Source organism: Theropithecus gelada, chromosome 9 (genome assembly GCF_003255815.1).
Source record: "Theropithecus gelada isolate Dixy chromosome 9, Tgel_1.0, whole genome shotgun sequence".
In the NCBI taxonomy this organism is placed as follows: domain Eukaryota; kingdom Metazoa; phylum Chordata; class Mammalia; order Primates; family Cercopithecidae; genus Theropithecus; species Theropithecus gelada.
In genome coordinates this window covers 128,624,385-128,688,115 of record NC_037677.1, presented here as the reverse complement: position 1 = coordinate 128,688,115, position 63,731 = coordinate 128,624,385, and the positions used below count along the sequence as shown (strand labels likewise).

General features: G+C 55.3%; 1 protein-coding gene across 1 annotated transcript; it reads right to left on the bottom strand.

Moving 5' to 3' along the window:
- Positions 1 to 3,229: 3,229 nt before the first annotated feature.
- On the bottom strand, positions 3,230 to 59,910 carry JAKMIP3 (Janus kinase and microtubule interacting protein 3). Its single transcript, XM_025395561.1, has 19 exons — positions 59,776 to 59,910; positions 42,517 to 43,014; positions 26,792 to 27,007; positions 25,134 to 25,253; positions 24,307 to 24,453; positions 23,240 to 23,371; positions 23,101 to 23,136; positions 22,216 to 22,275; positions 19,555 to 19,683; positions 18,119 to 18,247; positions 14,997 to 15,080; positions 14,606 to 14,668; positions 12,058 to 12,156; positions 10,769 to 10,867; positions 10,414 to 10,467; positions 7,422 to 7,487; positions 6,609 to 6,677; positions 6,446 to 6,523; positions 3,230 to 3,343 (listed from the first exon to the last, which is right to left on the bottom strand). The coding sequence occupies exons 1-19, from the start codon at positions 59,908 to 59,910 to the stop codon at positions 3,230 to 3,232; spliced, it is 2,328 nt and encodes a 775-aa protein (XP_025251346.1).
- Between the last annotated feature and the right edge of the window lie 3,821 nt (positions 59,911 to 63,731).

Sequence of the window (63,731 nt, the reverse complement as noted above, 5' to 3'; positions counted from 1 at the left end):
CCCCCCCCAGCATCACACAAAGAGACCTCCCCAAGCATCACACAGGGAGAGACCCCCCGCCGAGCATCACACAGGGAGAGATTCCCACCCAGCATCACACAGGAAGAGGCCCCCCCCAGTATCACACAGGGAGAGGCCCCCCCAGCATCACACAGGGAGAGACCCCCCAGCATCACACAGGAAGAGACCCCCCCAGCATCACACAGGAAGAGGCCCCCCCCAGTATCACACAGGGAGAGGCCCCCCCAGCATCACACAGGGAGAGACCCCCCCCCAGCATCACACAGGGAGAGACCCCCCCAGCATCACACAGGGAGAGACCCCCCCCAGCATCACACAAAGAGACCTCCCCAAGCATCACACAGGGAGAGACCCCCCGCCGAGCATCACACAGGGAGAGATTCCCACCCAGCATCACACAGGGAGAGGCCCCCCCGAGCATCACACAAGGAGAAGCAGCATCACACAGGGAGAAACCCCCCCAGCATCACACAAAAAGAGACCTCCTCAAGCATCACACAGGGAGAGACCGCCCCCCGAGCATCACACAGGGAGAGAGCCCCCCCAGCATCACACAGGGAGAGATTCCCACCCAGCATCACACAGGGAGAGACCCCCCCACCCTGAGCATCACACAGGGACAGGCCCCTCCCAGCATCACACAGGGAGAGGCTCCCCCCAGCATCACACAGGGAGAGATCCCCCAATATCACACAGGAAGAGACCCCCCCCAGCATCACACACGGAGAGGCCCCCAAGCATCACACAGGGAGAGACCCCCCCACCAGCATCACTAAGAGGCTCCCCCCAGCATCACACAGGGAGAGACGCCCCCCAGCATCACACAAAGAGAGACCTCCCCAAGCATCACACAGGGAGAGACCCCCCCCCCGAGCATCACACAGGGAGAGGCCCCCCTGCCCAGTATCTCACAGGAAGATGCCCCTCCCACAGCATCTCACAGGAAGATGCCCCCAGTCCCCTCCAGAGTAGGGGGCATTAATCCTGGTCCAACCAGCAACCATGTGCCCCCCCTGACTGGACTTTGGGGCTGAATGATCCGCTGAGCAGTTGGCCCCATCTGAGGCCTGAGAACACAGCTACTGTGGAGGTGCAGAGAGAGGTGGCCTCGCAGAAAGCTGAAGCAGTGCTGATTTGATCTTCTGGAAATGTGTGCAGAGACCCACATCTCTAATCCCATGCGGTGTCCACAGGATGTTTGATCACAGGGACCATGGTGGCAGTTGCTCTAGGCCAGGGCCCCCACTCCTGGAGCTTTCTGTGCTCAGATTCTGCATTCTGGTCAGGTCAAGGGGGCCCACAGGCTACTTCTCCAATCATGGGACGACTCTCCTGACCCAGTGGAGGGATTCTGGGCCTGAGGCATCACTCCAGACACGATCTTACAAAGGGGAATTATCTGTGACATTAGGGTGGAAAAGGTGGGTGGCTGAGTAGACAAATGCTGCCTGGGGGGCGGGGTGGGGGGCTGCCATCCTGGAGGTGCATAAATTTCCTTTTCCTCTTTACACGTGCCTCACACACACCTCAAAGTAATGCTGAAAGAAAACATTGGAATATTTTTGTACAATCTTTTTTTTTTGTATGAAGGACAAATTTGAAATTATGCCATAAAACCTGGAGGCCATCAACCTCATAAAAATTACCCAAATTCTTCCAGGCCCTCAAAACAGTGTTTGACATCAAAGAGCAACTGACAAGCTGGGTGAAATATTTGCAATGTACCATTCTTCTGAGTGAGGAAATAAAGGAAATATTTGCAATGGATGGCAAAGGGCTGGTTGCCTTCTTTTATCAAGAACTCTGACCAAAAGGTAGATAGCATGAGAGAGAGGTGGGAAAGGTCACAAACAGACGTGGCGTGGAGTTGCATAGAAACGTGTTAAACTTTGAGCTCACCAGGAGACACGCCTGCTAGGACTGCACCAGGCAGCTGCACACCATGCGGTGGAAGTTTGGGGTGCAAGTTGTACCTACTATGGGGAGAAATATTCGACAGTTCCTAACAATGCCTTAAGTGTGCATAACCCTTTGGTCAATCCAAAGAATATTTCCTGCAGATAATTTCTATTTGTGTGTTGGGATGTCAGAAATGGATAGGAATTGCTATTTTGCTGGTGATAGCTAATGCATGGACACTACCTAAGTCCACTACTGGGGACAAACAGTCCATGATACGCTCACACCAAGTCGCCCCTTGGGCTGGTGGGAAGCGCCCTGGCTGTGCACGGTCAGGTGAAAGGGAAGCGTGCTGCAGCTCGTTGGGGTTCTCAGGCTATCCATGAAAATGTACATGCACACATATGTGGGGTGTAATCCAGGAAGGAAAAGAGAACCAGCAAGTAGGTCCCCTTTGTTGGTGGCATCTGGAGTCCAGAGAACAGGAACGGGAAGAAAATGTCCTTTCCTACTGTGAACATTTCCTACCATTGGCGTGATGACCATCTCTCAGAAGATTTCAGACAGCAAGCCTCAGATAAGCATGGGGACCCCACTTTTGCAAAAATACTATGCGTATCCCCATCCTGCCAAGAGACCGCCAGGAGAGAAACCAGAATGCCCACAGTCTTTCTCTGTGTGCTGGGCACATGGTGAATTTTTTCTTGGATTTTTCTGTGTTGTAAATTAGAACTGTACATTGATTCTTTTTTCATTCAGGAAAAAAATGCAATATTAAAAAAAGAAATGCATGCCCTTCTCTTCCCTTTCCTGTCTCAAGGTGGGCTGGATTTAAAAACCTTTGCACAATCCTTAGCTCTTTTCCTCTTCACCTATGCATCACCCATAAAGCACCTGCTGCCTGCCAGGCCTCGTGCTGGTCTAGGAGACCAGATGGTAGCAGATGCACACGATCCCTGCTTGCCCCATAGAAAGGCAGACCCATTTCCACGAGTGGGACGTGTCAGGGCCACCTCACTGGGAGTCAGGGAAGGTTTCCTAGAGGAGATGAGGTACTAAACTGAGGCTTGCAGTGTCAGTCAGGGATGGGCAGGAGAAGGAAAAGGAGGGAGCCCCAGAAGGACGGAACAGCATCAGCGAAGGCTGGGTGGGGTCCTCCGTCTCCTGGCCTGCGGTGGTGGTGGCTGCATAGCAGTGGAGATGCCTACCAAGTAGGCTGATCCCTAGCTGGATCCCAGCTGCCTCTCCACCCAGGAAGCGACGTGGGCCTTGGTGCTCATGGGAGATCACTGTTCTAGAGGGTTCTTCCTCATCCACCAGAGAGGAACCTGTCTATGCCAGCAATCAGCATGAACAGGATGAGGAAAATGAGGGGGTATGAGGAGGCTGGAGAGCCAAGGGGCTTCAGGGGACAGAGACTGAGCTGAGGGGGGAGGCGGGAGCCTAGAGCCTGCAGGACCTGTCGCCTCGCCAAGAAAGTCTCTCCAGTAAGGGCAGCCAGGCATCCCAGAAGGCGTGGGCAGAGGAGTATCAGCTGGCTGCAGCATGGATGGCCTGGGGCACTGAGGGGCCTCTGCTTTTTACATCAAGCAACCACCCATTTCCAGCCTCTTTCCTTCTGACCAAAGCAGGCAAGACCCAGAGGACTGCCCAGGAAGCTAAGCCTGCAGCAGCCTGCGCCTGGGGGCTGCCCCATGAGCAGGGTGGACAGACATGCTGCGTGCTGCGCGGGTCTCCGGCCACCTGCAGGAATGCAGGTCTCACCACCGCTGGGGCCAGCTCACCCAGGACTGGCTCTCAGTACCCAGAGGCCATGAGGACAGTGGCCCGGGAAGGATAGCCAGCAACCTGTGAGCTGCTCCCACGCAGGCATGTGCACACGTGCTGGTCAGCAATAGTGAACTAACCATAGCAACAGGAGGGCCATTACCAGTTTAGTCAGGACTAGCCTCCATGCCCAGCATCTTACAGGAAGTCCCAATCCCTAGTGGTTACTGGCTGAGTTGGGCCTCAAACCCAGGTCATCTGCTTCCAAAGCCTCCCATGGCTCTCACACTGGCTTCCACAGCAACTGACATGGGCCTTGCACCCCTGCCCAGGATGCCAGGTGCCTGGTGTGACTGCTCTTTGCTCTGTAGGGTTCTGCTTTTGAGCCCTGGCCCCTCTATGTGAGGAACTCGAATCCACAAGTGCAGGAAGGAGAGATGCCTAGTGCAGCAGTCATGGCTGTGGGTGCAGGGGAAGAATGCTGAGATTCGACTCCTGCCTTCATTCTGACTGTGTGTCCTTGGGCAGGTCACCAGCTTCTGTGCCTGGCTGGCCAGATCAGTGCCTGCCACATGGGAAAGCCTCTCGAGTAGGCTCTCATTATAATACTATCATTATCATTCTCATCATCACCACCACCATCACCATCACCATCATCATCAATCACCATTGTCACTGTGGTCGCCATCATCAATCACCATCATCACCATCATGATCGCCATCATCACCACCACTACCACCACTGTCATGATCATCACCATATCACCACCATCACTAACACCACCATCATCATGATCATCATCACCACCAGCATCATCACCTATCATCACCATTACCACTACTACCACCACCATCATCATGATCATTGCCATCATCATCACCATAACTATTATCACCATCATGATCACCACCATCACTACCAGCATCATCATCACTATTATCACCATCATCACTACTACCACCATCATCATGACCATCGCCATGATCATCACCATCATCATGACCACTACCACCATCATCATGATCATCATCGCCACCACATCACCACCATCATCACCATCTCCACCACCGTCATCACCATAACCATGATGACCATCATAATCACCATCATCACTACCACCAGCATCATGATAACCATTATCACCATCATAATCACCGTCATCACCATCACCACTACCATCATCATGATCATCACCACCACCATCACCATCATCACCATCACCACTACCATCACCATCACCACTACCATCACCATCATCACCACCACCACTACCAACATCATGATCATCGCCACTACCATCACCATCATCACCATCACCACCATCACCACTACCATCACCATCACCATAACCATTATCACCATCACCACTACCATCATCATGATCATCACCACCATCATCACCATCATCACCATCACCACCATCACCACTACCATCACCATCATCACCATAACCATCATCACCATCACCACTACCAACATCATGATCATCGCCACTATCATCACCATTATCACCATCACTACCACCACCATCACCATAACCATTATCACCATCATGATCACCATCATCACCATCAAGATCACCATCATCACTACCACCAGCATCATAACCATTATCACCATCATAATCACCATCACCACCATCATCACCATCTCCACCACCGTCATCACCATAACCATGATGACCATCATAATCACCATCATCACTACCACCAGCATCATGATAACCATTATCACCATCATAATCACCGTCATCAGCATCACCACTACCACCACCACCATCAACATCATCACATCACCATCTCCACCATCACCACTACCATCACCACCATCACCATAACCATTATCACCATCATGATCACCATCATCACCATCAAGATCACCATCATCACCATCATGATCACCATCACCACCACCACCACCACCACCACCACCATTATCACTGCCAGCAGAATCATCACCACCACCATTGTCATCATCACCATCATCATCACGATCATCATCACCATCACTCTGAGAGTTCCCAGGCTGACTTGGCCCCAGGAATGAGCATTTTCATCCCAGCCCACCTTCCCTTGCTTTGAGTAGCCAAGCAGGTCTCCTCACAGGCATGACAGTCAAGATCCTGCCTGCTGGGCAGGGTCCCAAGGTGAACCTCTCGGTGGTGACACTTGTCTTTCCACAACACGACCTGAACATCCTCCCGGTCGTACCTTCCATCACGTGATAGGAGTCCAGCAGGGACAGATGATTGCTTGTGCAGTCACGGGGGAAGTAGCTCCCAGCAGGAGAACCCAGTTCTGAAGCCTAGTTTTCAACCTAGAAATGTCCTATGCTCCTCCCAGCCACAGCAGATGAAATAAAACAAGACCACACCTTCCACTAGTGAGCAGCCACCGGTTTCTCAGGGGAGGGGTGGGAGGTAGACACCAGCCCGCACCAATGCCTGGACAGCCTTTACGAATCAGGGTGTGTTTGTGAGCCCGAGTGACCTGCACAAAGACTGCAGAACGTTCTCATGGCACAGTGTGGGTTTAGGCCCCCTCAACTAATCCTGCTCTGTTTATGAAGCTCCAAGTGAAGACCCCATCAGGCAGCTCTGGAGAGCCAGGGCCTGCTGTGCAGGTGTCATTAGGGGCTGTTAGGGGCCCTGTAACCTGATTCGCATAGGCATCTGAGGCACCGCTGGGCACCTGAGCCACGTGGCTGTTTTCACCCCAATGCCCCTCCCCAGGGTTCCAGCAGCCTTGTGCCTCTCACCTTGTGGGCCTGGTCCAAGGCCTGTTTCCGGTAGTCCAGCTCCTCGTCCAGGTAGCCCTTCTGCTTACTGAACAGCTCCTGAAACACAGGAGGACCATGCCTCTGTCTCGGATGTCCCACCTGCAGCGCCGAGCCACAGAACCTCAGGGAAGGTGCCACCAACCTTCTCACTCTCCAGATCCACCATCTTCCGCTGCAGTGCTGCCTCTGTCTCCTCAATCTGCTGGAGCCACTGGGCACAAACAGAACAAGCAGGACAATGACCCCTAGGGTCCCCCACCCCGGCTTGCAGAGACAGCTGAGAGAGAAGCCAGGGCAGCCTGGGTCTTCCTTCCTCTTCTCCTTAGGGAGGGGAGAGCCCAGCCCTCTCCAGGGAGTTGGGGCTGTGCTGGAATCATGGCCCTGCCCCTCCCACCCTTCAGGTGTCCAGGAAGTCTGCCCCTGATACGACCTTCAGGAGAGAAGAGACGCTGGCTTGGGGCACTGTGGGGAAGACACATCTGCAGAGCTCTGCCACCAAGGGCGGGGAGGGGTGGCCTGTTTCTCCAAACCCCTATGTGCCAGGAGCACCCCTTCTCCTTGCTGTGGGAGGCCCAGCCCACCAGGCAGGTCAGGGCCAGGGTTGGGACTAGGAGTAGGTGGTGGGCTGGGTGGCCCCATAAGGGGGTCAGGATAAGTTGAACAGAGAATGCTGCCTGCAGACTCACCATACCTTCCCGCCTTTAGGAAGAAACCCAGACAGGGTTGCTGTCAAAGCAAAGTGGAGCTGAATCTGTCCTTTGCAAACATGCACAGTGGGTGCTGTCTGACCTGAGTATGCCAGATCTCCCAGGGCAGACAGGGTTTAGTGGACCCCCCAAACCCGGTCCTGCAGGCCACCAAGGTCCTCCCAAGAAGATCACCTTCTCTGAGCTGAGCAGGGCAGGAGTCCCCAGGAGGCCGGCCCTCTCCCGAGTGTCCACACAGCTGCTCTTACCTTTTCAGCCAAGGTCAGGACTGTCCTGGCTTGTATGACAACCACCTGCTCCTCATTGGTCAGGTTCTGCACCCAAAAGCAGAACACAGGTGTGGTCAGAAGCAGTGCCTTTGGGGGTGAGGGTGAGTGATGGATGCATGGGGAGGCTGACTGGGGACGCCTGGGTGCTGGGTCACAGCTAAAAAGCGCTTTGACTGACATCTCCCTCCCAGCATCTCTGACACCCTCGACTCTCAAGCTTGTTTCCTCCAGGTGCTGTCGATTTTGTTTTCTCTCGTCCTCCCTCTGCTGGTAACCACCAGGTCTAGGTAACCAGCTGAGGCAGATGCAGATGCACTGCTCAGTGCAGGCAGAGGCTGCCACGACATCCCCAGCAGCAGCTGCTGCTCTGCCCAGCTTCTGTCCCCTTCTGTGTCTAAAGCCAGCCTCTGCATATGCACCTGTGGTTACGAAAACACCACTTAGAACAGTGGAGGAGAGACCACACGTTCATGGCTGTGAAATGGCTGAATCCCTGGAAGGTTTTGTCTTTTTACGCATGTTTTATTCATGCTTCCTCCCCACCTGAGGGGACCCTGGGTGGCCCTTCTGGGTAAAGTGATTACGGCTTTGGATGTGGGCACCTCACACTCTCAGACCCCGCTGCAGCCTGCATCCAGACCAGGCCTTCCCCGCTCTAGCTCATGGGTCAGCTGGGGCTGGGTGCCCGGTCCCTGCGGGGAAGGGAGGCCCTTGCTCCTTTCCCCAGAGCCTCTCTGATTCATGCCAGCTCACTCCAAAAGCCCTGCCCATGCCGTTCTCTCCCTAGAGTGCAAGCTCCTTAATGGCAGGCAACTCTTGCTGTACGCCCCCCTCAACGTCCTCACGGGTCTCCCCCCGCCAAAGTCCTCACGGGTCTCCCCCATCCCCAACGTCCTCACAGGTCTCCCCCCTGCCAAAGTCCTCACGGGTCTCCCCCTCCCAATGTCCTCACGGGTCTCCCACAGAGGGGAGTCAGGCTCAGTCTGTAGTCCATGGTGGGGGCCAGCTGCACTCCTGACTCAGGCAAGAACCTCACCCTGCACGGCTGGGGCTGGGTGCCCTCATCTCTCCTGCCCTGCTCCCTTCTCCCATGGCAGGGCTGGGCATGGCTAGGCAGGCCACAGACTTCTCCCAACACTTTAAGTTGGGGAGGCTGAGCAGTTGGCTTCAGGGTGATGGAGGGAATCTACCCGATGTGGTTAAACCACAAGGTGCATGTGAAGCTTGCTCAACACTGACTGCACAGACAGGCTTGAAGGGATGCAGTCAGCCTGTTGTCAGGAGCTCCCCAGCATCTCCACAGGTCCCCTGAGCTTAAGCCTGGCCATGAGCCCTCCAGTCCCCAACTTCCTCCATCCCTGGGCTCTGTGATGATGGCCTCAGAGGCTGCATGATGACTGCAGGGCCACCACACTCAGTGGCACTCTTGGTGGACAGCTATGGGGCTGGGCAGGAACCCTGAAATAGGCCTGGGCGGGGCTGCATGTCCCCAACTCTGCCACTACATCAGCTCTGTGACCCTGGGCAGTACCTCTGGGGACTCAGCCTCTCCAACTGTGAATCAGAGAGTTGCCCAATACAGTTCCCAAGACCTCATGAGGGGGCTGATACCCAGGACTGGACCCCAGAGCATGTCAGGTCCACGGCCACCCTGCTGTGACTCTTCGGCCACCTGTGACCACAATGGAGCCCCAGGTCTGAAAGAAGCAGACCCATACCCAGAGCCTCCCTGCTGAAAGCACCCCTGCCTTGTGCCTCACTGCTCCCCAGGGGCTGGGCAGGCAAGGGGAGAAGGGAGTCCTCTGATGCAGGACCCTGGATGGAGTAGACCAATGAAGGTAGGATGATGGATGGATGGATGGAGGGAGGGAGGGGCTGTGGATGGATGGAAGGATAAAGGATGAAGGATGGAAAGATGGATAAATAGCTTATGGAGGATGGATGGATGAATGAATGGTGGATGGAGGATGCATGGATAAATTATGGAGGGTGGATGGATTGATAGATGGATTCTGGAGAATGGATGAATGAATGGAGGATAAAGGATGAAGGATGGATGGAGAATGAATAGATGGATTATGAAGGATGGATTATGGAGGATGAATGGGAGATGGATGGATGGGTGAAAGATTAATGGGTAGAATATGGTAGATGGAGAAGGAATGGATGGAGGATTGTGGATAGAGGACAGATGGAGGATGGAGAATGGATGGATTGGTGATGATGGATGATGGATGGATGGAGGATGGATGGACATATTGTGGATGATAGATAAATTCATGGATTAAGGATGATGGATGAAGGATAGACGAAGGATGGAGGACGGATAGATGGATTATGGGGGATGGATGGATGGATTACACACGATAGATGGATGGATAGATATAAGACAGAGCATGAATGAAGGGCTAGGTAGATGATGCATTGATGGGGAATAAATGGATGGAGAGCGCAGGATTAGTGATGGACGAATGAAAAGTGGGATGAAAGGGTGCGTTTACTTTGCCCACTCAGTAATTAACATCCTTTCAAGGAGTTTGCTATAGAAATTGGAACTCTGCCCCAATGAAATTTAGGGGTTATCTATAGAGTCTGCTTCTTCCCCCAAGCCAAGGAAGTGGAATCCCTAAGGGTCTTGGCTTGTCTAAGAGCAATAGCCCCCCTATCCTCACGGCAAGGCTGGAAGGGCTGAGAGAGAGACCCCAGAAGCTGGGCAGTGTGACGGGAAGTGCCGTCAGCTGGAAGAACCAGGTGTGCACAGCAGAGGTCCCACTGGGCCCTGGAGCAGTGTGAGGAAGCCTCCGATTCTGAGCAGGCTCTGGGCCGCGGGAAGGGTCTCAGGCAGTGTGGCCCATGGCAGGGCTGTGGGAGGCTGGTAGGACTCCTGGACCCCAGAGGGGCAGGGCAGGGCTGGGCTGGGGGTTGTGGGTGTGAGGGGCATGCACAAGCCAGGAGAGCGACATACACTTACGGCGTTATCGCCCAGGATGTCCAGCTTCTTCATCAGCTCCGCGACCACAATGTCCTAAGGCACAGAGGACAGGCAGGGGTGAGCGGCCTCGGGTGGGCAGAGAGGGCGAGGCAGGGCGGGACAGGGCATGGGGCGGGGCGGAAGGGGCGGGGTGGGGCGGAAGGGGCGGAAGGGGCGGGGTGGGGCGGGACAGGGCATGGGGTGGGGCGGAAGGGGAGGGATGGGGAGGGATGGGGAGGGGTGGGGCCGGACAGGGCATGGGGCGGGGAGGAAGGGGCGGAAGGGGCGGAAGGGGCGGGAGGGGCGGGAGGGGCGGGGAGGGGCGGGGTGGGGCGGAAGGGGGGGCGGGGCTCACAGTCACGCCTTCGGCCTCGCAGTACACCTGGAGGGGGCTCTTCCCATCCACGAAGGGCGTGTGGTGGAAGTTGATGGCGGGTGACTTCCTCTCCCTCTCCTAGGACAGAGGGGCAGAAGGGTGAGCCGCTTCCTTCCCATCCCTTCCCTGCAAGAGGGCTGTACTGGGGCCTGAGGAACATGGGCCAAGACCATGGAACCAAGGATCAACACAGCATTTATGAAAACCAAACCGCAGCAGCAGCCGTGGTGGCAGAACTTGCACTGGACCTGGACCGGCCCACGAGGACCGCGCCCCTGTGTATTCGCCGACCCCAGATGGGCCGGGCAGAGTTCATCACACTCCGGTCACGTGGCCTGGGCAGTCCCCACCCTGAACCCAGGGCACATCCCTCTGTGAATCCCAGGGGCTATGGGGAGGACCAGGGGAGGGGCTGCAGGTCGCATCCCCTGCAGGCCTAACCAGAAGAGTCTCTGGAGGACACAGGCCAGCGCTGCTGCCACTGTCCCCACAGGCAAGCCCACGTGGCCGAGGTCATCCACACATGGCGTGACCACACAGCTGCCCTGTCCTCCGGCGGTGGACGGGAGGGCTCTAAGAGGGGCTCCAGCTGGACTCCGAGGCCTCAGGTGCTGGCCCAGGACGGAGGCCTCGCGGTGTATGTGGTGCTCGGCAGGGGCGGCCCCTGTGTGGGCCACTTCCTCCCAGCCCCACAGGTGGACTGCCCTTATGCTGAAACAATCACAGGGACGTGGCTGCTCACACCCGGCCTGAGCTGCCTGGTGGGATCCCCCTCCTCCCTCCTCCTGTGCAGGTCATGGCAGAGGACACAGGGCCAGGGACAGCAGGGCACAGGCAAAGGGCTCCCAGTCGCCGCGTGGCCCCCACTGCCCTCACTCAGGGGCAAGAAACAAATGTCTGCCGACCACCGAGGCCTGGGCACGGCCGCACACCAGCTGCAGCAGGGCCACGGGGGTGGATGGAAGACAGACGTGCCGGCTCTTCGGCCCACAGATCTGGAGGAGATGCTGCACTGTCACCCGTCGTGCTTTTGTTTTGTTTTCCTGCATGACACTGAGCTCCACGGCCCATGTTCCCCATTGACACATGCTTTGGGTGGCCGGTATGAAGAGGTGGCGATTTACAGCCATTTGCCTCTTTCCTCCCTGAGCCAGCCTTTTGGGTTCATGTTCAGGGGTTTATGTGGGTTAGGAAGGCTGAGGACTGGATCCCTGACACAGCCACAGGCCATGGCCACAGGCCACAGTGCCGGCCATTGGCCCAGCTACCTCAAGCTCCAGGATCCTGAACTCCAGCAGCTCGTTTTGGTCTCTGGCATCCTGCACCTCGTGTCTAAGCCGAGCCTCTTCCGTCTCCATTTGTTTGATCTATAACATAAAAGATGCATGAGGTGAGGGGTCTGGTTCTCTCCCACCAGAGGTCTTGGAAGGACAACTCCAGGCTGACTGGACAGCGGCTGACTGGACAGCTGCTGGCTGTCGGGGAGGCCAGTTGGCTGGCCAGGTGCCCAGCCCTGGAAGCTCCTCACAGCCCTGGGTATGTTTGGGTCTGTCCTAGTGAGACGGCCCAGCCATCCGTTGGTGGGTGGGGCTGGGCAGGCAGCACCGCATACCACAAGCCAGGAGCCTGGAGGTCGTAGTGGGACCCTGAGCCTGGGTGGCCCCTGGGCAGGGAGGGGGAAGGGAGGCGTCAAGGATAAAAGTCTCCAACAGGGGCTGTGCACCGCAAGCCAGGAGCCTGGGGGCCTTAGTGGGGCTCTGAGCTAGGATGAGGAAGGGAGGTCGTGGAGGATAAATGTCCCAAGTGACTCCCCTCCCTGGTGCCCCTTGGAGCCCAGGCTGTGCCCAATGGAAGGAGTGGGTACCGTGGTCACCTGGCCACCAGAATTCACTTGGCTAATTAAGGGGTTGTTTAAGCGGAACGAGTTGGGAGTAAACCGGATGCAAGAGTCCCCCATGCCTTCCAAAGGGTAAATGACATGGCCCATGGCACGTGTCCTCAGCAGCCTCATGGGGGCAGGGTCCACCAGGGGCAGACAGCTGTGTGTATGGACAGGGTCCACCAGGGGCAGACGGCTGTGTGTATGGACAGGGTCCACCAGGGGCAGACAGCTGTGTCCATCCCCTGCAGCTGAGCTTGGGGGACTGAGGGAGCTGCTCCAATGCTCAGGGGACCAAGATAAACTCAGGAGCATTGCATCCTCAGAGTGAGCCAGCTCAGGGGGAGCTGGACCCTCCTGCAGGGCCAGCTGTGTGCCGCTGCACAGTGGGCCTACCGTGGAAAACCTGCAGGGCCAGGAACGTGAGCCACTCCCATGTAGCCAGAGAAAAGCATGGCTCCAGGTGTGCACATGGGCACATGTGTATGTGCACAAGCATTTCTGTGTGTGTGCCAGCATTTCTGTGTGCATGTGTTCAAGTGCGCGTGCAAACATTTCTGTGTGTGCCATGTTCAAGTGTGCATGCAGGCATTTATGTGTGTGGGTGTTTAAGTGTGTGCCCTTAAGTGCATGTGAATCTCTGCCTGTGCCAGCATTTACTTGGCACACACAGCATTGTGCTGAGCCCTGTGGAAACAGCTTTTCTAATTTAAGAGATGTTCCATGTGTCCACAGGAAACATGGGGGTGTCGTTCGCCATTCAAAATGTGAACCAAGCCTAAAGCAGGACCCCCAGAGGGCATGACCGGCCATGGGCTAACAGCAGTGCAGGGGCTGCGGTGGACGTCCCTGTTTGTCTGAAGCTCTGTCCTGTTGGCACACGTCAGACTCGTCAGCCAGGCTACCCTGGCTTCTCCCCAGAGGGCCGCACCTGCCAGTGTGAGATACTGCTGCCTCCTCAGGACACCTGTCCCTGCCCATGGACAAGTGGGGCAGGGGTCACAACACGGAGCACACCTCACCCGTGTGTGGTAATGACAGCCCTGCTGGCCCTCCTGCCCCTGGACCCGTAGCCAGTCCCGCCCCAGACTCGGGCCACATCACCTGCTCCCACAGTTGCGGGGTGCACCCCTCCTGGGATGGCTCTGGATTGCCCAGACCTAAGTCTAGGGCCCTCGGTGCTGTGACCCCCTCTTTAACCCAGTGCATGGAGCAACTGAGCCAGGTGGGCCTGATGTGGTGGGGAGGTGCCCTGAGAGAAACCTACACTCCCTTCCCTGCACCCCAGGCAGAAGCTAAGGCCACCGAGAGCAGCCTGGCCACACGTCGCATGTTCTGATCTGTTTTTCGTCTGAGAAAGTCTTCCAGCCCACAAAGCCCGGGCCAGGGTGGGGGTGGGGGCGGGGGTGGGGCATCACTTTGGGAGCCTCTTGTCATCCAGGGCCAAGACAGCCTGGACCTGGGTCTGCCAGGTGACGCCCTGGCAAAGTCTCATACACGCACTCGCTCAACCAGGCTGGTCCGTGGGCTCTTCCCTCACGACCCTCCAGCTTCCCCACAGGCGTTGCTGGAAGGAGACTTCCCTGACCCAGCCAGGCTTCCCAGGGGGATGATCCCAGTGGTCTCAAAAGGGCACCTCTGTCACGATGCTCTAACCAGCCGACCCACAGAACCATCAGCACAACAGGACACAAATGGAGATGCTGCTGCAGACGGGCCTGCCCGGACCCCGGAGAACAGGCCCCAGCTCCCTCTGTCCAGGCTGTCCTCCTCCCCAGGGCTCCTGACAGGGTCCCGCAGGAGGGAGCAGAGCAGAAGGGGCCTGGGGCAGAGCCATTCAGAAGCCTCAGCCCTTGCTCCACCCTTCGCAGGGACCACTGCAGCCCCCAGGAGCATAGAGCAAGTCCTGCCAGGGTCTCCAGGGGTTCAGGGCTCACCTTTTCCACAAGCTCTTGATTTCTCCGGTACAGTGCCTGCTTTTCTTCAATCCACTTCATATCCTTAAAAATTGAATTGAAAGAAATAAAGACATGGAGAGAGGAACTCATAAACTAACGTTTAAATCGTGATGTGGCAGAACACCAAAGACCTGTCTGGTCAACGTGGCAAAGCCCCATCTCTACAAAAAAATACAAAAATTAGCCGTGCGTGGTGGCACATGCCTGTGGTCCCAGCTACTTGGGAGGATGAGGTGGAGGATGGCTTGAGCCCAGGAGGTCGAGGTTGTAGAAAGTTATGATCGCACCACTGAAGCTTGTCTTCAGGTGCAGCCAAATACTTCCCACCCACGTGTGCCCCCTATGCCCGCACAGATGGCTGCAGGCTCACCTGCCCCTGCTCTGCCAGGGCCTTCTCCAGGTCCTCGATCCGTGCCTGTGCCCTCTGCACTTCGGCTTGTAGCTGCTCACGGGTCTGTAGGACGGGAGGAAAGATACATCAAATTTTCTCTAAAAGCCAGACAGCACACACACGCGCGAGATATCCGAAGGGTCTGTCTTTTGGTTCAGTTCATTGAGAAGTGACTGTTCACCCTTCCTTTGGAAGAGATGCTTTCTAAGAGAGGGAGAACTGTTTTCTGTTGTTGTTTTGGTTTTTTTGTTTTTGTTTTTTTGAGACAAGGTCTGGCTCTGTCATCCAGACTGGAGCTCAGTGGCACAATCTTGCCTCCCTGTAACCTCTGCCTCCCGAGCGCAAGTGATCCTCCCACCTCACCCTCCCGAGCAGCTGGGACCATAGGCGTGCACCACCACACCCCGCTAATTTTTGTATTTTTTGTAGAGACGGGGTTTCACCATGTTGCCCAGGCTGGTCTCAAACTCCCAAGTTCAAGCAATCTGCCTGCCTCAGCCTCCCAAAGTGCTGGGATTACAGGAGTGAGCCATTATGCCCAGCCCTGGAGGGAGAACTTTAAGGCTTATTTGAAGCAAGAGATCTCACTTAGATTCCAAGGGGAAATTCTGCAGGTTAATTTTGAGGACTTTTAAGAGAAATCTTTGTTTACAGGATGGCACAGCTGATGAGGATGACTGACGCCTAGTGTGTGCTCAGCCCTGCCAGGTGCCGGCCAGAGAGCTTTGTTCGAAGGACTCTCCACACGGACCCGCTGGAAGCCCCGGCTGGTGTGGCTGCCTGTGCAGGAGCTGCCCTGCTGGAAGCCCCAGCTGATGCAGCTGCCTGTGCCGGAGCTGCCTCGGCCCAGGGCTCACTGCTTTCCTGAATTTTGTGTTCCTTAACTGACTCCCAGAGCCCGCCCCACGTCTGCAAGAAAAGCCCTAGTGCTTTCCCTGTCAGCATCCTGGTTTGTGAAGTCCCTCCCGAACGACACCAAGGCTTCTAGCCAAGGTCTGAGCCACCCTCCCTTAATTCAGTTTGCTCTGGTGGCTCCGAACCATGGGGCATTTCACCCCACGGTGGCTCCTGCTCTCTCTGGGGATAGCTTCCAAGGGAGGGGTGCGTTTTGGGACAAGGTTCACAGTCAGAGGATCCATCAGCCGGGGTGGGGGATGGGCGAAGGCGTGGCCTGTGATGCCCCCGAGTGCTGGGTCCCAGCTCCCTGCCCCCAGGCCCTCCTGGGCTCCTGCCATCACCCTGACCTCTTCCCTCCCTTAAGGGGTCACAATCGTGGGTGTGAGCCCTTGGGTTGGAGAATCCTCAACAGAGGGAATTCTAGTGAGTCCTAACCCTGCTTCCAGACAGGGAAACGGAGCCCGCAGAGGGCTGTGGGCCCCCCGCAGCCTCAGGACCGTGGCAGGGATGGGCCCACGTCCATGTCTTCAGACGCTTGTCCTCTCCCACCCCCTTCCTTATCCTGAGGCTTCCTCGACTTCCACAGTGAGGAGCGACATTTCCAATTATAATACAGAATCAGACTGCGGGATGCCGGCTAGTCTATTTTCTTCATTAATCTTGTCTGTATCTTCCAATTTCTAAAATAACCATGCAGCCCTCTTGGCGTCAGATTTTCCTCTAATTCTAAATGACATTAACAAATTTTACATGAAATTTGGACATTTTCACTCTCTAAGCAAAAGCTTCTGAGTTCTGTGTTTTCACGTGGCCCCCGAGCAAATGTTTCTCTGGCAGCTGACAGGAAAAAGGGAAGACAGGACGCTTCCTCCAGCTCCCCCAGCTCCTGGCGAGCTTGGCCAGGAGGATGCGGCTGCTGCCCCGCCCCTGCTGTGGGGGGAAAGGCTGGGCCCGTGAGGCTCTGGGCCGTCTCGGGATTGCCGTGCTTTATGATGCTCTGAGCCAAGGCTTTGACTTTTTCCTTTCTCCAAGGGTCATGCAAAAATTAAGTCAAAGTGAAAGCAGCTATATTTAAAGTCCCCAGTTACGCAGACAAATCTCTCCGAGCCTCAGGAGGGGGAGTCAGGCCTCCCCACTCAGGACAGGAGGAGGGGCACGGAGGGGCAGAGAGCTCTCTTAATTTTCACAACAGACATCCCCAGTGCAGTACCAGGAAGGCAGGAGGGAAACCAGCCATGTCACCAGGGTGGTCTAGGTGGGCAGAGGGTGAGGCCAGCGGCTCCCTGGGGGCACTAGTGTGGACCACACTGGGGGTGCTCTGTGCACACTCTCCCCTCGCCCCAAGAGGTCCATTCCCCACCCAGCTCAGCCACCCTAAGTTGCAGAATTGCTGGACACTGGCGTCTCTGGCCCTGCAGGGTGGTTGTGGGGTGGGGGAGGCCGACGGGAACCCCACACCCCACAGCTGCCCGCTCTGGAGAACCCCTCAGCTCCCCCAGAAAGCAGCCCGTCTCGCTGTGAGGGGCACCAGGTGCAGGTCCTTCAGCGGTTTCCCCTCCAAGCCTCAGGAAGTGAGGGGGGGTGGCGAGAGGACCCCCGACCTATGACCCATGCTCTCCCCACAATGCCTGGTGCCTGCACTACCCCCCGCGGCCCGCAGAGGGCACCCGCCAGCCACACTGGGGCCTTTCCTGGGGGACGATGCTAAGGTGAGCCAGGGAAGCAGGTGGAGGGACACGGCCGCTGGGATCCTGCCCAGTGGGGAGGCCGGGGGAGAGGGGCCAGGGCCAGGGCCAGGGCAGGCACAGCCTGCGTGAGCATGAATGACCTCCGCAAGTTTCAACACTGACCTCGATGCTGCCATGGGTCACTGCCATGCTGCCAAGAGCGGGAGAGGAAGTCTGGAAGGAGACCCATCCTGGGCGTTGTGGGCCCCTGCCACCACCACCATCCCCCAGGACACTCACACCTGTGCCTGGCACTGCTCTGGGCCACCCTCCCACCTGGGCCAATTCCCAGCACCGGACTCCCCAATCCCTGGTTTTAATTGGTCTCCATGGGCACCATCAGGACCGGAGGCAAAGACAGGACAGCAGGGGCTCAGACCCAGGAGGGATGGCGAGAGAGGTGTCCCAGCCCGGGCCATGGGGTCAAGCTGGAGGCACAAGGGGGCCCGGAACGCGCGCGGTGGAAGTCATGTAGACCTTAACTTCTCGCTCTGCATCCAGCGTCCCTCCGACCTGCTCCTGCAACAAGGCGTAGGCGCGCTGCAGGGCCTGGTACTCCATGGTCAGCTGCCGGAACCTCAGCTCCGTCTCCTCCTTGGCCATGCCCTGGAGAGACACGGATGCCACACCCGCAGAGACGCAGTGTCAGCGGCCAGCACCTCCTCCGACGGCGGGGCCCCGGGGCTTCCCTTCTCCCCAGACATCAAATGGTGTGTGGGGGGGGCGTCTCTCTAGCAGTGTGAGGGAGGGGACCCACTCCAGTGTGCAGGGAGGGGCGGCTGCCTGGGGACGCAGTGCCGTTTGGAGAAAGGTTTTCCCTGGAGAGGGGAGCACCGAGCCCTGCAGTGGGAGCTGAGCCGGCTGCACGGCCGAGGCCAGGGTGAGACCGCTGGGCTGGTGGCCATGGCCAGGGGCTCAGCTGGGGCTCCTGCTTGCCAGCCAGGCTGCCCTGACCCAGCAGACCCTCCGTTACCAACCAGGCCTGCATATGCTCTGCTCTGCTGAAATGCGTCCTGGGAAGAAAGCTGGGCTTTGTGAAGGGTGTAAAGTACCCCAGGCAGCACGTCTCCTCCCAGGCGCACTCCTGCAGGCTCGCCCGGCTAGCTGCAGTGCCCCCCACCACCCCAGGGAGAAGACAGGTGAGCCTGGCCTTCAAAGGGTCCCAGTGGGCCCCCGGGGCTGAAAGGCTTGGCCATGTCCAGGAGTGACTGAGCCCAGAAACCTCGGCCTGGCCCAGTTCCCCTGCCCCACCCTGCACCTGAGGCTGTGCGAAAACGTCTCAGGTCCCTCAACAGGTCTGTGGCCACTGGGCCGCCCTCCAGGGTCTGCCAAGGGAGGCCCAATCCTTGGCTGTGCCATTGGCTGCGGACCCCACTCCTTGTCCCACGGCCACAGGGCCTGCGTCCCACAACGCCAAATCCTAGCTTCCGACGTGGTGCTGAAATGGCTGCCTGGACCTGAGGGTAGCCGTCCTTCCGGAAGAAGGGGCTGGTGGGCAGAAACGCCTGTGCTGTTATCAGAAAGAAAACTCCGGCTCAACACCCCTCTCACCCTAATGTGCTTTTGGCACTGGGACCAAACTCCCTGAAGAGTGGTTCGGACCCTCCTGGGGAGGCCCCTTAAGAAGGGAGAGCTCGCCGTACCCCTGTGCAGAAGGGGCGGAGGCTCAATGGCAGGAGGAGGCAAGGTTGGCCTTCATGGGAGCAAGAAGCGGGCCTCAGCCCACACCCCGAGCCACGTCATCGGAGCTTCTCACCACGTCCAAGCCAGCTATCAGCAGGTCAGTGCCAGTGAGGGCTGCCAAGGGCTTCCCTGTGAAAAGCTGGCAGCCCACGCCCAGCCAAGCCCCGGACCCAGCAGGAGACCCTCATTACCTCCTCCAAGCCCAGGACCCAGCAGGAGACCCTCGTTACCTCCTCCAAGTCGTCATCCGGGGTGCACGGGGTCTGGTCCGTCCTGTCTGTTTGGTAAGAGATGGAGGAACCGTCGGATTCCAGGGAGGCCTCTTCATCGTATCCAAAGAAGGTCTCCACAACAACCGGCTTGTGACCGAAAGGCAACATGTCAGTTCAAACCAGACCCAGGCACAGCTGCCTTCACCCGCCTCCTCCTCCTGCTGCCCAACGGTGGGGGCCACAGCCCTGCCCTGCAACACACTCCCATCTCTGTCCCCAGCCGCCCTGGTGCAGGCCGAGGAGGTGGCCTGGGTGTGAGGGGGCTCTATATGGCAAGGCTGGCGGGGCAGGTGGGAGAGGGGCCTGGAGCCCTGTGGGTGAGCAGGTCCTGGACCTGCTCTCAGTGGTGGGGAATGAGGCCCTTCAGGGGGCGCCGTCCCTGCACTTCCCTGAGGGTGGTGCCCAGGATAATGGAATTGATGATGGGTGCCTTCTCTGTGTGATCTCATTCCCAGTGATGCATTTCTGTTCTATTTTTTAAAGCTTCAGCCCTTGACTGATTGGAATAAAAACAAAAACAGGGTCCTCTGCCAGCTGGTGTGAGAGGCCCTGCCTTCGGGGACCCCCAGGTTCACCCTGATGTCTGCATCCTTAGGGTCCCCTCACCCCTGCTTTCGAGAATCGCAAGATTCCTCATCTGGGTTTAGAAGTGTTACAAAACGCAAAGCCTGCCATCTTCTCAGTCCCTTCCGCCATGGCCACGGTGGCCTCCAGGTCTCCTCCCAGTTTTTCTGCCAGAACTTTCCAGCAAAACTCCCTCTGGGACCCCAAGGCCACCGGCTTCTCCTACCCCTGCCAACCACTGGCCCCTGTCCTGTGTGCCTCCCCACACCCTGTGTCCTCCCTTCGCAGGGCCAAGGCATCTGCTGGACACGTCCACATCCCAGAGGGGCCCCGAGCAGGGAGGGCCGGGACAGCTCCTCCTCCCCACCTTTCAGAGGGCAAGTGTTTGTGACCAAGGAGCATCTAACAACCTAACAGCAAACACTGCTGACTGCAGAAAAGCAACACACACACACACACACTCTCACACATACACACTCACACTCACATACTCTCACACTCTCACACACACTCTCACACACTCATACACACACACATACTCTCACACACACACACTCACACACACTCACATACACACTCACACACATACTCTCACACTCTCACACACACTTATACTCACATACACACACACTCTCACAATCTCTCACACACACACTCATACTCTCACACACACACATGCAGACACATTCACATGTACACACTCACATATAGACACATACACACACACGTAAACACACATACATATACACAAATGCACACACACACATACACACAGACATACACACTCAACATAAAGCAGGAGATGAGTTAGGTGCTTGGGCAGCTGCTCCAAAGGCTCCCTTAATAAAACACACAGGTTTATCACAAAGGATTCTACTGTAGAGAAATGACAGGCGTTCACATTTCCTGGGGACGTGGGTCTGCCCTGTGGGGCCTGTGGAGGAGGCTGCTGCAGCCTGTAGGAGTGGCCGAGGATGGTGAACAGCAGGACGGGCGAGCGTGGGGTGTGTGCCACAGCCAGGACGGGTGAGTGTGAGCCGCCACAGCCGCCCGTCCTCAGAGCCATGCATCCCACGGGTCGTGGGGACTCGGACCTACACGGGCAGTGAGGACGCCAGAGCCGCCACCTCTTCATTGCTAGTGTTGCTGGTACAGTTGTTACCAATTCCTATCTTCTCTTGGAAATTGAAAGAAACAAGTTTACTAAAACTGATGAACAGAATATTTACTTTGGGTCTTATTTTGATCATTTCACAGTAACAATTTTTAGAAATAATAAAAATTTTCTTTTCATCTCCAAAGACTGACTCCTATTAAGCACGCACCAGCACGCTCTCCACACACATCAGCACTCTCCACACACGCAGGCGCAGTCCTCTGCACACACACCCGGTGTACTCTCCACACACACACACCCGGTGTACTCTCCACACACGCGGGCACCATCCTTTGCACACACACCCGGTGTACTCTCCACACACACACACCTGGCGTACTCTCCACACACACACACACCCGGCGTACTCTCCACACACACGGGCACCATCCTCTGCACACACACCTGGTGTACTCTCCACAAACACAGGCACGGTCCTCTGCACACACACCTGGTGTACTCTGCACACACGCGGGCACCATCCTCTGCACACACACACTGGCATACTCTGCACACACACCGGCACTCTCCACACACGCGGGCACGGTCCTCTGCGCACACACAACAGCGCTCTCCACACACGCGGGCACGGTACTCTGCACACACACCGGCACTCTCCACACATGCGGGCTCAGTCCTCTCTACACATGCAGGCACGGTCCTCTGCACACACACACCAGCGCTCTCCACACACGCGGGTATGGTCCTCTGCACACACACCCAGTGTACTAGCGTACTCTACACACGCAGGCACGGTCCTCTGCACACCCTCTGGGTGTACTCTCCACACACAGGCGCGGTCCTCTCCACACACACCCGCGCTCTCCACACACGCGGGCTCAGTCCTCTGCACACACACCTGGCATACTCTCCATACGTGCTGGTGAGCTGTTCCTTACCTTGGGAAGTTTTGCCATTTTCTTTCTTTGCTTCCGGAATCTTAACAGCTTGTCCCGCTCCTGCAGAAGTCAGTTGAAGGTTGTGTAAGTGGTGGAAGAGCTCCATCAGTTTCAGTCCACGGTTTACTGCCCGCGTCCCATCATTTGGATGACAGGGAAGATGGTGTCCGGGCTGGCTGTCCCCACACCACAGTGGGAGGCCCTGGCTCCAGCTCTGCTGCTCGGGGAGCTCATGTCTCCAGGGTGACATGGGCAGCTCCCCGGTGAGGCGGGCTCTGAGCTTGTCTTGCTCAATCGTCCACCAGCCCCTCCTTCTGAATGCATCTGGGGGCCACATGGGGCAGGTGACTTGAGGGGCACAGAGTTGTGGGAAGCTGGAAGGGACTCATGACCAGGGCCCCTCTGGACCCTGCAGGGGTGGCGTCCACATCTGTGTGGGGACTGACGCCCTCAAAATACTAAGGAGACCAGAGTCCTGCTGCTCTCCAGGGAACCCATGCTGTGGTCTCATGGCCGTGATGGTGAACCTCTTGGGCTGCGGCTGCCTGTCTGTGCTGGCCAGGGAGAAATGCACTGTGGGGTGAGCAGCCAGAGAAGGGCAGCCATCTGACCCTGGCCATTAACTCAGAAACACGATCATCTCAAGCTGGTGCCGTCTCAACTGGGGCATCAGTGGGCATCCCTAGCTCCTGTCTGACCCACTCCGAAGGGCATCAGCCACCCGTGCACGGCCTTGGCCAGGTAGCACTGCAACAACAAAATCCACCCGAAAGGCTGCCGCGGCTGCTTCTGTCTGGTCTGTGAGGAGCCCTGGGCGCAGAACGGGTCCCACGGGCGACTGTGTGGAGAGCGGGGGCGGGGGAGGCGGGCGCTGACCGTACTTACTAACACGCTCTTCACATAGCCGGCGGTCTCAAGGGTCTAGGAAAGGAAGACAGCACGTTACAGAACTGCTAAGGGCCCCTGTTAGCCAAGCCCCTTGGGAGCCAGAGGATGGTGCCGCGGCAAACAGCCCGCCAGGTACCTTAGATAGTTCATCTATGAGGTTTTGCTGCTCCACAATCTGAAGCTTCAAGAAATCGACTTCTCTCTCATCCTGACTTTGATCAAGGTCATTCAAGGAACTGGGTCTCCGTATGATTCCGGCTCTCTGTCTCTGAAATGCCAAGCAGCCCACGTCACAAGTTGGGGAGTGAAGGGGTCTGGCTGAACACAGTGGGCAGGGGGTTCTCCCTCAACCCGCGCTGCCCACTCTTAGCTGCCTGGCTGGTGGTCTCTGCTCAGGCCTCAGAACAGCCCAGCTGTGAGGCCCTGGGGAAAGGAGGCCACGCGTAGGCCCAGTCCCGCAGCAAGAGCAGGTGTGTGCAGCCCGAACGGACACAGATAGGCCCTGCTGGTCTCCCAGAACGCATGGCTGGAGGGGATCGCTCAGAGCCCTGAAGCTGACAGTGGGTTGTCTGTGCCCATTTCCCACCTGGCCACCGCTCCCAAATCCCTCCTGACTTTAACTCAGTGTGAAAAGAAGGGGGCTTCCGTAGAGAGGGGTATGGAGGGCGCCTCTCCTCCACGTCCTGCTGAATTACTCCTTGGGTAAACTCTGGCTTCATGGCCTTCAGGGTCTTCAGGGCAGGGAAACGCAGTGACACTGGCTGACGGCCCCCCACTCCTGGCTCGTGGCCTTGGCAGAGCAGAGACCTCCCACCCCTGACTCCTGCTTGGTGCTGTGTGCCAGGCCTCTTCTCCTCCCCAACAGCCGGGACCCTGCAGCTTCTTACTACCTTCGCCCGGGATTTTCCGAATTGGAGGAGGCCTGTTCCAGGCCCTCAAGTGAGACGTCGGCAAACGGGCCTGGGGAGGGGATGCCCCACAGCCGCGTCCTTTGCATGGTCAGGGCCTCCTTCAAGGCTCCCCTCCCCAGGGCTGGGCTTGGCGGTTGCTCCCCCTCAAACATGCATGAGGCCAGACTCCAGCAGAAGGCCTGATCGTCCGCCTGGGACTAGCTGTCATGCTAAATCTCGCATGGAGAAGGGAGGAGCTGCTGCCTGGAGCGCGGGTGCGGCCGTGGCCCCACGGAGCCCCCCACCCCCTCACCATTTCTATGTTCTCCTGGGTGACGAATTTTAACTTGTTTTCCATTCGGCGTAAAGCGTGAGACAAATCCTCATTCTTCCGACTGAGGCGCTTGTTTTTATCCAGCAGTGGCTTGTACTGACTCTCGGCTTCTCTTACACGCTTTAACTGAAAGACAAAATTAATTACGATTGTTCTTTAAGTGGCAGGTCTCCACACACAGTCTGCAGACTGACCAGAGCCTGGGCTGCAACAACGCAGTTCCCAGCCCACTATTTGGAAAGTCCATGCCTCCAAGAGGCGCCCACTCGCCCAACGCCCAGGTGAACCCAAGCTCAGGGCTGGGCTCGGCGTCCGGGGCGGGTGAGTCCCGTCCCACTGATGGATGGGGATGAAGATGGAGACCAGCAGTCCGGGGCCAGTGCCTTGTTTTGCCAAGAAGGGCTGTGGTAAAACTGCCCAGCCCACTGGACCCTTGCAGACACGTGACAGCTCACGCACCCTCCAGGATCTCGAGTTACCTGGAAATCTCAGTGGCTATAAGGACCAATGGTGACAACCCCACTGAGGGGCCGTGTCTGCACATCCTAGATCATCTACAGAACAGAGAAGGCTTCCGTCCCCAGTAACGCAGGGCAGGGGTTAGTCAACCAGCCCTTGAGGGGTAAATGTGGCCCCTATCTGTTTTTGCTAATAAAGTTCAACTGGAACACAGGAGACTTAGATGCAAGGCCGATCCTTGCAACCACCACTCCTTTTCACAAGGAATTTTGAAAGTGAACTCCCCCCGGGTCCCTACCTCCGCAGTCACAAACCCCCGGGAGCCGGAAGCCGCCACCCGCTCTCACCAGCTCATTCCTCTCTTCCGACAGCAAGGCGTTGCGGTCCTCCAGTTTGCGGATAATCGCACTTAACTCTGCAATTTTAAGCTGGAAGCGCCGGGCATCTTTTTCATCCAACTGCTGTTCCTAAAACAAAAATCAACTGCAAATAACTGTTCCTACACACAGGCCTGGGAAGCCTTTGCAAATCCCAGCACGCTACAGGAACCAAAACCCTGCCGCGGGACGAGCGCCTTTGCCTCCACAAGGCTGCCGCGAAGGTTCGGATCCCCCAGGGGAAAGGCACCCGGCCTAGCACCGTGGTCACTGCAACTGCATGAGGTGACAGAACCGACGGGCAGAGCAAGAGACCCTGCCTCAAACACAACTATTTTAAGATAACATAAAGTAAAATAACGAAAAGGAGCAGACATGTCTACAAGTATGCAGATGGAGAGGGCGGGGACGTGCAAATGCAGAAACCGCGAGTGTGGGTGATGCCAGAAAGACGCCGGCCAGCTCCCAGCCCTCTGCCTGGCCCCTGCTGCTGCCCCCTTCAGGAGGGTGTGTCCCCTGCCCGGAGGGGCGGGATTTCAGGAGGGTGTGTCCCCTGCCCGGAGGGGCAGGATTTCTCTGGTACGATGACATGAGCACAGGAAAGACACTTGTTAGAGACTTTCAAAAGAGGTGACCTCCCTCAATGGGACTTCTAAAGGGCCGTTTTTGGGACCCCTGGAACTTCACTCAAAAATCGGTGGAAACATTTGAATCCAGTTTCAAATCTCTGGAGTGAATGCCGTAGTCTACCACACACCAGCAGGAGGGGCTGGATCTCATTCAACGAAGCCGTCTGAATGAGATCTTAAAATAATATTTTCTATTCTTGAGATATCGCTGTCCTAGGACCGGCTCAGCTCACACACAGTTTTGTCCTCAAAGCGAACAAGCAGCATCCAGGATGGTCCTGGGCCCGACTCGAGTTCCTCATTCAACAGGTGCAGGAGAGGCTCGGGGTCAAAGACCCAGAAGGACCAGCTGGAGGGTCCCTGGACTTCAGATACCCCAGGGTGTCCCAGAACCACGACAAGGATGTGAGTGCAGAGCAGCAGCGAGGAAGCGGGTGGAGCTCAGCCCGGGGTGGTCGGCAGACCCCACACGGCAGAGTGGCCCAGGGAGGAGCAGAGAGTGGCATGATCACATGAGAAGCGGGTGGGAGGGTGACTGGTGATGCGAGTGCCAGAAATCACCCTCGAGGGGCCAGCTGGGCACACGGTGGGCAGGGAGCCAGTGCGCCAGCCTTCCCGGGCCAGAGGCAGAGGCCGTGTGCTTGGAGATGGCGGCAGCGCATACCCAGCACAGCCTCCTCCCACCAACCCAGGGCCAGACCCTGGGCCAGCAAGCGCCATGGACTGCAGCAGAAGCCTGAGGCCGGGGCCCGCGGGAGGGTGACAGGGCTGGGGCCGATGCTATGCTAACAGGAAGGAAGGAGATGAGTCCACCAGCCCTCCGGGCCAGAGCCAGAGGAGCTGAGCACATAGGGCCAGGCTGGGTGGGGAGGTGCCCAGGCAGGAGGGTGCTGGCTCGACTCGGGCTCTGGTCTCTGGGGGAGTGGCCCATGCGGGGCCATGCAGCCACGTGGCCGGGTCTGTGACACGGGTGGGCCAGCGGGCCTGGGAGGTGCTTACAGGGCTTCCCGAGTGGTCTGAAGCGTCTCCTGCACCGGCTGCATGAGGAAGTTCCCGTCTGGGGCTGCCCGGGTGCCGGTCGGCCTCTCGGACCTGGGACAGCTGCTCATCTAGAGCCTCTTTTTGGAGCTGCAGTCTCTGAGCATGCCCGGCTTGAACCCCTAACTCTCTCTCCAGCACGAAGACTGCTCTGTCTTTAAATTTTATCTCCTCCATCTACAAGGAGAACAGAACACAATCACACAGGCGGCAGGACATGGATCTGCAGTTACCATAGAAACCAGCGCAGCCCTGCCAGGCTCGGGCTCTGAGACCGGAAGCAAGAGCGGAGCGTCCTGGACGGAGAGCAGGAGCCCCGGCCCTGGGCTGAGGCACGACGGAGAGCAGGAGCCCCAGCCCCGGACGGAGAGCAGGAGCCCTGGTCCTGGGCTGAGGCACGACGGAGAGCAGGAGCCCCGGCCCTGGGCTGAGGCACGACACCTCGGCTCCCATCAGGCCCTGGCTCAGCCGGCTACACAGAGCTGCTGCCAGCAGGGGACTCCTTCCTGACGGTCCCCAGACTCTGTGTGCTCTGGCACGGCACCCCATTCGGTGCTGTCCTGCTGGGGCCCTGGGTGCACATGGGGGTGGTGTTGTCTAGCAGAGTCGGCGGAAGCCACTTCCAGCTCCTGCCTCTGCCGTAGGTTGGACAGAGAGGAGGACACCCAAGTTACCCACACTCTGCCAATAGGAAGGTGCCATGGGCAAGATTCTTCTCTAAACAGGCAGGGGAAACCATGGGGAACAGAAACCCTGGCCCGAAAGCCAGTGCTACTCCTTCCCCAGCCCGGGCCTATCCCCCAGGGGAAGGTTGTGCAACGTGGGGGCATCACTGTGGTCTTTGGACACCGCCCCTCCATGCTTCTGGGCATGACTAAAAGGCTGGGACCCCACACAGCTGTCTTCAGGCAGCACCACATTGCTCACTAATCTGGCTGCGAGCCGGGGCTTTCGGGGTGAGACGGCAGCCCAGGGGTGTGCAGGACGTCTGCCCACCAGTGGCTGTGAGGGGTTGGCAGCCCTCCCCACCCTCCCTACAACGCGACGCTTTGTGCTCAACCCACAGAGGGAAGAAGCCATTCCTTCCGGGGATACGGCAGCCGCAGCCTGCAAGCCCCCGCCTGCTTCCAGGCAGGGCTGCGCCAGCCAGAACACAGCACAGCCGACCCGACGGCCCCCCACTCTTCAGACAGACACGCTCGGCACTTTGGACGTCATTATCCACGGCACCAGATTTACGAGAAGACAAGGTCTTCGGGGATGAACAGCTCAGTTTGAAATATATTTTCGAGCAACAGAGCAGAATGGGATATCTTGCTGCTTTACTCATTGTTTGAGGTTTAAACAAGCTAATAAATCTGCTATTGCTGAAGTTAGCTTGGAAACAAAGAAAGGAGACGTCTAATTAGCCCAGATGGAGCAAGTGATGAGCTGAACAGAAGAAAAGAAATCCTTAATTGCTAAATCCCCATCTTCTCTGCACACAGCAACACTGAAAGAGGCAACACAGTCAGTTAGTGGGAAGGCGGCTGGTGAAATAAGAGCGTGTCCATCAGCAGCTGTGCCTGCGGCCTGGCGCTCACACTCTCAGACTCAAACAAGATTTTCTTTTACCAGGACCCCCTCACTCCCAGCTGCAGAGGATGCCTGGAAACTGGAGAGAAGCCCTTGGGACGGTGGTCTCCAGTGCAAGGGGTGTGCAGGCCGATGCTGGGGCTGGAGGAGAGACGATGCCCCTCCACTCTGCCCGCCCCTGACCCGCCTGCCCCCAGGTATGCCCCGCAGTGTGTCTCAGCACGGGGCCCCGACACGCAGCATCACAGCCACCTGTGACAGCTGTCCATGGCCAGGTCCCTGAGCCCCCTAGATGCGCAGTTAGAACCTCTAGGGTGGAGCCTGGGAAGCTGCATTTTACAAGCCTCCCTGCTGACTGTGAAGCCCACAGACATGATCTCACCACTGCCCCACAGTGCTGAGGCCCCTGCATGCGTGTGTCCCGCCACGCCCATGAAGCACGCTCACTACACAGGGCACGTCGTCATCCCCAGCATAGTCACTGGCAGCTGTGGCTGCTCCCAACTGGGCTGACCATGCCTCAGTGCTGCAGACAGGTGACTGCCTAAGGTGTTGGCAGAGTACCTGCGACCCCCCAGCAGGTCTCCTGACCCCGGGCCCATGGAGCCAGGACTCCTTCCAAAGACTGGGCCTGTGCAGGGAGCCCTCATGTCTGGCGGGTGCCACTCACACCACCTCTTCCTCCAGAGGGGTCTGCGCCTCAGGGGAGCCCTCCCTCCGCATCGACTCTTGGTTCCGTGGGTGGTGACTTGAGCATACGAATGCGCCTTGTGAGACAGAAAAGGCTGCTGCTCCCAGTGGATGTGCTAGAGATAAGGAAGAAGATATGCCTTGTCCTAGCTGGGGCTTGTTTTCCTAGCACAGAGTGTGTTGATGAGAGAAGGAAGGACCCCCATCACCCAACTCCCAAGAGCTTAGAATGGGTGGGGGAGATGGGAAAAAATACACAGATGAGATACAGAGCCTGGTCCTGTGATTCCCTGTGAGAAAGCAGAGACCTGGATGGTGGGGGGAGGCAGGGGGGCGGTTGGAGGTGCTAGAAGAGGCAGCCAAGCCTCCCTCAGCCTCTGGTGGGGTAGGAGAGCTTGTAAGATGAGGGAAATGTGACATTTTAGGAGCCCAAGCCCCTTGGTGTCCCAGAGACACCAGAACTTACTGCATGTCTGGGAATTAACCCTTGGGAATTTTTCTCTAGACAGAATGTCCAGGTCCCCCTCAATCATGGGATAATCTGCCAGCACCATGAGAAGGTGGTTCCCAAGCCTGGTGGTCTCGTGCTGGAATCACCTAAGAAGCTTTCTCTTAAAAAAAAAAAAAAAAAAGACTGATGCCCAGAAACTTCTGGTTCCAGACATGATGGGGTAGTTGGCATTAGAGTTACCCTTCTGCGGTGAACAACTCTAGAAGCTGAACAGGATACACAACACAGGGGCAGGAGAAGGAGACAAGGAAATCAGTGCTTGTCAGCACAGGGCCCCGGACACACAGCGTCACAGCCCCTGTGGCCGCTGTCCACAGACAGATCCCTGAGCCTGTAGATCAGTGCCTCTCATCACAGGGCCCCACCTCCCCTAACGTTTTCCCTGAGGGTGTTCTCGCAACTTCTCTCCTGGGAAACAGAGCCCCGAGCCACAGAGGCCTCTTTTGTTGCAGGAAACTAAGATTAGAATTTGGTTGGGGCTACTACAGCAGCTGGGATTTGGAGAGTGGAGGAGGGAATGGCAGAAAAAGAATGACAAAGATCTGACTAAGGATTCCCTTAGGTCCTTGGTCCCCTGCTAAGCTGTACATGTGCAAGGCAGGATTCCCAGAAGCCTTGCAGGAAACAGTTCCTGAGAATCTGAAAAGTTAGTAGAAATGTAAGTGGTTGCACATGGCTGTGGAGACATTGCAATTCAAGCTCAGACAGAATAGAAGATCATAGTGATTTCTCTAGGTCCTGTAAAGGTTACACTCTAGGGGCAGGACAATGTCCTAGGAGTAAAACCTTCATATTAAGAGAAAACTAAACAGACCTTACCTAACAAAGCCTGAAACCACACCTCAAAAGGATCCAGGTAATCTGCTGGTCAGTACCTGTCTGCTTGAACAAAACTCAACATTCTTAAGACAACAATAACATAATGCTCAGCCTCACAACACATCACCCACAGTGCCAAGAATATAACGAGCATCATTAGACATGTGCACCCACAGTGCCAAGAATTTAATGAAAATCATTAGACACGTGAAGAAGCAGGGAAAAATAACCAATAATGAAGCTAACTCTATGGCAACAAATCAAAAGATGACTAGAGTTAGTCAATAAGAACTTAAAAAATAATTGTGATTGATAGAAACAGACCCAGAGATGGTAAGGGTATTGAAGTAAGCAGATAAGAACTTTTTAAATCGTTGTAATTAACTCACTAAAACTAATGTAATTAACACATTATATTTTTCTAACAGAGATAATAAAATGACTAAAATGCAGTAATTCAAAGGAGAATCAGGATCTATTCTTAAAAAGAATTAAGTAGGCACTCAAATCCTACATACAAGGTCTAAAATTAGAAATTCATTACAAAGGTTTCAAAGTAGACTGGACACAGTAAAATCACAAACCCAAGATAAAATGATAGAAAATATCCAACCAAGGCACAAAAGGAAAAACAGAAAAATAAAACAGAATAGAGCTCAAGAAAACTGTAAGCTATAGTCAAAGTGTCTAATATACATGTGATTGGAATCCCAGAAAGAGAAAGGAGGAGAAGTAATGTTTGACTAAATAATGGTCAAGAATGTTCTGTATCTGGTGAAAGATATCACTTCAGATTCAAGAAGCTCAGCTGTCCCCAAGCAGTATTTTTCTTTTTAAATTACAAAAACACACCTAGACACATCATAGTGAAATTGATGAAAACCAGAGTTAAAGAGAATATCTTAAAAGTAGACAGGAAAAAAGACACATTGCCTGAAGCAACACCTCTAAGAGCGACGGCTGGCTTTTCAAAGGAAACTAACAAAATCAGAGGACACTGGCAGGACATCTTTTGAGTGCTAAGAAAAATGCCTGACAATGTGAGAGTTCCAGGCTCAATGAATACATCTTTGGAAAATGAAGGCAAGTCAAGATGCCCTTAGACAAAAGTGGAGAGCATCCTTTGTTAATACACCCACAATGCAAATAATTCTAAAGGGAATCTTTCAGGCTCAAGGGAAAAGACTGCAGATGAGAACTTGTGAAGACATAAATATAAAAGACCATTGGCTGCTTATGGCAATAGTAAAAGCCATTTCTTTGGGGGCTTATGACATGTGTCAAAGTAAAGTATATGACAATAATAGGAGAAGTGGGTAAATGGGGTTGACCTATTGCCTTATAAGGTACTTGTATTTTGGGTATATGACAAAATTACTAATTTATGATAGAATGTAGTTAAGGATACATATTAATATTTCTCTGTAACTACTAATGGAATAACACTAAATGTTGACCAAAAGGAGATAATCCCATACAATGGTTGGATAACCCCATGGGATAACCTCATCCAAGGCAAGGAGTAGAGAGAGGGAAGAGGAGGGAGGGAGGAAAAAAAAAAAGGAGCAAGGGGACGAGAGTGAAAAACAGAGAGAAAAGAACACAAATTCCTAGCATCAGGAATGAAACAAGAGACAGTGAATAGATAACAAGAAGCTCTGATTAAAAGTCTAGTGAGCAGTCAGGTGTGGTGGCTCACACCTGTAATCCCAGCACTTTGGGAGGCTGAGGCAGGTGGATCACCTGAGGTCAGGAGTTCAAGACCAGCCTGGCCAACATGGTGAAACCCTGTCTCTACTAAAACCCCCCCCCACACACACACACACAAATTAGCCAGGCATGGTGGTGCACACCTGTAATCCCAGCTACTCGGGAGGCTGAGGCAGGAGAATTGCTTGAACCCAGGAGATGGAGGTTGCAGTGAGCCAAGATGGCACCACTGCACTCCAGCCTGGGCAACAGAGTGAGATTCCGTCTCAGGAAAAAAAAGAAAAGTCTAATGTCAACAAGTGGGAAGACATGTATGAACTAAACACACTCCTTGAAGAATCTATTTTACCAAACTTAACATAAAAATAAATATAAAATCTGAAGTTTATATTAAATACATTTAATTCGTAATTTAAAAATATGTCACCAAACTCCTGACTCAAATAGCTTCTTTGGTGAATTTTCCAAACACTTAAGAAATATACTTACATTGAACAAACTCACTGAGAGAATAGAAAAAGCAAAATATTTCCAAAATCATTTTATGAGGCCAGCCAAATCTTGATACCATAACTTGGCAAGGACATTATAAAAAGTTGGAAAAAATCCTAAATCCAGTATATACTTATATATAAAATAGACATCATGGCCCAGTAAAATTTATTCCAAAAATACAATGCTTATTTTATACTTAAAAGCCAATTAACGTGTCATCTCATCAATAAAGAAAAAAATAATGATCATTTTGATTTATGCATAAAAAGCATTTGACAGAACTCCATAGCCATTCACAAAAAAAATGCTTAGCAAAGTAGGAATACAAGGGAATTTTCTTAATCTGATGAAGAGTATCTTGGCTGGACACAGTGGCTCACACCTGTGATCACAGCACTTTAGAAGAGTGCAATGGCTCACACCTGTAATCACAGCACTTCAGGAGAGTGCAAAGGCTCACACCTGTAGTCACAGCACTTCAGGAGAGTGCAAAGGCTCACACCTGTAATCACAGCACTTCAGGAGAGTGCACTGGCTCACACCTGCAATCACAGCACTTCAGGAGAGTGCACTGGCTCACACCTGCAATCACAGCACTTCAGGAGAGTGCAGTGGCTCACACCTGGAATCACAGCACTTCAGGAGAGTGCAGTGGCTCACACCTGCAATCACAGCACTTTAGGAGAGTGCAATGGCTCACACCTTCAATCACAGCACTTCAGGAGAGTGCAATGGCTCACACCTGCAATCACNCTCACACCTTCAATCACAGCACTTCAGGAGAGTGCAATGGCTCACACCTGCAATCACAGCACTTCAGGAGAGTGCAATGGCTCACACCTGTAATCATAGCACTTTAGGAGTATCAGTTGAGCCCAGGAGTCCAAGACCAGCCTGGGCAACAAGGCGAGACCCTGTCTCTACAAAAATATTAAAACTTAGCCAGGTATGGTGGCATGTGCGTGTAGTGCCAACTACTCAGGAGGCTGAGGTGGGAGGATCACTTGAGCCTGGGAGGCCAAGGCTGCAGTGAGCTGTGATCATACCACTGCACTCCACAGCCTGGGTGACAGAGCGAGACTGTGTCCAGAAAAAACAAACAAAAAAAAGTATTGCCAAAGAACCCAACAAAAACAAAAGCAAAACCAACCAACCAACCTGCAACTAACGTCACACTCGGTGAAATGAATATTTGATACTTTGACCAGCAGTTGGGAATTAGGACGGGTGGGTGGTCACTCTCAACACTTCTGTTCACAGTTACACTGCAGGCCTTCACAGTGCCTCAAGGCAAAGAAAAAAGCAAAAGGTGTGAGCTTGGAAAGGAAGACTTAAACTGTCTTTGGGATGACGTATGGTGGCCACTCCTGTCGTCCCAGCACTTTGGGAGGTGAGGCGGGAGGACCGCATGCGCCCATGAGTTTACAGCTGCAGTGAGATACAATCATGAGACCTATCTCTCAAAAAAACAACCCCCAAAACTGTCTTTGTTCACATACAACATGATTATGTGTGCATGGAAAATATTTTTAAAATATACAAACAAGTTGTTAGAATTAATAAGTGCATTTAGCAAGGCTGCAGGATAGATCGATATAAAAATCAATTGTATTTCTGTATAGCAGCAAAAAATAATTGGAAAATAATATTTTAAAATTTGAAAAGCCGACCATTTATAACAGCATGAAGCATTAAATATTTAGGAATAATTTTAGCAAGGATACAATGATACATAAGACCTCTACACTGAAATTTACAAAACATGGCTGACAGAAGAGAAAATGTAACAGTAAATACACCAGGTTCGTTAAGGTTCAAGGTGCCAGTTTTTCTGTGGAAACTGACAAGCTCATTTAAGTTTCATACAGAAAAGCAATAACAATCTTGAAGAAGAGGAAGAAAGAAGTTATAGAACTTAGACGACTAGATGTCAGGATGTACTTTAAAGTGTCAGAACTAAGACATGGTACTAATGACGCAGGGCAGAGTAACAGACCAGCAGAATGCAATGGGGCCTGGAAAGAGCCCACAGCTGTGGGCTCACTTGATACATGACCGAGGTGCTATTGCAGCACAGGGGAGGAGGACAGTCTTCGAAAAATGATCCTGGAATAGTTGGATATCCACACAGCAAGCAGGGAACATGTCCCCATCTCATACTATTCACAAAAACTGAACTCGGATGAATTATAGAATTAAATGTTGAGAAAAACAATAAGGCATCTGAGCGACACAGACAGGGCACCTTCATGCCCTCGGAGGGGCCGAGGATGTCCAAACCGGACACACACAGCACACAAAAGAAACCAACAAATTGGGCTTCCTTAAAATGCCAAACTTCTTTCATCCAACGCCAGCATGAGGAAGATGACTGGGTCCGCCACAAACTGAGAGAAGCCGTCAGCGGGGAGAAGAATAATACTCTGGCTTAGAGGTGGGGAAGACATGAGCCGGTGTCTTATGAAAGGTGATATGCGGATGGGCACCGGAACGGCCAGCTCTCTCTCTCTTGCCGCTTTCCTAAAGAAGTGGCGACACTGTCCTTGATGAGGGTGTGGAGTGAAGTAGGGCTCTGCCCACCAGCCGAGTGGCTTTTCTGTCTTGAGGTAAAGCGTCTGCTCAACTCATCACCCCGCAATTCCCCTCTTCGCCCCGTGAATGCACAAGAGAAAGGCATGTACGTGGCCACCCAGGATGTGACCAGTGCTCATATGACGGCCACGTGTGGGACACGACTCCAATGCCTCTCACAGGACGGGTGACCGCGTGGCAATGGACATGTGCGGCGCGGCCGGCTCGGCTGTGATGTGCCAGGGTGGGACGTGTGATCACATGGCAATGGATGTGTATGGCGCAGCCAGCCGGCTCGGCTGTGATGTGCCAGGGTGGGACATGTGATCACATGGCAATGGACGTGTATGGCGCAGCCGGCCGGCTCGGCTGTGATGTGCCAGGGTGGGACGTGTGATCCACATGGCAATGGATGTGTGCAGCGCGGCCGGCCGGCTCGGCTGTGATGTGCCAGGGTTGGACAGATGACAGTGTGGCAATGGATGTAGGCGACATGGCCGGCTCGGCTGTGACACGCTGGGGTGGGCAAAGCAGCAGCAGCAGCAGGACGCGTGCTGCTGGGACGGGCAGCCCTGCTGGGCCTCCACCCCAGTGCTGGGTCACGGTGGACACACACCCCCAGAGCATCACGCATTTCCTTCAGATTTGAGCCTGTTCTCTGTAGACGTTTCCTCAACATCCACAACATGGAAAGAAAAGCGAACCTTGATGCCAGGTGTCACCCTCCGGAAATTCTGGGTTAGTTCTGCGCAGCTGTGCCCTGGGACTGTAAAAGCTCTCAATATTCCCAAACTCGTCCCAAGCAGGTGTCTCTGGACATCCACAGCCAGGACTGTGGGCAGCTACTCAAGGGTGGGGCCTTACCTCAAGGACTCCCTCATCGTTTGCAAGGCAAGCGCCTGTATGGCGAGGCTTTGGCCCCAGAAGCCGATGCTGCATCTGGCTGTGGATGGCTGGAAATCACAATCTGGGGTTTTCAGCAAAACCAAAGCATTGTGTGGGAGCCAGGCTTGGGGCTCAAGGGAAGCTGCTGCTGCTGCGTTCGGCAACGCCAGTTTTGAAGACACACTGATGCCCAGACTCTGCGCAACACCATGAGAGAGCAAGGGCCTGGCACAAGCTCTCGGCCACTTACCTGACGCCGGTCTCCAGGCGAAAAGCAAGGACAGGCTACTCCTCCCACTCCCACCCCCAAAATAGCACTTGGGGAGAAACTGACCTCATTTTTACAGCCATATTTGTGTGGGGTTTTAATCACTGCTGTACATTAGCATTCCACTTTAACTAGCTGTCTAGACAACTGGGGGAGGAGGAACCCGTATTATAAATCACAGATCTTTATGGGAAAGGAGAAACTGGCTTTTGCCTGTAATTCTTTGAATTTATAGAGTCTTTAACAACAGTCTGAGCTTGTATTTTAGCAAACGTGCTGAGCGTGCAGTAGCTGCGTGCACCGAGACAGCTCTCTCAGGCTCCGTGATGACATGGCACAGATCTGCCACACGGCTGCTCCTGGGGCCCTAGCTCGGCCCTGTCCTCAGAGCCTGTCACCAGCCAGATGCGCAGGGGACGGGGCATTGGCATGGTCATCGCATACCTGTGGGTGGGAAGTGCCTCACGCCTTCCACGTCTAACTTTAGCAGAAATTTGGCCAAGAAAGCCGCTGGGAGCCCAGCTTCTCCCGGAGCCCAGCTTCTCCTGGAGCACGGAGTGGGTCACTTACAGACGAGGATTTGGCTCTGGAGCCTTCTGAGGCTCCAGGGTCCCCTGCTGTAAAATCAAGGGGTCTGCACAGTGGAATCATTAGGGCCTGAAGATGATGGGCCCTGGGCCAGTGGGTGATTCCTGAGCTCCCTAGCCAAGGCATTCTGATGTGTCCAGCACAGAGACAGCTCTGACCCCAGTGCCACCCACCACAACCTTCTGGGCAGGGAGAGGGCGTTCCTGACCTGCTGGATAACGTGGGTTCTCTAGCAGCTTCTCTAGCAGCCCAGCCCTGAGTGCAGCCTTGCAGCCCTGCTGTGCCCAGCCCTGCCCTGGCAGCAGTGACCGTGCTTGTCTGGGGTTTCTGTTGGCCCCTACATCCCTACCCTGCAGGCCTCTCCTCTCTCCCCTCCACTTGGCTTCCTCTCTGAGACCCTGAGCCCCCACCAGGTGCCACACTTCCAGGCCTGCACTTAGGGTCCCAGGACAAGACAGGGGGCTTGCCTGTTAAGCCTCCATGCTCCGAGAGCAGGCGTGGCCCTGCCTGGCTGGGCTTCTGCCCCTGCCCAGTCCCTGCCCTGCTGTGTGGCCCCTCCAGTCTCTCCCCATCCAGGGCTAGCCGAGGTGCCCAGTGGGCCCCTGAGATGGGCCCTTGGCACCCAGGAGCCTCAGCCCAGAAGACCCATGGTCAGGCTGGTGTCTGGGCCAAGGCTGGGGTGCTGGGGCAGGTGGCAGGCAGAGTCCCAAAAGCCAGGGAGCCGACCGGGGGGCTGGGAGGCCTCTGACTCTGGACCTTTGGGAGGATGGGGGTGCTGTGCTCTTTGCAAATGGGCCACCACTTGATGAAATCCATTCAACAAATATTTATTGAACACCTACCCTAGGTGCTGGGGACTGAGTAGTGAACAAAACGGACCCAAAGTAAAGACAGCAGTCTTTGCTGGCCAGAATTAGGGAGGCAGAACCTTGAATCACGGGGTCCATTTTGGGAAGAGCAGATGATGGTCCTGAGTGTGTGCTGAACACCCAGGACTCTCTCAGACCCTCCCCCTCCTTCACCAGCCCTGCCAGACATGACTGTCCTCAGGGTGGACTTTGGTGGGACAGGTTCACCCCGTGGGAGCAGTGCCCTCAGACAGCACGTTCTTGCTGGGGTTGTGGCCACGCGTGTGGTGCTAAGTAGACGAGGGAGGTACAGAAACCCCCAGCTCCCACAGTGTCCCAGTCAGGCCAGCCTCATCCACAGTGCTCCATCCCCAGGCCTGTCCGTCCCCAGACTCAGATCTCACCCTCCCAGGGCCACGGCTATGTGCCCACACCCGGGGGGTGGGGGCCAACACGGGACGGCTCTCAAGGGAGCATGTCTGACTGTGAGCAAAGATCGATTCCTGCCAGAGGCTGGTGCTCCTTGCAGCAGAGATCCATCCCTGACCCACTGTGTCCTCTCTCAGGGCCTGGCGAGGCCGAGCATCCCACACCAGAATGTTCCAGGACTCAGGTGCCAGCCTGTGCTATGGCCACAAAAACAGCAAAATGTTTGGCTGATGTAAGGAACCAAGGTTGTGCGATATTTTCAGCTGTAATAGTAGCTGAGGTCTCTTGTTGGGAGAACCCGAGGCCTCTGTCACCCACCTGGCCTTGCTGGGGCCTTGTGAGCTGGGTCGGCGGCTGTCCTGGAACCTGGAAATGATGCTCCTCCCGCCTGCAGCTCCTGCCAGGCCTGGGAGGCCACTGTGCTGCCCCAGGCTCAAAGGCCCAGCAGCGCTTTGCACCCCCAGCTCTACTGGCTCTGCTGACTCTCAGGGCAGGGCCCTGCCTCTGAACCCCACCCTCACCCCAGCCTGCCTCTTCTCTGACCGCCCCCAGTCCCCTGGGGCTGGGCCACCTCTGGGCCACCTTCCTCCCACTTTTCTACCCCAGCCCTGCTCTGAGTCCCTCTCTGAGCAGCTTCCATCCCAGACTTCCCCATCCTCATGAAGCTGCCCCTTATCCCCAGGCTGGACACTGCACTGTGCCACAGCCCCCACAGCTGGAGAGGCCGCACACCTGCTCGGCTCTCCCAGCCCCCCCACCTCACACCTGCCCGGCTCCCCCAGCCCCTCCACCTCACACCTGCCCGGCTCCCCCAGCCCCTCCACCTCACACCTGCTCGGCTCTCCCAGCTCCCCCACCTCACACCTGCCCGGCTCTCCCAGCCCCTCCACCTCACGCCTGCCCGGCTCCCCCAGCCCCTCCACCTCACACCTGCCCGGCTCTCCCAGCCCCTCTACCTCACACCTAGATTTAACTCCACACACTCCCTCACAGCTGGGCCTGGGGAGCAGCCCTGCACGTCATCACTGGGTTTTAGAGGCCGGGATGTTCTCATAAATGATGGCCCTTAAAGGAGAAGATCTGAGGTCCTGGGGCCCTTGTCAGTTAGGCAAGTGGGCCCCACTGGGACAGGGTCCCCAGAAAGAAAGTGTCCCAGTGGCTGGATTCCTGGTGCCACCAGAAGCTCCATCACCACAGCTGATGCCCTCAGGGCACCTCTTGTGCTCTGGGCATGGAGCCAAGTACTCCCTGGGTTTTTCATTATTTTATTTAAATTGCATAAAACCAGGATATAGACAGAGAGATAGCTGGGCTCTGGGAACGGGGCTGAGGATGAACTGATGGGAGGTGTGTCCCTGATGAGGCCTGGGCAGCTGTGGTCAGGACTAGAAGAAGGAAGTGCATCCCAACAGCTGTGCGGACTGGGCTGGGCTCCAACAGCCACCCCTGGGGGAAGCGGTGAGTCACGCTGTGGATGGGATGTGAGCCCCCAGCCACTCCCTCCTCCACAGGACCCAAGCAGACCCAGAGTTCCTGGATGGTGGTGGTGGGGGCCTCTCACGGGCAGCACGGTCTTCCCACTGACAGGGTGTATGTGTGTTTAAGCTTCGAAACAATAAATAAAGGAGATGTCCCAAATCTACAGATTCTATAGGAAAAGATCATATAAGACTTTGAAATAGGCAAGATAAGGTTTCTGACTGTCCTTGTACTGGAATGCCAGAGCCCCTGGGGACGACCTGACCCCAGGAGGGTGTGCCTTCGTCTCTGATTAGGCTGTTCTACGACTCCACGGAAAGAACAGTTAAACTCTGAGAAGGGTGTGAGCAAAGTGCTCATTTCCTGGGCGCAGACGGACACGATTCCTGCGCATCGGAACGCAAACGGTTTTTGTCAGGCAGGGAATGTGAATCTCTGTGGGTCAAGTCCTCATTTGCATTGGTTGAAAGTAATGAGTTAATAAAATCTTTGACATGTGTTCACTGTTTGTATGAGAATCATGATTATACCCTCTGTTAAAATTTATCCTTGAACAGTTTGGTTAAAATCCCAAAATTCCAACAGTTTTTTTATTTAGAGCAAAGATGATTCTGAAATTTATATGGAATTCTAGAGGGCCAAGAAGAGGAGGCAGGTTACTCTTTAAGGCGAACAAAGTGGGAGAACGTGCTACTCCAGAAATGAAGCCTTTTTATAAAGCTAGAATAACTACTACAAAGTAGGGTGGGGGAGGGACTGACGATGAGACACAGCAGAAAGTCCACTCTTGTGAGAACAGCTGCGAGCTGGCAGAGGCGCTGTGGGAAGTGGAGAGACGGTCTTTTAAGCAAGGGCTGCTACAGACATAAGTATGGAAGATGGAACTATAACATGTTCAAAAGATGAGGCTTCCAAACTTTGGGATCAAAAGATTTCCTAAACAAGACAAAGTGAGTGCCAATCCTAAGGGGGAAGATAAACAAATTAGACTGTTTTACTTTAAAATGTAAGACCTTAGATCATAACATGATGCTGCTGAGCACGGGGAAAAGATAATCCACAGACCAGGTAACACACCTGCACTTTGGGGGTGGTTTTAGGATCAGCCTGCCCCTGCCTGCAGAGAAGCCTGTGTGGAGGACACACCTGCACTTTGGGGTAGGTTTTAGGATCAGCCTGCCCCTGCCTGCAGAGAAGCCTGTGTGGAAGACATACCTGCACTTTGGGGGCGGTTTTAGGATCAGCCTGCCCCTGCCTGCAGAGAAGCCTGTGTGGAGGGGGAGATCTGGCGAGGATGGAGAGTGAAGACACAGGTTGGAACACGCTTTCAAAAATTTGAAATAAAATCCAGAAGAATAAGCCAGAGGAGTTACGAGTAGCTGCTCTAGTACGGTGAGAGGGGATGGCAGGGAACTGCTGGTTTCTGTTATGAGCCTTTACTTAAGGAAAAAGCTGTCTTCCTCTACTGAGAGCATCGAATCCAACCACGACAAATGAAAGGGTCGTGTGGCACTGGGCAGAGGCAGCCGCCTGTCCCTCCCGCCTTCCCAGGACAGTGGCAATGCTTCCTTCCTTCCCTGCACAGAAAAGCAAGCTCCGCGTCATGCGAGGAAAGCACCCAGTTCTTACGAGTGCTGGCTTGGGCCAGGTCCTTGGGTTGCTAAGGTGACATCGATATATGGCTCGGGACAGGGCGAAGAGGTGTAGGGGAGGTTGGAACAGGGACCACTTTGGAAAGGAAGGGGATCACCCAGGTTAGGCATGTTTGGGGGCACCCATGTGTATGCCGTGGCAAGGTCATATTTACTCCACAGTGGCTGGTTCTCCCCTCCTGGCTGTAGGTGTGGAGAGTGGCTGCCCCTCTCTGGGAGTTCCACACGCTGGCCCAGCCTGGAGGCCATCCCTGGAGACCAGAGGCCCCAGGAAGCAGGCAGAGGAAAGCTGCCCCAGGTGCACGGTCACACGACACGGAAAGACCACTGCAACCCATCAAGGTGCCCGGGGCTCGGGGTCCTGAAGAGGCACAGGGCTGGGGCACGCACCTCTAATCACAGGACAGTCTCCTCTCCAAAGGACAAGGGGCATCGGGGCATCAGGTGCAATCAGTCCCTTGCAATCCCTGGACATTCTCGTCAGCTGAACCCCAGGCCTTTGAGAACATCGACTCTACTGGTGCCTACTATGGGTGCCCGAGTCTCTGGAGCTATTAGGATGCTCCAGGAATAGGTGCCAACATTAGACCTCATTGACTCACAAATCCGGCAGCTCATCTGGTCCAGCCCAAGTGCAATGGTTTCGCAGAGACGGGGACCTCAGGGCAGCCGGAGGCCATCGCACCCCCTGGGGCCTCCTGGTCTCTCTCGATCCAGTGAGTTCAACTGGAGAATCACTGGATAATTCCCTCTGAGTCCCCCCATGAAGACGTGTGGGACTCCTGCCGCAAAACACTGAGGCTTGCCTGGCGTCAGGTATAACCCGGGACACTAAGAAGAGGTGTCCGTGAACCCTGCGGTGGGAATGGGCAGCACTGATTTCTAGGTTTCTTGCTCTGGCCCAAGTTAAGAAAGGAAGTAGAGCTGGTGTTTGTGCAGAAGGGGAGGTGAGAGTCTGGCCTGCCCTGTAGGGGCCTGACTGTGGGTCTGAACCTTTTCTAGTGGTCTCATGACTCTAGGGTCCTCAGAACCAACAGGGGTGGCATGAGGAGCCTGTGCTGAGAATGTCATGGGGGGTGAAGCCAGAGCCGCCCAGGTGCTACCTGCGTGCTCCCGGAGCCCACACCTGTGCTCTCGCCCATGCCCGCCCCTGCCCGCCCACGTACCAGCCTGCGGATCTCCCGCTCACACTCCTTCTTGATGCGGGTGATCTCCTCCTGGTGTAGGTGGTACACGCTGCGGATCTCCGCGGCCTTGATCTTGTCCGCCTGAATCACCAGCGTCAGCGCCTCCTCCACCTGCCTCTTGGCGCCCTTGAGCTCGGTGATCTCCTGCTGCATCTTGACCTTCTCCACCTCGAACCCCTTCTTGGCCTCCTCCTTGGCCTCGGACAGCAGCACGGTCTTGACCTTGTCAGGGCCACCATCACGCAGGGCACTGAGCAGTGCCTGCAGCCGCTGGTTCTCATTGTCCTTGATCTTGATGACCCTGAGCAGCTCGGCCTCATGCTGCCGCAGCAGCGTCTCACGCACGGCCTGTAGCTCCTTCATCTTCTCCTCATGCAGCTTCGTCTTGAGCTCTGTGAGCAAGACCGCAGTCTTGTGCTGCTCATGCTCGCGCACCTGCCGCAGCTCCTGGTTCTTCTCGCGTTCCACTTTGCTGACCTGAAAGACAACAGCGAGACCAACTGTGGCAGGAGCTCCGGCCGTGTACACACTCAGGCCTGAATGTGTATTTGGCTCCGGCCGTGTACACACTCACGCCTGAATGTGTATTTGGGGAGGATTTTTTTGAAACTTGGGGGTTATCTTCCATTCTGGAATTACCCCTTAACAAACATGGCTACGAAAACCTGGAATCAAACCTGATTGGTGGAGGGCAGGAATGTGCACTCATAGCATCCACAGGAGAACCCTCAGAGGGGACACTCCAGCCTGGAACATGAGACCGCGGACACACTCAGTCCTCGGAAGTCTGTGCACCTAATCCAGGATCAGGTTATCCAGGGGAGGCAAGACCATGGTCACCTCCCAGGTGAATCCACCAGGAAAAGGGTGGGACTCTTCCCCGTGGACACGGCCCAGCGAGGAGCGGGCAGGGGCTGCCCTGAGTTGGGACGGGGCTGTACCCTGCAGTGTCCCCGGGCAGCTCCCGCTCCGTTCCCTGCATTCTCACCCACATGGCAGGAGCTGCGCTTGTGTCCCATGTTGTTCTCGGCAAACCTGGAAACAAATCTGAGCCACTGCGCCATCTGGGTGGTGTCTAAGGGGAACCCTGGGATTTTTGACTCTGGGCCATGTGTTTTCATCCAGGTGCCCAAACCCTTGTCCACGCTGTCAACCATCCACAAACCGGCAGTGGGTGCTCAAAGTCCATTTATGGGATGAAAAAGTGGCTGAAATCCGGATTTGCCCTGGATCTCCAGCGGCACCCTGGCCCCCTTCCCTGCCATTTCGGGACTCCGGTGCCCCTACCCAGCTGAGCAGTTAGGCCCGTGGTGGACTCCTGCCCACTTCATAGCATTTGAGCCCCTGGGAGATTGCTCTTGTGACTCAGGGCTCCCACTCACCTGGCTGCCCATGCTCCCCACAGCCCCCATCTTCTGGCCTCACAACTCTGGGGTACACCCACAGCCTCCATCTTCTGGCCTCACAGCTCTGGGGTGCACCCACAGCCCCCATCTTCTGGCCTGATGACTCTGGGGTGCACCCACAGCCCCCATCTTCTGGCCTCACAACTTTGGGGTACACCCACAGCCCCCATCTTCTGGCCTCACAACTCTGGAGTGCACCCACAGCCCCACCCTCTTCCCTCTGTTCCTTCCTGGGCCTCCAAGACCATTGCATGCTGCTGGACCCCAAGCTCTCATCACTGGCCCAGCCCCCTCTCTGGAACTCTGGGGACCAGGTCTTGGTGACTGTGAGGGTCCTGTGGCCTGCATGCGGGGGGCTAGCCTGCGAGGCTGCCTCTCCGGGACCCCCACTCTCTGACCCCTCTTGGGTCCGGCCAGTGGGTAGCCCCAACAGGACACAGGGAACATGACCACAGAGGCACCATTAGCAGGCCCAGGAGGTCCGTCTGCGGCCCCCACTTCTGTTGGGAAGTGGCCCTGCTCCCCAGGCCGCATCTCTCATAACAGACGCCCCCCTTGTCCCTACAGACGCAGGATGGAGTCAGCTGTGTCTCCACTGGCCCCGGCTCTTCCACCTCCCCCATCTACTCAGAGAAACAGCCCCTGGGGAACCTCTGGCCATGCCCCGGGCATCATCTGCTTCCTGCCAGGACCTGAGGAATATACAGCCATGCAAGGGGCATCTCACGTCCCATCTGTCCAAGCAGAACTCCGCCACAGCCCTGGTCCCAGGAAATGGCCCGTCAGCCAGAGCCTCTGCTCTTGGCTCCCATCCTTCCTGACGTCCCGCTCCCAGCCGTCGGCAAACCTGTCAGCTCCTGCTGTGGGTACCCCCAAGCCTGCCACCTGCTCTCCTGCCCAGGGCCACGTCCTCTTCCAACCCACCTCCCCCCGCTGTGCCACAATCCCACAGAAAACGGGTCCCTTGGAACATAAAGCTCAACGCTTCAGCCCCCTTGGGACCCTCAGGCGCACTTAGAATATAAGCAGGGTCCTTGCAGGAGCCACAGGATCTCATACCCCATGGAAAGGGCACCACAGAGAATGAAACGCAGGTTCCAGCCCCCACACCCATGCCCACACCCTCTCCCACGCCCTCACCCACACCCTCACCCACATCCACACCCTCACCCACATCCATACCCTCACCCACATCCACACCCTCACCCACGCTCTAACCCATGCCCACACCCTCTCCCACACCCTCACCCACATCCATACCCTCATCCACATCCACACCCTCACCCACGCTCTAACCCATGCCCACACCCTTACCCACGCCCATGCCCTCACCCACATCCACGGCCTCACCCACGCCCTGAACTTGGCATTTTGTTTTCTTGGCAACTCTGAACTTGGCATTTTGTTTTCTTCACCCATAGCTGTAGAAATTCTGATCCCACAAAACCTGGACCCCCGACTCCTCCCCAGCCGGAAGCCCTCCTGCAGCACGTGGCGTGGCCTCTGAAGATTCCTGGTGTCATCTCCTCCTGGCCCAGCACAGTCCGTCCCCACACTAGGGCTTCTGTCCCTGCCCTCCCAGGCACGCCGATGTTGTTACTTTTTTTCACTTGCTGCACAGCGGTGGTCACTCCGTAAAAGCGCTTATTTCTCTCTTTGTGACTGTCTTATCTCCCTCCCTTCCGGAGGCTTTCTGGGGTTGCTGGGGGAGGGGTTGCTGGGGGACAGGTGGCTGCTATTTCCCCATCAGGACGTGTGGCACTGACTCACTCTGCTGCTCCCTGGCTGGCAGTCCTCGTGTCCTGCAGGGCTCAACCCTGAGCCTTCCTTTTGGTCCACCCAGACCCCACAGTACAGAGAAATCCCAGCCACCACGCTCTCTCCAAACCTTGCTCGAGGCCCAGAGATTCCACAACTGCACACGGGGCCCAGCGAGCGTCGTTGGTCCAGCCGTGTGAGTTCTGCTGACTCCCAAGAGGCCGGAGTGAGCAGACACGGTCCTTACTTCTGCTTCCACTTAAGGTGGGACCTCCTGCTTTTCCAGCTCACACTGAGTTCAATGGTAAAAAAGCGAGATTTTCAGGGCGTTTCTATGCCACTTGTGGGTGGGGACTAGTGAGTCCTCTCGTCCCGTGCCGAATCCCCTTCACTCGGGCTCCGGAACGCGCGTGGTGTGTAGGGGAAGGAGGCTGGGGAGGCTGTTCTGCTCACCGTGCTTGTGGGGCTGTGGCTTGGGGACAGCAGGTCCTGTGTGAGGCATGGCGGAGCCAGAACTGAGGCCCACACTGTGCCCAGAGCCCAGCTTGCCCCTCCTCCAACCAGGCAATAATTTCACCTTCATGAAAACTTGAATGGGAATCAGTAGAGAAAAGAAATTACGCAGCATGTGCCACAGAGATGGGGTCAATGGTGCCGAGTCTGGTCTCAAACTCCTGGGCTCAGGTGATCCGCCTGCCTCCACCTCCGAAAGTGCTGGGATTACAGGCGTGAGCCACCCCACCAGCCCTTTATATCATTTTATTGATGTCCTTTAGTTCCTTTTGAAACAGCCCATCATAGCTTCCATCTGTTTTGGAGCATTTGTCCGGTATGGTTTCATTGTCTGTAGGAACGTTTTTCTACTTCTTATTTCTTTTTGTTATAGCAACTTGATGGGATTTATTTTCTTGTTGTTCACTTCTGTTATTTCAGTCTTCCTGAATTTCCCTGAAATATCTAACTGGGTTCTGTGTCATGTAATCACTTGTAATTCCACACAGTGAGCTCTGGTGTCTATTCTCACACCTCTCCTGGGATCCACAAGTGGGCCAGATGTCGGTGAGTTGTGGCCATCTCCCCACTGACCCCCAGGTGAGCTGCAGTCATCTCCCCGGCATCCCCCAGGAGCCACGGCACTGCTATTTGCTGCCATCTGAGTTAACAACCACAGGCAACCAGAGACTGGTAAATCTGCCCAGGGGGTTGGGGACAGGCCTAAAGCAGGAGACGCCTTGTGGGGTGAAAGGGACCTCTGGGCAGAGGCACAGGGTGGGGGCAATTGGGTGCTGGGCTGTTCTTCATCTCTCACTCCACAGGGGATTGTAACATAGGGCCAGGGTAGAGTCACTGTTTAAATAGAGCACCTAGAGTCTGAACCATTAACATCTGAGGCTCCACCCTTAGAAGTCTAAGGGGTTAGGGAGAGCTGGCATGGAGCTACGAGGTCCCAGGGGACGCAGGGGAGACCCACGAGGCCTGCTGATTGCTCAAGCCTCACTCATCCTGTTCCCCTCACCTACTCATGTGCAGACCACACACATGCACGCACAGGCACACACCACACACATATACACACACGTGCACATACACATGCACACACGTACCACACATATGCACACACCACACATATGCAAGCACCACAGACCACACACATGCACGCACCACACACCACCCACATGCACACACCACACACCTCACACCACACACATACACACACACCACACACCACCCACATGCACACACCACACACCACACACCAGACACCACACACCACACACATGCACACACCATACGCCACACACATGCACACACCAGACACCACACATATGCACACACAGGCACAGAGGCACACACCACACACATGCCCCACACATGTACACACATGTGCGCACACATGTCTACACACGTGCACACACATATGCACACTTGTGCACATACATGCACACAAAACACACATGCCCCCTCCACATGCATGCACAGACACACACACGCACACATACATGCACAGGCAGAGATGCATGCACACACACCTAATGAGGCTTGGAAACCTTGCAATTTAGGCCATCGGGGGCTCTGACATGTGTGAATGAGGCATTTAACTAAAGTCATTTCTGAAACATCCACTAAACCTACTTCTGAAAGAGTCAAGGATGATGTCTCCTTCCTGTCACGCCTGCCCAGATTGGGTCACATTTTGTGAGCCCCAATGTGCTTTTCCACCAGTTCAAAACAAATGCCACCCGAATTTGGGTCACATTTTGTGAGCCCCAATGTGCTTTACCACCAATTCAAAACAAGCACCACCCTGATCTACGGGACACCAGGTGTTTGTGCGTGTTTCTGACGGATGCCCCATCCCTCCCTTAACCAATGGGCTTGGGCAGCCACACTGGTGTGGCCCTGTCCAGCTGCAGGGGTGAAGTGGGGGTGAAGTAGGGGTGAAGTAGGGGTGAAGCAGGGGTGACCTGGGGGGAAACCAAGCCAGAAACCAGCAGGTAGCCAGAGGCCTGGCCACCCTTCAGAGGTAGAGTCCGGACAGCATCAGGACAGACCCTGAAGGGTGGACAAGAGCTGGAAGTGTGGACACTGGCCAGGCCCCGAGGCCCACATGTGGGCAAGGCCACATTTTCCAGTGGACAAGGCCCCAGTGCAGCGAGCCCAGCCCAGCCTGGCCACCCAGATGCTTCTGTCCTATGCCTAGAAACAAGGTCACCCACGTCGCCTGCAGACCTGTATTTCAGCAGCGACAGGCACCACTATGCTCCCTCCCTGGGTCAAGATCGGCTTCAACCCTCAGGCCAGACCTGGATGCCACGAGGATGGACCATTCCCCACTCATTCGGGTGAGATCCAATGACTAGCACAAAGTGGCACAAAGCCGGCGCTCCCAGGACAGGTGGCCACAACGCACAGTCCTGACCAGGCCGCACCTGGGGAAGGTCCTGAGGGACACCTGAGCAGAGGTACCGTTCAGGCAAACCTGAGGTCACCCACTGGAATCTGCAATGCGCTGAAAGGTTTTATCCGTTGTTATTCATGAGAATTGTTGGCATCTGAATCAAAAATACATTCCAGGAGTTGAGATTGTTACTGTTTTAAACCGTGGAGAAAAGGCACTTCCTTCTAACAAGCAACAAAATAGCCCAGCAAGGGCCCTGTCTGGGGTTGGGGGAGGACACGCTGTGGGGGTCCTACATTCGGACCACAGTGCCGAGAGCCCCTGCCCACCATGGACCAGGGTCTGCTGCCAAGGGCCTTGCGCTCCCACTCCGAGAAGTTTCCAGCACATCCGGCCCAATGCCCGCTTATGGCCGGACATGGCCATACTCATTTATGATGTCGCCAAACATTCACGGCTCCAGTGGGAGCTGGAGGACTGCTGAGCCCTCAGGGCTGCTCCAAGGTTGATAGAATCTTAAATGAAATGCACAAAGGTCCTTTCAATTTTTTTCATGAGTAACTTTTAGTCAAACCACATTTCTACTAGAAACATTTTTCTCTACAGTCTTATTTCCAGAGAAAGTATCTTCCGCTAACCTCCAACAATTGCTCTAGAATTTGGGGTCCTCTTTGGAGACAACTATTTAAGGACTATTTCCTTTATGCAAATGACAAACACTGAAGGGGAACACACCAACCTCCTCTACCAGGCCTGTCCTGCTGTCACCAAGTCACAGGTCAACATCTCTATTTTAAACCAGCCGTAATGTCCCCTGAGATGACTCCAGGATAACGCAGAAAACTAGAGTTCAAGATCAGGGCTGTGGTGCCTAGAAGGGCCCAGATGAGTGCAGCCGGGCTGACAAGCGGCTGTGTGGAGACCTCCTCTGGGCTGCTGGTGGGATCCCAGCCCATCGGTAGCAGGGGGCCCAGAGTGCCCCTCTGATCACAGAAGTGTACCACTGGCATGACCCCAGCCGCGATCGCAGTGACCTGCCAGGGTGACCCTCCAGGGTGACCCCAGCCGCGATCGCAGTGACCCGCCAGGGTGACCCCAGCCGCAATCGCAGTGACCCGCCAGGGCTGGAGCTGGCAGCAGAGCGGGTATATGAACGGTGCTCAGCGCTAATTTGAGCGGATTTTTTGGCATTTGGCAGCTCGGGGAAGTGTTTATGGAATCGGAGCCACACCAGCTAACACTTCGTGCATAACTCACTGTCGCCCAGATCATGCAGCCACTCGCCACGCTTTTCCCATGTCATGGAAAATATGTATTCATTAGATTGGTTGAATGAAGAAATGAATTCATTGAGGAACGCTCAATTCAAATATTTTTTAAATCACTGGATTTCTATATATCATCAGCAAAAAATTAGGAATGAAAATATCAAATGTACCATTTATAATGGTATCCAAAAAATCTAACACTTTTGAATACGTGTTGGAAAACGTGCCCAAGACCTCTGTGCTGAAAACTACCAAGTGTTAGACAGAAATTTAAAAGCATTTAAATAAATGGAAGAATATCTCGTACTCGTGAATCCAAAGACTCGACATTATAAACATGTTTATTTTCCTCAAATTGATCTGTATATTCAATGCAATTCAATGTATAGAAGCTGTTATAAAGATGCAAATCTCCAAAGGGATTCTAAAATGTAGATGGAAATGCAAAGAACCGAGAGAGAATAGAATCCAAAACAGGCTATCAGGGAGCTTCCATGACTAACAGCCAACTCTTGCTGTTCGGGCACGGTGGCTCATCCTGTAATCCCAGCACTGTGCAAGGCAGAGGCAGGAGGGTGGCTTGAGGAGTTCAAGACCAGCCTGGGCAACACAGTGAGATCCCGTCTGTACAAAAAACTAAAAAATTAGCCAGGTGCGGTGATGCATGCCTGTAGTCCCAGCTACTTGGGAGGATGAAGTGGGAGGATTGCTTGAGCCAGGGGGTAGAGGCTGCAGTGAGCTATGATCGCACCACTGCACTCCAGCCTGGGTGACAGAGTGAGACCCTGTCTCAAAAATAATAAGTAAACTTTCACCATGCTACACAGAAGCAACAACCATTCATTTTTTTCTCATGAGTCTAGTAGTCAGCTGGAGTCAGGTGGCCTAGGCTGGGCTCAGTGGGTACCACATGGCACTTTTCCTGGGACTGGCCACTGGTCTAGACACAGGAGGACAGAGGTGAAGGAGTAAGCAGGGGAGACAGAGGGCTGGGCTTGGGCCTGGCCCAGGTCACTGCTGCACTGACCAGAACAAAGCAAAGCTCTGCAAAGTCGCACGGCACAGGCATCCCCCCGGAAGAAGCGAAGGACTGGCCGGTAATGCTATGACACAGGCTCACACCTGGAAGAGGCGAAGGACTGGCCGGTAACGCTGACTATGTCACAGGCTCACACGCATGGCCACGGCTTTATTGGAAAAGAGAAGCTGCAAGTGCAGCGGGTAAAGCCTTTTTCACGGGAAAGGTGCCAGGTCCATCTCATAGCCACAATCATATCCTACTCACGTCATGTGCCAAAATCAATCCCTGGTGGGTTTCCTATTTAAAATTGAGAGGTAAAACAACACAGCTTCTAGAAGAAAACATAGGAAAGTGTCTCCATGACCTGGTACAGGTGAAGATTTTCCTCAACAGGAAAACTCCACAAAACCCTGCTGTCCCTTTCCCAGGCTTTTCTTAGCCTGACAATGGGGAGTTCCTCTATTAGCAAACATTCTTCCTCAATGAGATTCCAATGGCTGCAGGGCAGTCTGCTGCGTAAACACAACTTAACATCCTTAGCAGTTTCCTCAGGTCGGGACAACCAGGTGGCCACTTTGTTCCTTCTCATTAGCAGAGCTAAAACCAACACGCTGTGTATCTGCCGGATTCTGCTTTTCCTAACAGCGGAGTCACTGCCACAGAAGCCTGGCAGCATCTCAGGGCCGTGCACTGGTGGCCAAGGCACCTGCAGAGAAGCTTCCAGCGGCTTCTGAGAGCATCACTTCTCCACCCAATCAGCGACCCCAGGAATCTGCTGTGTATAAAAGCAACTGGGTGCCTTCGACTTTGTTTTGATTTGCATGTCCTTAAATAATACCGCTAATGCTTTTGGCCATTCACAGATCTACCTCCTGAGCTTTATCACAGAATCCTGGGAGGTGCAAGTTGAATCCCCTAAAGCCAAGAGTGGCTAGTAAGCCCTGGACTGAGGTGACAACTGCTTTCAGACCAGGGATATACAGCGTCCTGGTCACTAGGTAGGTGTATTTCTTGTGCATTTCAGTAAGTCACGCTTTAGAAAGTGGGAAGGTCACAGTCTTTCAAACCCTAGCTGTGCATGTTCTCTGATGAGAACTGTCTGTTTCTTTCTGAGGAGTAAGAAAGAATGGAGCAGCCAAAGGGGGCAGAAGGGAAAGACAGAGGGAGTGGAGAGAGGGGATTTGCAGCCAGGCAGCGGGAGGCTGACCAAGAAGCGGCAGCCGGGTAGTCGGATGCATCCTCCATGTGAGCCGGTGTCAGAGGGGAGGTGGAGAGCTGCTCTGTCCCAGGAGACACGTGGCTGTGGACAAGGAGAATCTGAATCCCAGACCCTTTATGGGAACTATTTCCCCACTCCTAAAGGCTCAGAACATACAGGTACCCACAGTAATAAGCAGACAGTCCCCAGGGGCAGGCAGAGACTTTTTTTAAATGCAAGACATTCATGTAAATCAAAAGAGCCACGTGGGACTTTGTAGACAAAAACACTGAAGAAAAGAAGACAACTGAACAAAATAAGGAACCAGGAAAAGAGACCCTTCTTAAAACCTAACAGCCCAAAAGAACAGAGGCGGGATGGAATGTTCTGGAAGCAGATGTGAGGCGGGTGAAGGCCAAGAGCACGGCCTCCTCGCTGCCCTCTCCGGGCTTCCCAGTTGGCGAGCCGGGTGCCCAGGGTGGGTCCCAGCCCCGTCTCCCCTCGCGCTGTTCTCCGGGCAGCATCTCCCACCACCCGGAGACCCTGTTCCCACACCTGAGACCCGTGTGCCCTGCAGGACAGTGGCCACCTATGCTCACCGCCAACATGGCAGCCCCCACCTGGATGTTGGTGTGAGGCTCCACGGTGCCCTGTCCCATGCAGAATCCTTGATGTTCTCCGGCCCTCAGTGCCCATTATCCTGCCCAGATGCCACCTCAGCAAAGGGCAGCCCGGCCACTGCTGCTCAGACCCGAGCCTGGAGCATCCCATGCACCGTCCACGCGCACACTCTACCCCCACCCGCCCACACCTCCTGGCCCCTCTCCCTCGTGTCCCAGAGCCGTTCCACACACCGTCCACCCACAGACTCTACCCCTGCCTGCCCACATATCCTGGTGTCTCTGCCCTGTGCCCCTCCACAGCTGCCACCCTCATCCACGGCATGGACCTCTGAGCAGCCGCCTCCCACTGCTCTCTGCTCCCCTCAGCCCCTCCCACAGCAGCCAGAGGGTATGTTCAAAACATCGAAATATTTTAAATAAACGTATTTACAATATATAATATGCAAATAGAAGTCAGGTCATGTCCAGCTTTAAGGCTCCCAGAGGCTGTTGGCCCTGCCTGGAGCATGGCTCAAGCTCCCTGCCTTGCCACGGTGGGATGCCCAGCGGTCCGGGGAGGCTGGCTTTCCTTGTTGTTCCAGCATAGTGATCAGTAACCCCCTTTCTCCCTCCAAAGTGTCCTCATGTGGACCATACGTTACTAGGCCCCTGCTTGCCCGGACCCGGGGCCCATGGCCACCTTTGCCAACCTCTCCTGCACCCTCCCCATGATGGCTGCACCTGCCCTGGCCTTCCTGGTGCTCCAGGTCACACCCATGCCCATTCACCCCATTTCTACCTGGGCTCTAGCCCCACCCGGAGCCTTCCTGTGCTCATGGGGGGTCTCTGCTCCAAAGCCACTTCTTCAGCAGTGACCCCAGCACCACCCACTGTGTCTGCTGGCTCTGCCACCCCTTGCCTCGGCCCCTGTCCCCATCATTGCCACCTCCCTCCACAGGCCTGCAGGGGCACAGCTGCCCGGGACACATTTCCTGTGGGGGCAGGAGGCTGGAGCTTCCACGGGGTCTCCCACCTCTAAGCAGGCCCCCCAGTTAGAGCTGGGATCTTGTAGGACTTTCCGGGCACCTCTGAAAGGTGTGACTGCCGTGGATTTTCTCTGCTCCCTGCACTGGTTCCTCATCAAGCAGTTCCAAGAGGTGGGGCTCAGCCTGCAGGAGGGTGGGCAGTGGCCAAACCCTGGAACAGGCATCAGGGGCCCTGTTGTGCCCAGGCCAGAGCTGCAGCCTTTGTGTCCACGACAAAAACACTGTGACTTACATCCTCACGACATGTACGGCTCTTCCCCGCTTTAAAGGAGCACACACTGCACCTTCCTCAAGACAAGCTCAAGATAAGACTGAGTTCACGTCCCTGCAGTTCCCACGAGAGCCCTTCCTGTGAGCCCCTCCCCTTCTTCACTGGGAAGCGTCCATCTCACTCTCCCAGAGGGCTGGCACCTGGAGAAGGGTCAGCTTTTATTTAAAACATTTTATTTTTGACTTGTCAAATCTCAGTCTGCTCAAGTCTTCCTCGCTGATCGATTAACCATCGGACTGAAATCCGAAATGCTTTTTCCAGAACTCACAGGAACCTTCTTTACCCTGAAAATTGCAGCCTGCAAAATCTGGTGATGCAGTTGCGGAATTCTAATGATTCCTGATAAAGAGATGAGCTCCTCGGTGCATAGCAGCCCAAGACCATGGCAGAGGAACAAGCAGCACCCCCTCCCTCGGTTGCTCAATGTAAACGGATTTAATCACCACGTGAGAGGAGAGCACACCTTCCCACAACTGCAGGGAAACTGCACAGAAGGCAGAGCCCATCTATCAGTAGGCCCACGCTGGGATCCGGCCTTGGGAGCTGCGAAGGCTCAGGCCCTGCTGGAGGCACCGGCAGCCCAGGAGCACCTGCCCATGCCTGAGCTGGTGGAGGCCGCCAGATGCCGCCTTGGCCACCAGTGGGCTGTGGGAGCTTCCAGGGCACCGCTGGATTCCAGACTGGCTTGGGGGCTGCCTGTCCCCTCCAGGCTGCAGGAGGCCAGTGGAGCAGGTTGGTCTGTTCTGGGAATGGCTCCTCTGGCCGGTCACTGATTTCTCTCTTGAGGTCCAGAACTGGATTATCCCCAATGGGTGCTTCTGAGGTATATGGATCTGCTGGAAATTAGATAGGAGGCTCCGGTTCCATAGCTGCAGGTCTAGTTACAGATTCCTGTCCTGGGGTTGTAATGACGATATTACTTTTGGCATGGACACAGTAAAGACTTCAGAAGCATTGATGCTGACCACTGAAATGATTGAATTCCTATTTTCTCTTCCCTGCTTGGCCATGACTTATGCAAGTGTTTTGCAGATCAAGAATCCCCATGTTTGTGGTAGAGGCCAAGATGCTGTGTGAGCTGCAAGAGCCCAGGGGCCCCTGAAGGCTTCCCATGGTCCTGTTTCTAACCACGCAGAAGCTACAGCCTCGAGCCCTTCCCAGCTCAGGAAGACTCGAAGGTCGACTCAGATGGGATAGTCCATTTATGGAATGGAGTAGGGAGAAGAGAAAGCCCAGGTGGGAGCTGGAAGAAAAGGGGCTGGAGGCTCCAGGTCCTCAGGGCCCTCAGGTGCAATGAGCTGAAGTCTCATTACCGTCAGTGAGACCCTTGCTGTCATTGTCAGGCCAGGAAGATGCCCGGGCGCAGGGGGACCCAGACCTCTCGGCGGGCGCGCAGGAACAAGGGCAGGCAGCCAGGCGGAGAGCTTCTAGTTTGCTTATATTTGAACCCAAATGAGGTAATTTGTTAATTGTGGGTGGTGCCTATCTGCCCGCCTGCCATATTATTTTCTGTGTGCACACGATCTTTTTTAACCTCAAATGTTTTTAATTTTAAAAAGTTTTGTTTTTTGAGACAGTCTTGCTCTGTCACCCAGGCTAGAGTGCAGTGGCACAATCATGGTTCACTGTACCCTCAACCTCCTGGGCTCAAGTCATCTTCCCACGTAGCTGGGACTACAGGTGAGTGCCACCATGCCCAGTTTTTTAAATATATATATATGCGTGTATTACATATACATGTGTATAATATATACACACATGTGCATATATATATACACATACACACACACATATAACATATACATATGTGTGTGTGCGTGTGTATATATATATATGTATTTTTTTTTTTTTTTTTTTTTTTGGTGGAGACCAGGTTTTGCCAAGTTGCCCAGGCTGGTCTCGAACTCCTGGGCTCAAGTGATTCTCCCGCCTCGGTCTTCCAAAGTGCTGGGACTACAGGTGTGAACCACTGTACCCGGCCTTGAATGTTTTAAATGACGCTTGGCTGGGAAGGTCCAGGTTTGGCTTGGAGGCACCAGTAGGAGACAGGACCAGGTAGGAGAAGAGCAGGTGAATGAGGTGGGGGAGGGTTGGGCCAAGGAGGCAGGGGAGGGAGGAGTTAATGAGTTAGGAGCAGGGTCAGAGAATGCTCTGGGGTCTTGGTGGCCCAGGGGCTCTCTCTTGTCCAAGGCGCCATCTGTGTCCCACCCATCGTTTTTCCTCTCCAGCCCCCTGCTTTAGTTAGCTGTAGACCCTGGAAGTTGAGGAGACAAAGAATAGTTATTTTCTGCATCTCCTGGAAGCTCCTTTGATGTTGGAAATCCACTGGCCCCTGGGACTGGCAGGATGAAAGGGCTGGGAGAGGGAGGGAGCTGACCAGAGGAGCTGGTGTGGGAGGGCAAGTCCATGATGCAGACGCTGAGCAGCCCTGGGCGTGTTCGATGCCTCCCCATGCCTCCCGGCAGCTTCTGCTCCAGCAGGACCAAGGTCCTGGCTCTACTGCATAGTGAGGTGTGAAAACCCCAGCCTAGAAAGAACCCCCTGGCAGAGACGAGAATATTTCAGAGTCCTTGGTTAAGCCCGGATAACTAGGTGTGCAGGAAGGAGTAGCACCGAGTCACGATCTCGAACCCCAGTGGTCCCAGAGCAGCCAGCACCTTCCCACCGGTGTGAGCCAGCGGCAAGGACTCTGCCCTGGCCCGGCTCCTGGAGCTGCCCTTGGGAGCAGCTGGACCTCCCTGAAGGGCCCTCTCTGTTCTCCGTGGGCCCTGGGGACGTCACCGTCAAACTGCAAACATAGACACGTTCTGGCCCAGCAATTTGGCTTGCAAGAACGTCTCCTACAGGAATTCTTTTGCATGTGGTCCAAGACCCACATACAGGGCTGCGGTATCAGCCGAAAATCGAATCAGCCTGGATGCTGTCAACAGGCCCAACACGGTGGGGCACGTGAATACCATGGACGAGCTTGTGCCAGCTGCACTGTTCCACGTGGAACTGACTCCAAGAGGCGCTGTGGTCACTTGGCAAACGGGAGTTGCTGCCTGTGCGTCCAGCTGCCAGTTATGCTTGAGGAGGCGGGGCTCAGATCGCTTATGCAGGAAACCATGACATGAACTCTCTGGTGAGGGTGTCCAGGACGAGGAGCTCTGAGGCAAACAGGCTTCTTCTCGGTTCCTTTCCTCTGGTGCCTTCTGCACGTTGTGCCAAGAGGGAACATCCTCTCCTCCAGGTACAACTAAACACACCCCGCAAGGTGCCCAGCGGGTCTGGGTTGCAGCCATCAGACACCGGCCCTGGAACTCCTGCTGGCACCTGGAGAGCCCGCAAACCTGGCCTGTTGACCATCAAGGAGCATGTGTCCCTCGGGGCATCGCAGATGGATGTGCTTTGGCAAAACTGCACAAAACGTCACATGATGCTGCTGTAATTGGGTGGACAGAGAACCGGGCACTAAAGCTGGGATGTCCACATGTGGTGTTTGTGTTAAGAAGATAATTATTGGCCGGGGGCAATGGCTCAGCCCTGTAATCCCAGCACACTGGGAGGCTGAGGCAGGAAGATCACTTGAGTCCAGGAGTTTGAGACCAGCCTGGGCAACATGGCGAGACCCAGTCTCTACAAAAATGTAAAAAAAAAAGAAAGCTGGGCATGGTGGTGCACACCTGTGGTCTCAGTTACTTGGGGGGTTGAGGGGAGAGGATTGCTTGAGCCCAGGAGGTCGAGGCTGTAGTGAGCCGAGATCGCACCACTGCACTCCAGACAGGGTGACAGAGTGAGAGACTGTTTTTTTAAAAAAAGATAATTGTTATACTTTTACTCAATAAAAGAAAGGGTTTCATTCTCCCTGGGCTCTGGACAAGTCATCTCTTCTTCCACAAGCAAAACGGGGAGAGGGAGGACGACAGCCACGTCTGAGGCTCGCCGTACAGCCTGGTCTCTCCATTTGGGGCAACTCCCCATTTTCGGGGGTGGGGGGCATTAGCACCCTGACCTTGTGCTCCTGCAGCAAGTCTGGGCCTCTGGGCATTGCTGTTTGCAATTTATGGGCACCTGGCACAGAGCAGGTGCTGGACGCACATTTACTGACCATGTCCCCATGCCATCGGCCTTCTGGTATCCTAGAAGTGAGACTCTCCCCCAGCTGTGCCCGGAAGCCTCAGCAGCACTCCCTCCTCCAGGCCACAGGCAGTGGGCGCTGTGTTCATCCCCATCCTACAGAGGAGGGAACTCACGGCAGGAGGGGGAGGAATGGGGGCGGGGCCAGATGGTAAATATTTTAGGTTTTGTGGGTCAACTCTGAGGATAATATGCAAATGAGCAGGTGCAGCTGTGGGGTTTTGTTTTTTTTTTTTAATCATTTTTATTTCTTGAGAGACAGGGTCTTGCTCTGTCACCCAGGCTAGAGTACAGTGGCACAATCACAGCTTACTGTAGCCTCAACCTCCCAGACTCAAGTAATTGTCTCGCCTCAGCCTCCTGAGCAGCTGAGCCCACAGGAGCACACCACTGCACCCGGCTAATTTGTCCATTTTTTGCAGAGATGAGGTCTCCGTATGTTGCCCAGGCTGGTCTCGCACTCCTGGGTTCAAGCGATCCTCCCGCCTTGGCCTCCTAATGTGCTGGGATGACTCATGTTCTAATACAACTTTCCTTGTGGTGTGGGCACCAAAATCTGAACTACACATGATTATCACGTATCACACAACATTCTTCTTCTTTTGATATAACAAGGAGGTGAAATCACAGGGGGTTGAATAAGTCAGAGGTTAAGCAACCAGCCCCAAATAACCCGATTCCCCTCCACCAGCAGACCATGCACCCCCAAGAGAGATGCCTTTGCTGGGGAAGAAGCGGGGAGGAAGAGAACTAGGGTCCAGAGCGGGGACACCATCCACGCATGACCCAGGCGCTTCCAAGCCCGCGGCAGGCACCTGCCTTCATGCCCAGCCCCTTCCTGGTGCTGCCTTCTCTCCAGATGCTCTCTCCTTTGCCTTCTCCTTCCAGGAGCCCGGGCACACTTCTTAATGGCTCCTGGGGACCAGGAGATGGAAAGGAGAGGGCAAAGGTCATGCTGGAGGTGGAAAGAGGTTCAGGCAAGGGTGGCCCACCCTAGGGCTTGGCCTGTCCTCTGGTCAGCCCCTACCCCCGCTGCAGACTCCCCCCACCTTGGCTGCCAGCACAGCTCAGCACAGGCCAATCTTTCCCGAGGCTTCAAGAGCCCCAAAGTGCTGGGCATCCAGCCAGAGGCCATCATGGGCCTCCCTATCCCCCTGGGCTTGCCCCTGCATCTCCGCGTTTGGTCACAGGCGCTGTCCCTCCGAACCTGGAAGCTCTAAACCGACAGCCCATCTTTTTCCTTTATTCCCACGCGAGAGCCACACCTGCCCACTCGGTTTCAGGTCAGTTCCACCACGGATGCTGCAGTGGGAAAGTCAGCGTCCTTTCCAGGGACGGCCCCACTAGGCACAGACCCTCAAGGCCCTGCGGCCCCAGATGGGAGGGCTGTCCCCGCACAGCAGAGGATATTTTCTGTGAGCTCACCGTGGTTTGCGGCAACCACCATAGCACCTCTGCCTACAGAGCCCTCATCCGGTCTCCCACTACCTGCCGCCCCCACCCCCAACCACGTGGTCTGTCCCAGGCAGCCTCTAGGACCGGGTGGGGGTTTCCACAGGGACCTGGCCAAACCCACTCTAGGAAGAGCCTCTGGGGCCCGGGGGAGGCGGGAGGGAGGGGCATTCAAGGGGGGGTCTGGGGAGAGCCCACCTTGCTCTTCTCCTGCTGCAGCTCGATCTGGATGTCTGTGAGCTTGGCTCGAAGCTCCTCGTTGGCCGCCTGCAGCGCCGCAAGGGCCTCCGCCTTGTCCCCCTTGGCCCGGCTGCCCATGCCTCTCTTGGACATGGTGAGGCTGGATGGCCGGGGGGATGCCCAGGGGCAGGGTGCTCTGGCTGGGCTGGGCTGGGGGTGGCTGGGGTGTCCACGCCAAGCTCCCAGCAGGTGTCACCCGGGCTGCCGCTGTGCTACATCTTCTCATTCACCTGGAGGGAAAGCACACGGGGTGAGCAGCCCCTCCGGAGCCTCGGCCTGGAGCTCGGGGGCTCGTGTGCGAGGGGGGCACACGGACCCCCTACCTGCCCTCATCCCAGCGCTGAGGATGCCACCTGCACTACGCAGGCCAGGGAACCAGCCCCAGACAGCAGAGCCCATCGGCCCGCCATATGGTGCCCCCAAACAGCGACCCCACATCTAAGAGCACATCCCTGTGCCTAGCATGGGATGAACACTCAGCACAGGCGAATTCTTTCCCCCTTCAGAATCAGAGAGGGAGTGGGCACCCAGCTTCGAACTCAGAATTCTGTACATGGCTGTGAGGCCACTGTGGCAACAGTGAGTATAAACCATGAGTTCTCCAACAGCAGAGGGACCCTGTGACCGGGCTCCTCCAGAGACCTGAAAGCTGCACCCGGGAAACGCCCAGCAGTACTGAAAGCAGGAACTGGAACAGAAGCGCATGCCCAGCTCACAGCAGCACAATCCAGGTAGCCGCACAGTGGAGGCAACCGGCGTCCATCAACGGATGAGTGGCTACACAAAACGCGGAATATCCACGTAATAGAATATGATCCAGCTGTAACCAGGAGGGAGATTCGGACACACGCGACGACAGCAGGATCCCCGAAGAGATTAGGCTGGGTGAAATGAGCCGGTCACAGAAGGATAAACCCCGCATGATTTCACATATATATTCGGGATCTATAGTCAGCAAACCCGGGAACAAAGTAGAATGGTGGCTGCCAGGGGCTGGCAGGAGAGGGAATGGGAGCTACTGTTTAATGGAGATGGATTTTCTTTCTGTTTCTGGAGATAGGGTCTGGCTCTGTGTCCCATCAAGGGGAGTGGCTGTAAATACACAGGAAGCTTCACTCCCTCGCCCGCTACTTGCCTCCTGCTGTGTGGCCCAGCTTCAAACAGGCCACGGACAGGTACTGATCCATGGCCAGGCACCAGGGACCTGGTGTAGGCAACCAGTCATCTCCACTGGTCACAGCAAGTCCTCCAGGTTCAACCCCAGGGAAGCTGCTCACTGTCTAAGAAGGGGTGATTGGACGAGGCTAGTGGGATCCTCACAATTTCCTTCTGTGCTGCCAGGCACCTTCCCCAGCTGTTCCTCTCTCTCAGAGGCTCCCCCGCCCCCACAAGCTACTCCTCTCCTCCAGTTGCTCCTCCCCTCCAGCTGCTCCTTTCTCCCTCTGATGTTCCTCTCTGGCAGCTGCTTCTCTACCCCAGCTCCTACCCCAGATGCTCCTCTTGGCTGCCTAGAGGAGCAAGGACCCCTGGTGTTCCTAACAGGTCCACTGGGCTCCTCTGTGGCCCTCCTGCTCCTGGGGCCTCCATCTCCACCATGACCAGCTTTCCCTCTTATCCTTGTTTACCTTCTGCTCTTGTCACCTGTTATAGGGCAGTGAAGGCAGCCAGGATGGAAGGGAGAAGCAGGCAGATCAAACATGGGATCTTTCCCGGTGAACACAGCCCCCATCCCCCCAACTCCTGCTCCCATTTCCTGATGATCACAGGCCCACCCCACACCTGCATCTCCTCTCCCAGTGAACACTTTCCCCCACCCCACTCCCGCATCTCCTCTCCTGGTGAACGTGGGCCGCCATCACTCCTGCATCTCCTCTCCAGCCTGGTGAACACAGCCCTCCCCCTACTCCTGTGTCTGTCTCCAGCCTCCTATTTATCAGTTCATAGGACCCTGGGAGGGAGACTTGGATATGGGTCCTGCAGTTTGATGAAGGCCAAGCTGTGTGGGTGTGGGGGCTCAGAGACCAGCGGAGGTGGCAGGACGGGCAGGTGGGAGGGCCACAGGGCAGCCAGGTGGGCTTCCAGGGGCAAGCGAAGATGGCCTCACAGAGGGAGAGTGAAAGGAGGGTCGGAGGCGACCCACCGGGAGGCGATGCAGACACCAAGGAACCACGAGGAGCCTGCATGGCTGAAAGGTGAACTGGGAAGATGCTGGGCATGTCTCACCCTGCAGGGCCACCGGCCTCCACCTGGACAGGGAGAAGGGCCCAGCAGGGTGGATGTCAGCCCTGCACATGTGAGGCGGGGACTGACGGGACCAGGCTCGGGCAGATGGCAAAGTTGGAAGCTGTCATGGGGTACAGAGGGAGGAAGGTGCCCTCAGGATGCCACTGCAGACCGAGGGGATGGACCCGTGGACGGGGCTGAGGCTGTGCCCACGTCGCCCCGCGGATGTCACCAGAGGCATCTTCATTTACAAAGCAGAGGGTGCTCACCGGGCCCAGCACGCTGCCTCTCTCCCCTTTCCGGCTCCGTCCTAAGGACAAAACCCCAGGCAGCTTGGGAAAGGCCTGAGAAGTGTGCAAGAAGAGGGGCTTGAGGAGGAGGAGGAAAGGGGGCTTGGCCGGCCTTGCTGCTGGAGCATGAGAGCATCGGGTGGGCGCGGACTCCCAGAGACGGGATGGGAGGTTCTGAAGGAGTTTTGCTGTCTCTTGATAACAAGCTGCTCTAAAGAGAGACACCAGCTGACCCTTAAGTGTTTTGGTGACTCTTGGCCCCAACCCCATGAGCGTCAGGTGGGCTCCTGTGGACTCCAGAACTGTGGGCCCACCTCCCACTGTCCTCCCTGGGGACCCTCCAGGGGGATGAAGACCCCACTGGGGAAGGGCCGGGTCCTGTCCTGTGCACTCGGGTTCTCTGCCACCACAGGTGACTGTTCTGGTAAACTTCCCACCTCCAATAACACATTCCCACCTCCATTCAAGTCCTCTTAGACAGGGCTCCGGTTTCCTCTGGGCGGCAGATCCTTTCCAGGACCCAGCCCCGGGCCACCACTGCCCTCTCCTGGCTGCAGCACCACTCTGTGCAGTGCTCACTGACAGCGGCAGAAACTCGCTCCCATCCGCTGTCATAGGGCATTGAGCATTTGAGGAAAAGGGAAAATAAAATCTGGCTGCCAGACAGTTGTCATTCCCATAGCTTTGCTATTGAAAATAGATGAAGCAGTTTTTGAAAGAGAATCCACTGTAAAGGGTCATGGTTGCTAATACACAAGGGTCGATATCTAGACCCATCCCAGGAGCTAATTTCTGATTAACCCACTGTTTGTAGCATTTAGTTAATTTTGTTTTGGGGAGACTTCAGCGGTGGGGCTGGGGGAGGGGGTCCTTGCTCTGTCGCCCAGGCTGGAGAGCAGCAGTGCAATCACGGCTCGCTGTAACCTCAACTTCCTGGGCTCAAGCAATCCTCCTGCCTCAGCCTCCCATGCATGGATTTCCAGTTTGGAGGAGGGAAAGTGCGAAAGTGTAGAAAGTTAAAATATTGTCTACATTGCAGAAAAACTCCCCAGACTGGCCTCCCTCCTCCCGTCCCAGGCCTGGGACTGCCCAGCTCCTCCGAACGGCTTCAAGCTCACTCTGGGTCCCGCACTGGCTACCCTGGTCTGAGAGCTTTCATCGGCATCTCCCTAGAGGCAGAGTTGATATTTTTCTCCAGCACCAATCTGGGAACTGATACGGTAACTATGCTGAGTTTATTCCTTATGAAATGAGCAGGGATGGTGTGAATCTCCCCCAAGTGCTGAGGCTCGGGCACCCCAGAAGTGAAAAGCACCTGGCACAGTGCTTGGTATGTGGGAGGCATGGGATGAACTGCGTTAGCCAGTGGCCTGCACAAGCTCATCTTCCCCCTGCAGGGAT

Coding starts and splice junctions, on each gene's coding strand:
- JAKMIP3 (XM_025395561.1), bottom strand. CDS start 59,910: ATGTCCAAGAGAGGCATGGGCAGCCGGGCCAAGGGGGACAAGGCGGAG. Junction 18,248..19,554: donor CGGATGACGACTTGGAGGAG/GTAACGAGGGTC, acceptor GTGTCTCTCCAG/GGCATGGCCAAGGAGGAGAC. Junction 10,868..12,057: donor TCAGGATCCTGGAGCTTGAG/GTAGCTGGGCCA, acceptor CCTCTGTCCTAG/GAGAGGGAGAGGAAGTCACC.